This window comes from Aegilops tauschii, chromosome 1, assembly GCF_002575655.3.
Source record: "Aegilops tauschii subsp. strangulata cultivar AL8/78 chromosome 1, Aet v6.0, whole genome shotgun sequence".
Classification (NCBI taxonomy): domain Eukaryota; kingdom Viridiplantae; phylum Streptophyta; class Magnoliopsida; order Poales; family Poaceae; genus Aegilops; species Aegilops tauschii.
In genome coordinates this window covers 430,503,301-430,575,389 of record NC_053035.3, presented here as the reverse complement: position 1 = coordinate 430,575,389, position 72,089 = coordinate 430,503,301, and the positions used below count along the sequence as shown (strand labels likewise).

At 45.7% G+C, this 72,089-nt stretch overlaps 1 protein-coding gene across 1 annotated transcript; it reads left to right on the top strand.

Moving 5' to 3' along the window:
* The first annotated feature begins 47,374 nt into the window (after positions 1 to 47,374).
* On the top strand, positions 47,375 to 49,357 carry LOC141023417 (uncharacterized). Its single transcript, XM_073500370.1, has 2 exons — positions 47,375 to 47,981; positions 48,869 to 49,357. The coding sequence occupies exons 1-2, from the start codon at positions 47,713 to 47,715 to the stop codon at positions 48,909 to 48,911; spliced, it is 312 nt and encodes a 103-aa protein (XP_073356471.1). The 5' UTR covers positions 47,375 to 47,712; the 3' UTR covers positions 48,912 to 49,357.
* Positions 49,358 to 72,089: the final 22,732 nt, after the last annotated feature.

Here is a 72,089-nt window from a genome sequence, read left to right as displayed (position 1 = left end):
GGGCACATCGTCTGGTTCCTCTTGATCTTCAGCCGCTTCCCCCGTTGCAGCATCACCATATTCAGGGGGCACATAGTTGTCATCATCCTCTTCTTCTTCGCCATCTTCCATCATAACCCCTATTTCTCCGTGCCTCGTCCAAACATTATAGTGTGGCATGAAACCCTTGTAAAGCAGGTGGGTGTGAAGGATTTTCTGGTCAGAGTAAGACTTCGTATTCACACATGTAGGGCATGGACAACACATAAAACCATTCTGCTTGTTTGCCTCAGCGACTTCGAGAAAATCATGCACGCCCTTAATGTACTCGGAGGTGTGTCTGTCACCGTACATCCATTGCCGGTTCATCTGCGTGCATTATATATAATTAAGTGTGTTAAAAACCATTACAGAACATCATGAATAGATAATTAAGTGACCAAATTAATAGAAGTCCATCATCACATTAAAACCAAAGTACATACATAGTTCTCATCTAACAACATATATATAGCTCTCCAGAGCATCTAATTAATTAAACCATACATTGAAACTATGTAAAACATTTCAATGCGAAAACAAATGCGATCATAATCGCAACCAATGTAACAATTGATCCAACGGCATAATGATACCAAGCCTCGGTATGAATGGCATATTTTCTAATCTTTCTAATCTTCAAGCTCATTGCATCCATCTTGATCTTGTGATCATCGACGACATCCGCAACATGCAACTCCAATCATCTTCTCCTCCTCAATTTTTTATATTTTTTCCTTCAAGTAATCGTTTTCTTCTTCAACTAAATTTAACCTCTCGACAATAGGGTCGGTTGGAATTTCCGGTTCAACCACCTCCTAGATAAATAAAATCTATGTCACGTTGGTCGGCATATTTGTCATAAACAATAAATGAACCAAATAGTTATAAAAAGATAATATATACCACATCCGAATCATAGACAGGACGAGGGTCGACGGGGGCGGATACCAAAACCATCGCACTATGTAATAAGAAGGAATAATAAAAGTAACAAAATTAGACAAGTATATATCTAAAGTAAGAATTTTTTTAATTCAGAAAGAAGATAAGAACAAGAGGCTCACCATGGTGGTGCTGGCGACGAGATTGGCGCGGGCGATCGACGGCGGTGAAGACGGGGACGGGACGTGACAGACCGCTAAACCTAGACAAATCTCGGGGAAAATGGAGCTCGGAGGTCGAGTTTCGAGAGGAGAAAGATTAACTAGTGTGGCTCAGACATTTCATCGAACACCTCATGTGCATAGGAGGTGAGCTAGAGCACCCAAATGCCCTCCCCTCGCCGGCCAGAAAAAACAGAGCACTGTGGAGTGCTCTGCTGTGGCGATGGGGTATATATAGGCAACTCATTGGTCCCAGTTCGTGGCACCAACCGGGACTAAAGGGGGGGCATTGGTCCCGGTTGGTGCCACGAACCGGTACGCATGCCGCCCTTTAGTCCCGGTTGGTGGCACCAACCGGGACCAAAGGCCTTGTGCTGCCCCGCGTCAAAAGTTTAGTCCCACCTCGCTAGTTGAGAGAGCTCGAGAGTGGTTTATAAGCGCTGCTGCGCCCACCCTCTCGAGCTCCTCTCAACTACAGGCTTTCGGGCCTAACCGTTCTCTTTGCCTGTGGGGCCTAATGGGCCTTCTGCGGGCCTGAATCCTGGCCCATGGATGGGTTTCAAGTCGTATTCAGGCCGTTGTGGCCCAGTAGGCGGCATAATTTTTTCCCCTGTTTTTTGTTTTCTCTTTTGCTTTATTTATTTTGTTTTGTTTCTACTTACAACAAAAAACTTATTTATTTTATTCCATTTTGTTTCCAATTACTTATGTATTTTACTTTATTTATTTTATTTTTATTTATTTTACTGCTGCTATTTTTATTTATTTTATTAAGGTTTATTTATTTTATTTACTATAGTTTATTTTATTTTATTAAGGTTTATTTATTTTTATTTATTTTATTAAGGTTTATTTATTTTATTTACTATAAAAAATGAACATAGATGCGCCTATAGAGAAAATTCAACCTAAATTCATAATAAATTTCTATGAAATTCAAAGAAATTTACTCTGAATTTAGGTCAAATTCCCTGTATAAGGGCATCTATTTTCACTTTGAGAGGAGCTCAACAAGGCAGAGAGGGACGGGCTTATAAACCGGTGTGAGAGCCCTTCGGTTGGCGAGGTGGGACTAAACTCTGACCGCTACTAGGACCAACCCTTTAGTCCCGGTTTGTGGTATGAACCGGGACTAAAGGGTGAGCCTCTGGTCCCGATTCAAGCCACCAACCGGGACCAATGGTGGTGGGCCAGGAGCGAGGCCCATTGGTCCCGGTTTGTCCCACCAACCGGGACCAAAGGGGCCGGACGAACCGGGACCAATGCCCCCGCGAGGCCCGGCAGGCCCCTGGCCGCACGAACCGGGACCAATGCTCACATTAGTCCTGGTTCGTGACTGAACCAGGACTAATGTGAATATTGCCCTGTGACCAAAGCCCAATTTTCTACTAGTGAAGGTGTTCCTCTGGTATTCGGGAGTTGCATAATCTCATAGTCAGACGAACATGTATAAGTCATGAAGAAAGCAATAGCAATAAAACTAAACAATCATTTATGCTAAGCTAACGGATGGGTCTTGCCCATCACATAATTCTCCTAATGATGTGATCCCGTTCATCAAATGACAACAGATGTCTATGGTCAGGAAACTTAACCATCTTTGATTAACGAGCTCGTCTGGTAGAGGCATACTAGGGGCACTTTGTTTTGTCTATGTATTGACACATGTATCAAGTTCCCGGTTAATACAATTCTAGCATGAACAATAAACATTTATCATGATATAAGGAAATATAAATAACAATTTTATTATTGCCTCTAGGGCATATTTCCTTCAGGGCGGCGACGGGGCGGCGGCGAGGCGGGGTGGCGACGAGGCGTGGAAGGGGCGGCGACGGGCGGCACTCCTTGGGGGCGGTCGACCCGCGGCTGTGGCTGGGAGGCTCGGGAGGGGGGTGGGGACGCAGGGAGGGGGCGACGACGGGGTGGGGAGGGGGCGGCGATGACGCGGGGAGGGTGCAGCGGCTATGGTGCGGGGTGGCAGAGGGAGGAAAGAGGAGACAGAGAGTGGGCGATGGCGAGGGAGCGGCCCGTTAAGTCAATTTTGAAGCTTTGCTGCCCGCCTCTCCTTTGCCATCTGGTAGCGGACGGCAAAGATGGGGCCCGTTAGGGTTTGACAGCCAGTGGGCCAAACCCCCTCTTTGCCGTCTGCTAGCAGCCGGCAAAGAGTTGGCTGATGGCACAGCCTACCTTTGTCGTCCGCTTTTTGGTGGCTTATGGCAAAGCCTACCTTTGTCGTCCGCTAGCGGAGTGCAAAGAGTGGCCAGATGGCAAATCTGCTGATTCTAGTAGTGCCTATTTTTATATTTTAGCTCTCCGATATCATAAAAAGCTATCCTCTTTATACCCACAACGTAGTTTTATTTCTCGTTTCTAGATGGAAGCAAACATTTGGTGTACGTAGAGTCGTATCAGTGGCAGATAGGACTTGAGAAAATATTGATCTTACCTTTAGCTCCTTGTGTTCAACACTCCATACTTATCACTTCCACCTTTGGAAATTGCTATGATGATTCCTTGCACTTGGGGATTATCAATATTCAAGAGGGATATAATAAAAACTTTCATGAAGATCATTGGACAAAATAAACTTTATTCTTTGTAGTTTTGAGATATGATGATAGTGATTATGAGTCATCTTGGTAAGTAACTATGCTTTAGTAAGAATATTGGTGTTAAGGTTTGTGATTCCCTATGGAAGCACAAAAGTCAATAGTTATGCAATGAAATTACATCATACTTGTGGTGCATTATTCGGTGTTAGTTATGCTTAATGCTCATTTATGAGAATTTCCGTTTCTTGGTTGGTTGCTTCTCAATATTTTTGCTAGCCTCCACTTGTACTAAGTAGAAATACTACTTGTGCATCCAAAATCCTTAAACCCATTTTTGCCATAGCAGTCCACCACACCTACCTATATGCGGTATTTTTGTGTCGTCCTAACTAGATTTTTATGTGCCAACTCTAATTTTCAAAATGAATTTACTTTTTGTGTGCCCATACCGATCATGAAGCACCAGTGGGTGGCCAATATTTTCCATTCTAGATGTGTTATTCTCAAGATGAGTGTTTATTAACTTGTTGCACGAGAGTACGGCGGTAATAGGGATGTCCATTCCCGAAATGAAAAAGAAATTTACTTTATGTTGTCAAATAATAAATTCCTTGGAAAGTGTTGTTATGGACGGTACTCATAGATACGGCTAGCCGTGGAGTGCGAAAGTATGGTGGAAAAAGGAATGAACTTTATTTTTATGTTTGGGAACAGCCTATGATTTATCTAGCATGGAAAGTGTTGGGAATTACTCGGCCTTTTTCGTTGACGGGAAAAACATGCCTCTCAAAAATTTTATCTCTTAATTTTTTTTGCTTTGAGCTCTCGCACCTCAACAAATGTATGCTTCCCTCTGCGAAGGGTCTATCTATTTACTTTTATGCAAAATTTTATTTTTATTTTGAGTCTCCATGTTCTCTTATAACGCACCAACTAGGGAGCACTATGATCATACTTGAGCATTGGATCTAGCTAATATTAGAGTGTGTTCCATGAATGTATCAATGATTGAGCATGCTGGGCTAGGGATAACTTTCTTTAGTGTTGATATTTTGAAAGACATGGTTGCTTGTTGATATGCTTGAGTATTGAAGTCTTCATGTCAAAACTAGACTATTGCTTTGAATCATCTAAAAGTCCAACTGTCCATGCCAAAAAAGAAAAGATATGTGATTAACATGTTCGGCAGCATTCCACATTAAAAATTCTGTTTTATCATTTACCTACTCAAGGACGAGCAGGAATTAAGCTTGGGGATGCCGATATGTCTCCAACGTATCTATAATTTTTTATTGTTCCATGCTGTTATATTATCATTCTTGGATCTTCCACAATCATTTTATGGCAACTTTATATCATTTTTTGGGACTAACCTATTGACATAGTGCCCAGTGCCAGTTGCTGTTTTTTACTGCGCGGAATACCCTATCACACGGAGTCCAAACGTAGCGAGACTTTTTGGAGATCCTTTTGGACCAGAAGACAACTTGGGAGCCAAGGAAGCACCTGCGGGGAGGCCCGCGGGGCCCGCAAGATACCAGGGAGTGTTAGAGGCCCCTAGCGTGCCCTGGTGAGATGTGGGGCCGATATGTCTCCAACGTATCTATAATTTTTTTATTGTTCCATGTTGTTATATTATCATTCTTGGATATTTTACAATCATTTTATAACAACTTTATATCATTTTTTGGGACTAACCTATTGACATAATGCCTAGTGCCAGTTGCTGTTTTTTACTTCGCAGAAAATCAATACCAAATAGAATCCAAACGCAGCGAAACTTTTTGGAGAATTTTTATGGGCCAAAATACACACGATGGGCCAAAGAAGTACCAGAGGGGTGGAGGCCACCGAGAGGGACACAACCCACCAGGGCGCGCCTGGGCCCAGGCACGCCATGATGGGTTGTGCCCACCTCGATGGCCTCCCGCACCGCCTCTTTGCTCTATAAATACACCAATATTCCAGAAACCCTAGGGGAGTCGACGAAAAACAATTGCAGTCGCCGCAAGTTCCAGAAACCACAGATCCAATCTAGACACCATCACGGAGGGGTTCATCATCCTCATTAATGCCTCTCCGATGATGCGTGAGTAGTTCATTGTAGACCTACGGGTCCATAGTTAGTAGCTAGATGGCTTCCTCTCTCTATCTCTTTTGATTCTCAATACAATGGTCTCTTGGAGATCTATTTGATGTAACTCTTTCTGCGGTGTGTTTGTTGGGATCACATGAACTTTGAGTTTATGGTCAGATCTATGTTTTTATCCATGAAAATTATTTGAGTCTTTTGATCTCTTATATGCATGATTACTTATAGCCTCGTATTTCTTCTTCGAGTCTTTGGTTTAGTTAGGCCGACTAGATCGATTTTTCTTGCCATGGGAAGAGGTGCTTTGTGATGAGTTCGATCTTATGGTGCTCGATCCAGTGCCCGAAGGGGAAACGACACATATGTATTGTTGCTATTAAGGATAACAAGATGGGGTCTATTCCTACATGAATAGATCTTGTCTACATCATGACATCGTTCTTATTGCATTACTGCGTTTCTCCATGAACTTAATACACTAGATGCATGCTGGATATCGGTCGATGTGTGGAGTAATAGTAGTAGATGCAGGCAGGAGTCGGTCAGTCTACTAATATTGGACGTGATGCCTATATAATGATCATTGCCTGGATATCGTCATGATTATTTGAAGTTCTATCAATTGCCCAACAGTAAATTTTTTACAAACCGTATGCTATTTTTCTCGAGAGAAGCCACTAGTGAAATCTATGGCCCCGGGTCTCTTCTTTCATATATTTGACTTCGAGATCTATTTTTATTTGCTTTTATTTTTAGATCTACTAATCCAAAAACCCAAAAATACCTTGCTGCAATATTTATTTATTTTATCTCGCGTTCCCGCAAGATCTATTTATCCAATCTACTACATTTTTTACGTATCTTTTACCCGGGAGTGATTGACAACCCCTCTTTTACGTCTAGTTGCAAGTATTTGTTCGTTGTGTGCAGGTGCCATTCATGTAGTGTTGCGTGGTTCTCTTACTGGTTCGATAGCCTTGGTCTCATCACTGAGGGAAATACCTACCGTAGCTGTGTTGCATCATCCCTTCCTCTTTGGGGAAATACCGACATAGTTCAAGCCGCATCACAAGGAATTTCTGGCACCGTTGTCGGGGAGACATCATCAACATCTACCAGCTTCCTAATCACAAATCTCATCTCCTTGCAATTTACATTATTTGCCATTTTCCTCTCGTTTTCATCTCCCCCACTTTACAAAATTTTACCGTTTTATTCGCCCTCTTTTTCGTTCATGTTTCTCATTGGAACTCTTATCTGCTGGGATTTGTCACCATGATTGACTTTGGTATGGCAGAAACAGATCATGGCCTAACTCCTAAAATTGGATGATCTAGCAATCTGGATGCTAAAACTTTTGTTTTGTTGCAAGGGAATGTTATAGGAAAAAAACGTATCCAAGAATTTTTTAATTGTGTTGGAAATTTAAGTCTTGATTATCCTCCTATATTTAAGAGGACTAAATCTTATGTGGAAGCTATTTCAACACTAGTTATGAAGCTTGAAAATAAATTTATCCGTTATAAAGATTGTTTTCTGAGCTACCCGTTATAAAGAATCCCAAGGCTAAAAAGTTGGCCACCCTTGTTCTTATGAATGAATTTGATTACATAATACGGGAAGCTAGGGAATTTTTTTATTTCTATGGTATGAATCATGAAAATCCGGTAATAGATGAGATTCTTTATAATAGTGATTATGTGCTAAGACATTTGCTTGGGGATAATCAAATCTTTGATGAGAATCTTAAAAAGGAAGTCCCTATTTTAGATATAATCCAACAAGTTTTCGATGATGTTAACCAAGGTTATGCTTGGATTGTTGCCGGAAATCAAAGTGGATATGATGATAAGTGATAACCCACAAGTATAGGGGATCGTTTGTAGCCTTCTTCAGAAAATAAGAGTGTCGAACCCAACGAGGAGCTAAAGGCAGAACAAATATTCCCTCATGTTCTATCGACCACCATGTTCTATCATAACTCTACACACACTTGACGTTTGCTTTACCGGAAACAAGTATGAAACTATTTTGTAGGTGTGATGCTAGAACTACTTTGCTTGAATAAAACTAGAAGTACTTTGCAAGATAATAAAAGTTAGGTGTTTAGTAAAAGGGTTTGTGTCAACAACACAGTTATTTGTCCATAGGTAATCGATAACAAGTACCGGTAATCATTCTTGCAATTTTATATGAGGGAGAGGCATGAGCTAACATACTTTCTCTACTTGGATCATATGCACTTATGATTGGACCCCTAGCAAGCATCTGCAACTACTAAAGATCATTAAGGTCGTGAAACCAAACCATAGCATTAAGTATCAAGTCCTCTTTACTCCCATACATCATACCCCACTTACATGGGTTTAAGCTTTTGACACTCTCGCAACCCACCATAAGCGAACCATGAACATATCACAACACCCTACAGCGGGCCCCCCTCACGTTTGCACGAGAATGGAGGGCACCGTAGGACAGCACCATAAATAAAATATACAATCATGCCAACCAAGATCACGATTAACCCACAGGACAAAACGGATCTACTCAAACATCATAGGATAACCATAGATCATTGGGAAAAATATATGGAGTTGTGGACCATATTTAAGTTGATATTACAGCCGGGAGAAGAGGTGTTACACTGCTGCATAGAGGGGGGGAGTTGGTGTTGACGGTAGCAAGATTGTTGATGTAGATCGTCGTCTCGATCGTTGCCCCGGCGGCACTCCGGCGCCAGCAGAAGCGAGGGGGAGAGAGAGCCCCCCTCCCTATTCTTCTTCCTTAGCCTCCCCCTAGATGGGAGGAGGGATCCCACTCTGGTCCATGGCCTCCATGGCGGCAGAGGGGTGGGAGCCCCTCCGAGATTGGATCTCCCTCTCTGTTCTCTTCTTGTTCGCCTTCCCCAGATCTGGCCCTTCACGGTTTCTTAAATTCCCGGAGATCCGTAACTCCGATTGCGCTGAAATTTTTACACAATTTTTTTCCATAAATCATCTTTCTTGCTGCAGAAGAAGGGCCCCAACCGACCTTTGTGGAGGGCACAAGACACCTGGGCGCACCAGGGGGTGCCTGGCGCGCCCTAATGGGTTGTGGGCTCTCTGGGCCCCCATTTGCGTTGATTCCACCTCCCAAAAATCACATAAATTCCAAAATAAATCTCCATAAATTTTTATCACGTTTCGACTTCGTCTGATATGGATTTTCTGCGATACAAAAAACATGCAACAAACAGGAACTGGCACTGGATCAATAGGTTAGGCCAATAAATCATATAAAAAGTTGCCAAAAATATCTGAAAGATGTATAATATTGGCATGAAACAATCAAAAATTATAGATACGATGGAGACGTATCAACATCCCCAAGCTTAATTCCTGCTCGTCCTCGAGTACGTAAATGATAAAAAGATAATTTTTGATGTGGAATGCTACCTAACATCTACTTGATCATATATCTGATCATGGCATGAATATTAAGACATAAATGATTCACAGCAATAGTCTAAAATTTGACATAAAGACTTTAATACTCAGGCATCCCAACAAACAATCATGTCTTTCAAAATATCAACGCTAAAGAAAGTTATCCCTACAAAATCATATTGTCTTGTCATGCTCTGTCTTCTTAACCCAAAGTATTTATCATGCACAACCCCGATGACAAGCCGAGCAATTGGTTCATACTTTTTAACGCGCTTCAGCTTTTTCAACCCTCACGCAATACATGAGCGCAAGCCATGGATATAGCACTACGGGTGGAATAGAGTATGATGATAGGGGTAAATATAGAGGAGACAAAAAAATTAAGAAAATCTCACATCAACGCGGCTAACCAACGGCCTATGGAGATGCCCATCAATCGATATCAACGTGAGGAGCAGGGATTGCCATGCAACGAATGCACTAAGAGCTATAAGTGTATGAAAGCTCAATATGAAAACTAAGTGGGTGTGCATCTAATCCTATAATGAAAAATTCCCACTAGTATATGAAAGTGAGAACATAGGAGACTCTCCATATGAAAAACGTGGTGCTACTTTGAAGCACAAGTGTGTTAAAGGATACTAACAATGCCCCTTCTCTCTTTGTTTATTTTTTTTCTTTCTTTTTCTTTCTTTTTTTTCCTTTTTCCTTTTTTTCTTTTTCTTTTTCTCTCATTGTCCGGATTCTCATCCCGACTTGTGGGGGAATCATGGTCTCCATCATCCTTTCCTCACTGGGGCACTGCTCTAAAAATGAATAATGATGATCATCACACTTATATTTACTTATAACTCAAAACAAATAAAAATTACAACTCGATACCTATGACAAAATATGACCCTATATGGATGCCTCTGGCAATGTACCAGGATGTGCAATGATCTAGCGTAACATGTATGAAAAATGTTGAATGGTGGCTGAGCCACAACTACTATGCCAGCTGTATATATGATCATGCAAAGCAATATGACAATGAATGCTCAAGTCATCAAACGGAAGCGGTGGAAGTTGCATGGCAATATATCTCGGAATGGCCATGGAAAAGCCATAATAGGTAGGTATGGTGGCTGTTTTATAAGGACAAGTATAAGTAGAAAATTTTATTAGAGATTGACAAACATGGCATTAGTCAATGATGCAACTCATGAAAGAATTAATAAGGGAAGAGAAGGTTCACATATAAATATACTATCCTAGAAATATTTTGTGATTGTGAGCCCTCATCAAAATATTATATGCCAAAATTGTTGACGTTGGACAAGGAAGACAACTTAATGGTTTATGTTTGTTTATATTCACATAGAAGTCATATTTTCATAGATCTTTTAACATGTGATGCTTGCCCCCTATCTTTGCTAGCCAAAAATTCCGCACTAAGTAGAGATACTACTTGTGCATCCAAAAACCCTTAAACCCAAATCTTATTTTCAAGTGTCCACCATACCTACCTAGGGATTGAGCAAGATCCCTCAAGTAAGTTGTCATCGGTGCAAAAAGGCAATAAAAATTGCTTGTAAAAGTGTGAGATCATTTAGTGTAAGAGAAAGTTGAGCGTTGCACGAACTTGTGATGGTGAAGAGTAAAAGCGACAGACTGCATAATAAAGGTCGCCGTCACAAGGGGCAATGTAACGTGACGTTCTTTTGCACTAAGGGGTTGAGCATACAAACAAATATGCGCATGGCAACCTCTGCTTCCCTCTGCGAAGGGCCTATCTTTTACTTTTATGTATTTACCTTTATGCAAAGAGTCAAAGTTTTCCTTCTATTCCTTTTTATTTTTCTCCTTTGGAAAGCATCATGTGGTGAGGAAAGATCTAGGCACATATGTCCAGTTGAATATAGATAGCATCACTACTGGAATCAGCTAATTTGCCATCTGCCAGCTCTTTGTCTTCTGCTAGCTGACGACAAAGAAGCTCTTTGCCATCAGCTACCCAAAAGCAGACGGCAAAGAAACGGCAGACGGCAAAGAAGCTCTTTGCCATCTGGGAGCTCTTTGCCGTCTGCCAGCAGACGGCAAAGAATCTTTGCCGTCCGCTGGCAGACGGCAAAGAGTGACGTGGCCCCAACCCCCCGCCCGTTTGGGGAAAACTTAACGGCCCACCTCTTTGCCGTCTGCAGCAAAGAGAGGCGGACGGCACAGAGGGCACTACCTAACGGCCCGTACCCCCCCCCCCCCCCGCCCGTTACTCAGTTCCTCCTCGTCGTTCTCTCCTCCCACCCCGCCACCCGCCGCGCGGCGCCGCCCCACCACTCGCCGCCACCCCGGGGCCCCGCCGCCCCATCGCCCGTCGCCCGCCGTCGCCCCACCACCCGTCGCCCCCGCCGCCCCGTCGCCCCACCGCCCCGGGGCCCCGCCGCCCCACCGCCACGTCGCCCCCCCCCCCCCCCGCTCCGGCCCCCTGCCGCCCCGGCCACCCTCGCGCCCCGGCCCCCCGCCGCCCCGCGCCCCACCGCCCCGGGCCCGGCCCCCCGCCGCCCCAGGCCGCCTCCTCCACCGCCCCGCCCCCTCCTCCACCGGCCTCCTCCACCGGCCCTGCCCCAGGTGATTTCTGTTTTTTTCCTTTTTAGTTTTAGTTTTAGTTTAGATTTAGTTTTAGTTGTAGTTTTAGGATTAGTTTTAGTTTAGTTTTAGTTTTAGGTTTAGTTTAGTTTGAGGAAAGAAGAAGAAGAAGAGAAAAAGAGGAGAGGAGGAGAAGAAGAAGAGGAAAAAGGAAAGGAAGAAGAAGAAGAGGAGGAGGAGAAGAAAAAAGAAGAAGAGAAGAAGAAGAAGAAAAAAGAGGAGAGGAGGAGAAGAAGAAGAGGAAAAAGGAAAGGAAGAAGAAGAAGAGGAGGAGGAGAAGAAAAAAGAAGAAGAGGAAGAAGAAGTAGAAAAAAGAGGAGAGGAGGAGAAGAAGAAGAGGAAAAAGGAAAGGAAGAAGAAGAAGAGGAGGAGGAGAAGAAAAAAGAAGAAGAGGAAGAAGAAGAAAAAAAAGAGGAGAGGAGGAGAAGAAGAAGAGGAAAAAGGAAAGGAAGAAGAAGAAGAGGAGGAGGAGAAGAAAAAACAAGAAGAGGAAGAAGAAGAAGAAAAAAGAGGAGAGGAGGAGAAGAAGAAGAGGAAAAAGGAAAGGAAGAAGAAGAAGAAGAAGAGGAGGAGGAGAAGAAAAAAGAAGAAGAGGAAGAAAAGGAAGAATAGGAAGAAGAAGAAAAGGAAAAAAGAGGAAAAAACCCCGACCCGACACGGCACCCCGACCCCGACCCGGCACCCCTAGACGACACCCCGACCCCTAGACCCCGACACCCCGACCCCAACCCCGACCCCGACACCCCGACCCCGAGCCTGACCCGACACCCCGACCCCGACACCGACACGGCACCCCGACCCCGACCCGGCACCCCGACCCGACACCCCGACCCCGAGACCCCGACCCCGACACCGACACGACACCCCGACACCAACACCCTGACACCACACCCACCCTTACCCCGACACGGCACCCCGACCCCGACCCGGCACCCCGACCCGACACCCCGACCCCGAGACGGCACCCCGACCCGACACCCCGACCCGGCACCCCGACCTGACACCCCGACCCCGAGACCCCGACCCCGAGCCTGACCCGACACCCCGACCCCGACACCGACACGGCACCCCGACCCCGACCCGACTCGACACCCCGACCCCGAGACCCCGACCCCGACCCCGACCCCGACACCCCGACCCCGAGCCTGACCCGACACCCCGACCCCGACACCGACACGGCACCCCGACCCCGACCCGACACCCCGACCCCGAGACCCCGACCCCGACCCCGACACGGCACCCCGAGACCGACACGACACCCCGACCCCCGACACCTCCCGAAAAGGTGTTCTTTGGCCTTCCAGAAGCGGACGGGGTCATATATTTGTGAATTATTAGTTAGGTCATATATCTTTCGATTTTGTTATGAAAAACATCATATATATAATTGTGTTGATCGGGTAGTTTTAAATGTGCAGTTGTTTCATCGCTGCGAGGTTTGGTGTTCGACGACCTCACCGTGCGTTTGACGAGCTCTGCCCCTGCGTTCGTGGGTGAGCACAAATGACATGTCCTCCTCCCCCATTAATTATTTGATCTATTCCGATGAAACTTGATAGCTAGCTATATATGTGTCTTGAATCATCAGTATGCGTAACCAATATGTGTCTCCCGTTCGAAAGCGTCATAGTTATAAATATGCATGCATTTGCATATTTATAACCTTGATTCTTTCGAATTGTCCAACACTATCCATGGACAGCCCGAGTATGTTTAGATTGGGTTCGTTTTCCCATATGCTTTGCTCCGGATCCGACGCATAAATTTCCTCAGTGCCTCCCCTGTTGTTCTCCGGGTACACATCCTCTCTGTTTATTGCAGAGACGTGTATCAGGAGAACAGCGGGGAGGTGCTGCCGAAATTTTGCGTAGGATCCGGAGCATAACATGGGAAAATGAACCCAATCTAAACATACTCGGGTGGGATTAGGACCTATCATTACCTATTAGAGTGTAGGTTGCATGGACGTAATAAAATTGACAAAGTAGATCAACTGATGAATATATACATGGTGAATTATATATATATATATATATTTGTTGTGTGTCTAGTAGCTCTGAAAGTCAAGATGAGTGATCGTGCGTGGATGTACACCGGTCACACTGGTCAGAACAAATGGACCACTGAATGGTTCACAAAAACCAAGGGGTTTGTGCGAGCCGCATTTGCAAATGGCCAGAGGAAAACCTGGTGCCCCTGTTTACGGTGCGGCAATTGGGAAAAGAGGACAGAGGCTGAAATGGGAAAACACCTGCAGAAGAGTGGTTTTACGCCTGATTATACGGTGTGGACATTTCATGGTGAGTCTGCCCAACGTGACCGAGCTGAGGTGGATCGTCGTCGCACAGACGAGCATGGTACCGGGATGGAAAACATGGTGCAAGACTTTGATGATGCTCGGGATTCGGACGAGGAGATGGAGGAATCTGCAAAGGCCTTCAATGAAATGTTGGAGTCTTCAAAACGTCCGCTCCATGAGCACACTAAGCTTTGTCAGTTGGATGCCATCTCACAAGTAATGGCTCTGAAGGCTCAGTTCAACTTGGGCAGAGAATGCTACGATGCAATGATGACAGTATTTGGACGCTTTCTACCCAAAGGCCATGTAATGCCTGCAAACCTGTACCAGTCGAACAAAATCCTCCGTGCACTGAAGATGCCCTATGATAAGATACATGCCTGTGCGAAAGGATGTGTCTTGTTTAGGCTTGACTATGCGGACTTGAACTATTGTCCCATTTGCAAGTCTTCCAGGTATGTTGTGGTAGACAACGGTATCGGTGAGAAGACACAGACCAATATCCCCGTTAGTGTTCTTCGGTATATGCCAATCGTACCAAGACTTCAACGTCTTTTCATGGTCGAAGAGACGGCCAGACAGATGACATGGCACAAAACGGGCAAAAGAACCGAACTAGATGCAGATGGGAATCTGATGATTGTACACACATCGGATGGTGTTGCGTGGAAAAAGTTTGATGAATTACATGGTGACAAAGCGGCAGATCCGAGGCATCCTCGAGTCGGCATCAGCACGGATGGGTTCAGTGTGTTTGGTATGACGGCAGCCCAATACAGTTGTTGGCCCGTATTTGTCTTTCCACTCAATCCCCCCCCCCCCGGACAGATTATGCAAAGAAAGAACATTTTCCTGACGTTGATAATTCCAGGGCCCAACTATCCAGGGAAAAATATGAATGTGTACATGCAACCGCTTAAGGACGAATTGCAAGAAGCCTGGGATAATGGGTTCAAGACATACGATGCCTATAGCAAACGGAACTTCATAATGCGTGTCTGGTACATGTACTCGATGCATGACTTGCCGGCATATGCGCTATTCGTTGGCTGGTGTGTGCATGGAAGGTTCCCGTGCCCCACATGCAAGCGAGCTCTTGAGTTTCGTTGGCTTCAGGCCGGTCGCAAGTTTTCTTGCTTCGACATGCATAGACAGTTCCTGAATCCTCGCCATAAGTTCAGGAAAGACAAGAAGAACTTCATCAGAGGTAGAGTTGTCAAAAACTCTGCACCACCTGCATTGACAGGCCAACAGACCCTGGATCAGTTAAACGCTCTCGAGCCAGATCCAGAGCGTCCAGGGTACTTCAAGGGGTATAATTCTAAGCACGCCTGGACTCACAAAACATGCTTATGGGATCTGCCTTACTTCAAAGACCTCCTTTGCCCACCCAACATCGGCGTGATGCACACTGAGAAGAATATCGCCGAGGCACTTTTTGGTACATTGTTCGGCATAGATGGGAAGTCAAAGGATAATACTAAGGCTAGAGTCGATCTGGAGGCTCTATGTGATAGGCCGTTACAAAACATGAAAGAACCGAAAGGAAAGCAGAACTGGACGAAGCCAAAGGCATGGTTCAATCTTGGAAGGCCAGCTATGAGGGAAATTATCTTGTGGGTGAAAATGCAGTTGCTGTTCCCCGATGGGTATGCAGCGAATCTATAGAGGGGAGCCAGTCTTGATAAATTGAAGATATTTGGTCTCAAGAGTCATGATTGGCACATATGGATTGAGCGGGTAATGCCGGTGATGTTGCGTGGCTTCATCCCTGAGGATGAATGGCTAGTACTGGCAGAACTCAGCTATTTCTTCCGTGTTCTTTGTGCGAAAGAACTATCGCCTGGCGTGCTAGAAGAAATGGAAGAGTTGGCACCGGAGTTGATCTACAAGTTAGAGAAGATCTTTCCACCGGGCTTCTTTAATCCAATGCAACATTTGATTTTGCATCTCCCGGCCGAGGCAAGATTGGGGGGGCCCGTGCAAAATCGTTGGTGCTACCCAACTGAGAGGATGCAGAAGACGCTTCGACAAAAATGTAAAAATAAACGTAGAATTGAAGCATCGATGGCTGAGGCATTCATCACTGAGGAGGCGGCAAACTTCGTGACAGCACACTACGAAGCCAAAAATCGTCATTTGCATAATCCGAAGCCTCGGTACAATGCTGACGACCCTAAAAAGGGTGGATCCAACCTCAGCCTATTCAAAGGGAATCTCGCACCAGCCAGTGTTTCAAATCCAGTATCTTTGGATAACGAACAATGGCGGACCATTTCGTTGTATATCTTCAACAACCTGATAGAAGTGCGGCCGTACATCGAGTAAGTTCTCGGTACATAGTTTCGCAACTTCTATTTCCTTTGAACTGCTCTTATTCCTGGATATTTCATACAGTCGATACCTCACCTTATTCTCGTATGGAGCGGTGATCCAAAAGGATTCTGTCGAAGAGTATGATCTTCTCGCAAAGCAAGGAGGCGGCTATCCCGGTTTCATCTCTTGGTTCAAACAAACGGTAATTTCTATTAGACTTGTAGGCTAATTTGTAGGCGGCTATCCCGGTTTCATTCGCTAATTTGTGCGTACTACAACAATCCTTTCATATTAAACTTGTAGGCTAATTCAGAGTCTATGGACGCCGAATTGAGACAAGTCGCTAATGGTTTTGACTATAAGGTCCGTTCATTTGACAAATATGACATCAACGGGTATCGCTTTCGTACCTATGGCAAAGAGCTATCTATGGCCGACCGAAAGTCTACAAATTGTTGTGTATCTGCTATCGGCGAAGGAGGTACCGAGTATTATGGGAGAGTTGAAGCAATTTATGAACTTCTATTCTATGGTGAAAACCCACCGAATGTCGTAGTCTTCAAATGTTATTGGTTTCAGCCGAAGGAGACTAGAAGGACTCATGAACATATAGGGCTAGTTGAAATCAACCAAAGCACCCATTTAGATGTTCCTGATGTCTATATTACGGCTCAACAGGCGACCCAAGTATTCTATCTACCGTGGGCCTGCGAAACTAATCCAAATTTGAAAGGTTGGGATGTCGTTTATGAAGTGCCGCCACGTGCTAGACTATCTCCCCCAAAGGAAGAGGATTATGAACCTCACATTAACCCAGACACATATGAAGGAGAATTCTTCCAAGAGACACGTCTTTCCAAAAAGCGTGTCAAGAACCGCTATACTTCACCCCAAAACATTGAAGTAGACAGCGATAGTGAATCCGACATCACCCCAGAGGAGGAACAAGAAGAGGTTACTGCTGCGGATGACCTGTCATTGCTTGACCGATTACGTCAAGGTGGCCTTCCACATGTTGATGCCACTGAACCCTATGAGCCCGTCATTGATTATAGTGATGATGATGATTATGCATTTATTGATGATACTGATCGAGATTATTAGTAGTGTCAGGTATTAAATTTTTTAATGTTGTACTTGATGATGATACACTTAAGTGATACACATATTATTATTCGTGTCGGTCTTTTTTTTATGTTGTACTAATTTCGTTTACTGTTTGTCATGGCAGGTGTTGAAAGATGGTGGGCGCTGGTCGGGAGCGCGCCAAGGCCCCTTCTTCGTCGGCACGTGGTCTGAGGTCTTCGATTCCAGACGCACCTCTCCGCCGAGCGTTGCTGGACAGTATGTCCACACCGTTGGGCCCTTCTTCGTCGACCGCGGTGCCCAGCAGGGGACGAGGTAGGAAGAGAGGAGGTGGGGCACATGGTCGCGGGAGAGGAGGTAGGGTGACTGCTACGGCGCCTTCCTCGCCGCCACCCCCAGCTGTTTCACCCGAGCACGTGACTGCTAGGGTGGACTCGTCCGAGGACGAGGCTACACGGACTCCGGTCCACGGGTCTTGGACCCACGAGCCTCGGGTCGACTAGCCTTCAGCCCACGAGAGTTCAGCCCACGAGACCCCGGAGGAGCACACGTCCGGATGGGGTACCTGGCCGGATCAGCCCGAGGAGCCGAGTGGCCATGCTGATGATGGCGGGGAGCCGACTGATCTTGAGGAGGAGGGTGGCACCGTCTACCAGCGTGGTGCTACACGGCTCCCGTCCGTGCCGGCGACCCGCGAGCAGAGGTGGTTGATTTTCCCTGATGGGGAGAGGTACGTAAGTGCATTTAATATTTTTGTACCTTCTGCATTCACGTTTCTTCAAATAACTAACGCGTTGGCCTTGTCATGCTACAGGGGTTGGGACCACCATCATAGTGTCCGCCGGCCCAACTCCGTCCTTGGAGTTCTTTGCCGGCAAAACTTCCCGGGGTTTGTCACGTTGCCTGGTGAGGGTAGGCTTCCAGAGCTTGGATTGAGCTGGGAGAACTATGTGGCTGCCCCGGCCCCGCCGGATGAGATTATCGACGGTGTCGTGTGCGACACGAGGGTAGACATGGTGATCAGAAAGTTCTGGGTAATTTATCCTTTACACATTTCAAAATCTTCAACTAGCTAGTTATTAATTGTACTAATCAATATTGTCTCATTTGATTGCAGACATTCTACAGGTGTGAGGAGGGATACGAGGAGGACGTGGCACATGTTATCGAGAACGTCTGCAAGCGCCTACTCCAGAACTTACGGCACGAGGCTCGGGTGCAGGCTGTTCGAGACTACTACGCCTTGCGTGGTATCAAGAAGACCAAGCCGGCGTGCTGCGATAAGTTCCTGAGTAAGGAGCAGTACATGAAGGTAATTCTTAAGGCCTTCTACTTAAGTTCCTTCATTTAGTAATTCTTAGCCGTAGCGCTCAAGTTTCTATTTGCTAACTTAGGCGCCTCCGAGATGGTGTGCGGATCGGATGGATTGTTGGGAGGTGTTGGTCGATGAGTGGGGCTCAAAAGAATGGCTAGCCCTCCACAACGAGGCCAAGGACAAACGTGCCCAAATGGAAGGTGTGCCACACCATCAAGGCAGCTCCAACTTATATCAGTTCGGGCGCAACTGGGTATGTGGTTTGCTTCATGATTCATGCAATTCATTCATCATGCTAGCTTGAGCCCTTTAATTACTAATTTTCATTGTTTCTCTCTTTCAGGCACGCCACAATAAGGCGGATAAGGTGCCAGAGGTGTACGACCTGTATGCCATGGCCCATACTGCCTCTTTCAAGAAAGTCAAGGCTTTCTCTCAGTCTGACCTCGATGATGCAAACAACTTCACCAACATCTCCTCCCACAACAAGCTCGTGAGATATAGAGATGAGGGGAAGGCGAGGAAAGGGGAGGACTTTAACCCGAGCCAGGGTCCCATTGATCCAGAGCTGGTGATGATATCTGGTGGCGGGAGGTCCCATGGCTCCATAGCCATTGGAGATGGACTTATCCGTTGTCCTAGCACTCTCCCGGAGATCAAGGCGCGCCAGTCGAGCTCCGCTCCTGAGATAAGGCCTCGTGAACGGCCAGTGCAACTCGCCATCAAGGTTAGTGATAGGTACTCAGTTATCTTTCTCCATTACATTGTGTGCGCTTCCATCAATGATTACAAATGGTCATGTGAGTGGTGTTGCAGGCTGCTATACAGACTGAGAGAGATAGAACGGAGAAACTTCTTGCGGAGGCGGCGGAGAGGCAGCGGGAGATGGAGGAGAGGACGAGAAAGATGATGGAGGAGGAGAGGGCATGGAATGACATGCAGGCAAGGGCCATGTACAAGCTCCTTGTCGTAAGTTTCTTCTGCAGATTACTTGCTAGTCTTAACATTTGAGTCTCATTACTAACTAGTATGACTCTGTTGTGAAAACCAAATGTGCAGTCTGTGTGCGAGAAGTCCGGTCAGCCCACTCCGCCGATGCCAGTGATTGCTCCTGGGAGCACGGTGAGTTTAATTTGAATCGACATTACTTGCTAGTCTTAACATTTGAGTGTCATAATGCTAACGAGACATTGGAAATGATCTTTGGTGCAGCTTAACTCCAGAAACGCATCGCACGATCCTTCTCCAGGTAGCGGCACTAGCCACCCCGCTCCTACACCTCCCTGATCACGGTAAGTTTCTCTAGTGTTTTGCTTAACAAATGCATAAAGACCTAGACTTAGCTTTATTTCCTCCAATATGCTTACCATAATGACCTAGAGTTAGCTTCTTTTCCTCCAAAATAACCCATTCTACCTAGGTTAGCTTATAAATGATGCAGTTCATCCAAGTTAGCTCAAAAATGACCCATTTTACCTAGATTAGCTCCTAAATGATCCATTTTACCTACGTTAGCTTTAAAATGCCCCATTTCACCTAGGTTAACTCCAAAATGACCCATCTTACCTAGGTTATCCCATAAACGATCCATTTCAACTAATTTACCTCATAAATGATCCATTTGACCTAAGTGAGCTAAAAAACGATCCATTTCACCTAAATTAGCTCTTAAATGATCCATTTCACCTAAGTTAGCTCAAAAAGATCCATTTCAACTAAATTAGCTCATAAAAGATCCATTTCAACTAAATTACCTCATATATGATCCATTTCAACAAAGTTAGCTCAAAAACGATCCATTTCAACTAAGTTAGCTCATAAATGATCCATTTGACCTAAGTGAGCTAAAAAACGATCCATTTCACCTTAGTTACCTCAAAAACGATCCATTTGACCTTAGTTAGCTCATAGACGACCCATTTCAACTTAGTTAGCTCATATATGATCCATTTCACGTAAGTTAGCCCATAAATGACATACTCTTCTTGTTCTAGTCTTCTTCTTGTTCTAGTCACCTATTTCTAACTTTCTTATTTTTCATTTTGCAGATTTCATTCACTTGACGAAAGCTTGCATAGATGGAGTGCTCCTTATCCCTTTCTCTGTTTCTTTTGTATCATTGAACTATGCATGTATCTTCGTAGTTGGATGAACTATGCTATGTATGATGGAACTTGGTGGTTGGATGGAACATATGTGATGGAACTATGTATGATGGAACTCTGCATGTTGGATGGATATCTTATATGTTTGCTGTGAAAATTGTTGTCATATATATCATATATATCTTATATGTTTGCTGTGAAATATATCTATATATGTCATATATATTTGTGATGAAAATTGTTGGATTTAATAAAAAATAGAAAAAAAGAGCCAATATGCAGGCTCTTTGCCGTCTGCCACCGACGGCAACGGGCTCTTTGCCGTCTGCAGCGGACGGCAAAGAGGCCACGTGGCATCCAGCTGTGCTTCCTGGGAGCTGACCCATTTGGTCAATTTGCCTACAGTGGCAGAGGGCAAAGAGTAAAAGAGTTTGCCGTCAGCGGCGGACGGCAAAGGCCCGCCATGTAGTGACGTGTAGATGACATCATATGGCAGACGGCAAAGGCACTAGAAAGTTTGCCGTCCGTGGCGGACGGCAAAGGCCTGCCGTTAGCCACTTAACGGACTGAAGGCACAATTATTGCCGTCCGCGGCGGACGGCAAAGGGCCTTTGCCGTCAGCCGCCAGGAAGCAGACGGCAAAGTAGCTGTTTACCGTAGCCTACTTTGCCGGAGCCTTTTGCCGTCCGCGGCTGACGGCAAAGGCCTTTGCCGTCTTCCGTTCGTGCCTTTCCAGTCCGCCGTGGCAGACGGCAAAATAGCTGATTCCAGTAGTGCATGAGTTATTATTGTTGACATCACCCTTGAGGTGAGTATGTTGGGAGGCGAAACTTTAAGCCCCTATATTTCTATGTGTCCAGTTGAAACGTTTTGCTCATGGGTACGCAGTGAGTGTTAGCAATCATAGAAGACTACATGATGGTTGAGTATGTGGACTTGCCTAAAGGCTCCGATACGTGACCCTTCCTGAAAAGATGATGAATTGTAGTTGAAAAGTTGATTGAGAACATAGTTTGTTGGTTTCTAATAGAATTTTTGCTTTATACTTCGATTGCGTGATGAACTGTTACTTATTCATGAGAAGTATATGATAAAAGTTCTGTGATAATAGTCCTATATTTAACTTTGTTGTTGTTATAATAATCAACATGATGCTTCTATGTCCGCATTTTCTTTTTATCGACACCTCTCTCTCAAAGCATGTGGACAAGTTTTTCGATTTCGGTTTTCGCTTGAGGACAAGCGAGGTCTAAGCTTGGGGGAGTTGATACGTCCATTTTGCATCATGTTTTCTTACTGTTATTTATAATGTTTTTATCCATAATAATGCTTTTTGGAGTAATTCTAATGCCTTTTCTCTCATAATATGCAAGGTACACACCAAGAGGGAGAATTCCGGCAGCTGGAAATCTGGACCTGGAAAAGCTACGTCAGGCTACCAATTCTGCACAACTCCAAATGAGCTGAAACTTCAGGGAGATTTTTTATGGAATATTTAAGAATTATTGGAGCAAATAACTGTTGGAGATATGCCCTAGAGGCAATCATGTATGATGATATTTCCTATGTGTTTATGAATAAAGATAGTCCTTGGACATTATCAATGATGTGTATCAGCAAGTATGTGACTTGTTTGTGGGACTATGCATTGTATGATGACTGTCCTAAAAGGTCCCTAGTCGAAAGGGCTGTGTGTGGATGCGCAGCCAACTAGACTAGCATATGACACAGTCGATGGCTTGGTCTCACTAGCCATGATGCATTGGATGCTAACCGGATAATATGTACTTGTAAAGGTCTGGTCGGATGTGACGTAGTCCGATCCGAGTCGAGATCAGGTCCGAGTCGGACAGACCCAACTATGAGACGCAGCGATATGTCATCTGTGAGTCTCTAGTACAACATACATTCTATGTCCTAAGACCTAAGCTGGCACATGTACTCAGGATGGTGACAGACTTGGTTTGGGCCGACCAAACGCTACTCCGTGACTGGGTAGTTACAAAGGTAGGTTTTGGGCTTGTCCAGACCCATGCTGCGAGACATGGTCGAGCAGGATGGGATTTGCCCCCGATGAGGAGAGATGTACTCTGAGCCCCTCGTGTGATCCGACCGGGATAAGCATGGCCATGCGATAAGGATTATGAGATAATCCGGTTTATAGTCGGCATCACTGTAACGAAAAAGAGGTCGGCTAGCACAAGGATGACAGACTCGCCTTGAGCCCGACAACATATATCGTGTGGCAAAAGGAATGGAAGTATGATGTACAGGTTCGCCTAACTAGCTTCATAGTCTGCTTGGTGTTCGGCATGCCTTGCTAGGGGCCGCTACCAGCTGGGCAGTTCGAGGTGATCCGAACTGCGACCAAGCCGGCTTGAACCTAAGGGGTCGTGCGCTTAAGGGAAGGACCTAGGAGGTCGGATCCGAGGACACTAGTCGGATGTGATCCAAGTTGTATTCGGATTGTGGCCAAGTAGACTTATGGGCTTTAGGATCCGTGCGAGGCCGAAGCGTTGAGCCCACGACGGATGCCTATATAAAGTGGGGTGCGGCACACTCATGCGGTTGATCGCTTCGGTGTTGTCACTAGGGTTTGCATGTGTTGCTAATAGACACCCCCACTCGCCGCCGGTTGTGTGATCGGATCTAGCAGTCCGCCGCACGACGTTCCTCCTGCACGCACGGATACCGTTAGAGGCGGTGCACTTGCACCGCTCCGGCGAACCTGTACGAGGGATCCTACGACCGGCTGTTCGAGGGAGATCGGGCGAGGAGGAGACGAACCACGCGGACGCGCTGCCCCAACTCTTCTTCCGCTGCACGGCACTGCGCATCTAGTGGTAACGAACTGTGATCCATCTCCCGTAGCATGTTCCTGGTTGTTCTGTATGTAGGAAACTTTTAATTTGCAGTCGACGCACCCTACCGTAGAACCCAACAGTGGTATCAGAGCCTCTGCTATAGGATTGGAATTCAGATCATATGCATATTAGATATGTGGAGGCGGCAGATGAGATCTGTTGTCGTTGATTAGATCGGCTATGTGCACGGTTGATGAGATCAACTGCACACGGGGAATGATGTGGCTATGTTTTCTGATGATCGGGATCGATGAGGTCGTGACACAACCTACCCCTACCGGTCAGTATCCGCCATCGGGGTTAACAGTGAAACGTAAATCCGAATCAGATTCGCGATGATCGATGAGATCGGTCAGATCAAAAAAATTGGCGTGATCAGAGTGCAGATGCGATCTGTGATTTTCAAAAAAGCCGGGCGCCGCCGTGTGCGTAGCGCCTTGTATTTCATACCCGTCACTCAAACCGGTAGAATGTGATTATGTGCGTAACTTTGTTTTGCAGGTTTGATGTGAATAGTATGGCTCATGTGTATGTGATGCATGTGTGTAAATTATACATGGCCTGCGTGTCATGTTTGTCAGCCGGCAGGAGCCAAAGTGCTGTCATTATATTGTATAACGACCTATGTATCGACTTGTGACTCTATGTAAAATTCATTACTAGTAGTAGTAGTTGGATAATAGAGATCGGGTTGGTGGCTTGGCGTCCCGGCGTGACAAACAAGATGGAGTTCCTAGATGGTCATCAGAGTCGGAGCCGACCTGGAAGAACATCCATGAAGGAGCCATACTATTTCACAATATATGTTTATTTGTTATTGTTATGCTTCTTTGTTTCTATGCATGTTAGAATGGTAGAAAGATCCCTCATGAATATCAAGCGAATTGTCATCCCCGATGTTGCACCTTCGCACGTCAAGTACGTCTAGTAGTGGGCTCATAAAATTGGGGTGCTGCTAGGTGTCCTTGAACTAAAGGGTTCGTGTCGGACACGGATGTGCACTGCATCAGGTTAACTTGACAAGGCTACGAAAACAGTTTTGGGCCTTGTGGCAAAGAAGGTTGGGAGCCGGGGTATAAGATACCTACCCGACCGACAGGAGTCGTATAGAGATACGATTAGCAAGGAGTTGCTTACCGGATAGGCATGTTGTCTAGCAGTGATGTTAAAGCTCACTAGTCGCATGTGCTAGTCGGATCCTGAATCCCTGAGAGTTTTGCGGAGGGATGCTGACTTCAGTGGGAGTATTTCTGTTTAAGGCTAGAATTACTCTACATAAACACATTCCTTAGTGATTGCATATTTTTCTGTTGTAGATCAATGGCACCACCTGCTCAACCCAACTTTGCATTGAAACCAATTCTGGAAAAGGATAAACTGAATGGAACACACTTTACCACCTGGTATAGAAATCTGAGAATTATTCTCAAGCATGATAAAAAGGAACATGTTCTAGAGGATCCACTTCCAGAGGAACCTGTCAATAATGCTAATGCCACAACTAAGAATGCCTACCAGAAACTCATTGATGAATCAACGGAGATCAGCTGTCTGGTGCTGGCATGTATGGAGCCCGATTTGCAACAACATTTCGAAAATGTTGAGGCTTACGATATGATCGAGAGTCTCAAGAGTATGTTTCAGACACAAGTTAGGACCGAAAGGTTCAACGACTGGCAATCCTTGATGGATTGCAAGCTCAAGGAAGGTGATCCACTGAGCCCACATGTGATCAAGATGATCGGATATGTGCAAGCTTTGGATCGGTTGGGCTTCCCGCTCTTGGATGAGCTAGCTACTGATGCAGTTCTGGGTTCTCTTCCACCTAGCTATGGGACGTTCATCTCGAACTATCATATTCATGGCATGGATAAGAAGCTAATTGAATTGCATGGGATGCTCAAAGTGGCAGAGCAGTATATTAAGAAAGGCACGCATCAAGTGTTGATGGTGCAGAAATCGGCTAAGTTCAAGAAGAGTTGGTCCAAGGAGACCAGTCACTTGAAGAGGAACTGTAGCAAGTGGTTTGCAGAGCATGGCAAGAAGGCCGAAAATACATCTTCAGGCAAAGGTACACTTGTTGCATATGGTATAGACATTTACCTTGCTGACATACCTAGTAGCTCTTGGGTATTTGATACCGGATCAGTTGTTCATATTTGCAACTCGATGCAGGGGCTGGTAAGAACTAGGCATGTGGCACAAGGGGATATTGACATCAGGGTCGGTCACGAAGCAAGAGTTGCTGCGTTGGAGGTCGGCACGATGCAGCTCTAGCTTCCTTCTGGATTTATTTTGGAATTGAATAATTGTTATTACATTCCTGCACTTAGTCGAAACATTATATCTGCCTCATGCTTGATGAGTCAGGGTTATTAATTCAATTTAAAGGACAATGGTTGTTCGTTTTATTTGAATGGTATGTTCCACGGCTATGCACCCATTGTTGATGGGCTATTTATATTGAATCTTGAACATGAACCGGTCTATTACGTGAATGTCAAGAGGCATAAGCCTAATGAGATAAATTCGACATACTTCTGGCATTGCCGGCTTGGACACATTAGTCTGAAACGCATGAAGGAGCTCCATGATGATGGGCCCCTAACTTCGTCTGACTTTGAGTCGTTCGAGACATGCGAATCATGCTTGCTAGGCAAGATGACTAAGTCACCTTTTGCGAAGAGTTGCGAAAGGGCGTTCGAGCTATTGGAGCTTATACATAGTGATGTGTGTGGTCCAATGAGCACAACTGCTAGAGGTGGCTATCAGTACTTCGTGACTTTTACCGACGACTTGAGTAGATATGGATATATCTATTTAATGAGGCACAAGTCGGAAATTTTGAAAAGTTCAAAAAATTTCAGAACGAGGTTGAGAATTAGCTCGGCAAGACTATAAAGCTTGTACGATCTGATCGTGGAGGTGAGTACATGAGCCAGGAGTTTGATGATCATCTGAAAAGCCGAGGTATAGTACCTCAGCTCACACCTCCGGGTACGCCACAGAGAAACGGCGTGTCGGAACGGAGGAATATGACCTTGTTGGACATGGTCCAGTCAATGACGAGCAAATCAGATTTGCCCTTATCATTCTAGGGATACGCTCTAGAAACTGCAGCTTTCACACTTAACAGGGTACCATCAAAATCCGTAGACAAGACACCACATGAGATGTGGACCGGGAAGAGTCCCAGTTTGTCATTTCTAAAGATTTGGGGCTGTGAAGCATTTGTCAAATGACTTATGTCAGACAAGCTTACACCTAAGTCGGATAAATGCATATTCATGGGATATCCGAGGGAAACCTTGGGATATAGCTTGTACAACCGGGAAGAGAACAAAGTGTTTGTTGCTCGGAACGGGGTTTTCCTTGAGAAAGAGTTTCTCAGTCGGGAGGCCAGTGGGAGGATGGTTCGACTCAAAGAAATTCGAGGACCACTCGGGGACAGCTCGGCTGGTGATGAGATCATACCGGAGTCAGTCAGGGAACCCGTAGTGGAAGCGGCACCGGAACCACGGAGGTCGGAGAGATTGCGCAGAGTGCGCGATGTATTGTTGCTAGAAAGCGACGAGCGGGCCACATATGCAGAAGCGATGGTGAGCCCAGATTCCGAGGCATGGCTGGTGGCCATGAGATCAGAGTTAAAGTCCATCGATGAGAATCAAGTCTGGGACTTGGTTGATCCGCCGCCTGGCATAACCGCCATTGGTTGCAAATGGGTCTTTAAGAAGAAAACTGATGTGGATGGAAATGTTCAGATCCACAAAGCTTGGCTTTTTGCTAAGAGTTATGGACAAGTTCAAGGAATTGACTACGACAAGACTTACTCGCAAGTAGCGATGCTGAAGTCGGTGAGGATCGTACTAGCTATAGCTGCATATTTCGATTACGAGATATGGCAGATGGATGTCAAGACGGCTTTCCTTCACGGAAATTTAACCGAGGACGTGTCTATGATACAGCCCGAGGACGTGTCTCACGGAAATTTCCTGCACTAGTAAGGTATGCAAGTTCAAGAGATCCATTTATGGGTTGAGGCAAGCATCTCGGAGCTGGAACATTCGTTTTGATGAGGTCGTCACTGGTCTCGGTTTCATCAAAAGCGAAGAGGACTCTTGTTTATACAAGAAGTTAAGTGGGAGCTCGATAGTGTTTTTGATCTTGTATGTGGATGACATACTACTGATCGGAAATGATGTTTCGATGTTGAACTCGGTCAAGGAGTCACTGAATGGCAAGTTTTCGATGAAGGACCTTGGTGAGGCAATGTATATTTCAGGCATTAAGATCTATAGAGATAGATCGAGGAGGCTGCTCGGCTTAAGCCTGAGCACGTACATAGATAAAGTGTTGAAGCGGTTCAACATGAGTGAGGCGAAGAAAGGGTTCTTGCCACTCTCACATGGTATAAGGCTAAGCGAGACTCAGAGTCCTTCAACATCTGATGAGCGAAGCAGGATGAGTAGGATTCCATATGCCTCAGCAATCGGATCCATCATGTATGCCATGATATGTACAAGGCCTGATGTTGCTTTTGCAATAAGCCTAACAAGCAGATACTAGGCCAACCCAGGTGAGAGTCATTGGGCAGCAGTAAAGACTATTTTGAAGTACATGAAAAGGACTAAAGAGATGTTCCTAGTTTATGGAGGTGAGGAAGAGCTCGTCGTAAGGGGTTACGCCGATGCTAGTTTCCAAACCGAAAGAGATGATTGTCGATCATAGTCCGGATTCGTGTACGTCATGAACGGAGGTGCAGTGAGCTGGATGAGTTCCAAGCAAGATACGGTAGCCGATTCTACCACAGAAGCCGAACACATTGCGGCTTGTGAAGCCGCAAAGGAAGGTGTTTGGATCCGGAATTTTCTGGATGATCTTGGTATTTTCCCAGCCTCAGTAAAACCGTTGGACCTTTATTGTGATAATTCTGGTGCCATCGCACAAGCCAAGGAGCCGAGGAATCACCACAAGGTCAGACACATAGATCGGAAATATCACCTGATACGAAAGATCGTAAAGAATGGTGATGTAGAGTTATGCAAAATTCACACAGGTGCAAATGTTGCAGATCCATTGACTAAGCCGCTTCCACAACCCAAGCATGAGGGGAATGTTAGAGCTATGGGCATTCGATGTCTATTTGATTGACTCTAGTGAAAGTGGGAGACTGCTAGAGATATTCCCTAGAGGCAATCATGTATGATGATATTTCCTATGTGTTTATGAATAAAGATAGTCCTTGGACATTATCAATGATGTGTATCAGCAAGTACGTGACTTGTTTGTGGGACTATGCATTGTATGATGACTGTCCTAAAAGGTCCCTAGTCGAAAGGGCTGCGTGGACGCGCAGCCAACTAGACTAGCATATGACACGACCGATGGCTTGGTCTCACTAGCCATGAAGCATTGAATGCTAGCCGGATAATATGGACTTGGAAAGGTCTGGTCGGATTCGACGTAGTCGGATCCGAGTCGAGATAAGGTCCGAGTCGGACAGACCCAACTATGAGACGCATCGATATGTCATCTGTGAGTCTCTAGTACAACATACATTCTATGTCCTAAGACCTGAGCTGGCACATGTACTCGGGATGGTGACAGACTTGCTTTGGGCTGACCAAACGCTACTCCGTGACTGGGTAGTTACAAAGGTAGGTTTCGGGCTTGTCCAGACCCATGCTGCGAGACATGGTCGAGCAGGATGGGATTTGCCCCTCCGATCAGGAGAGATGTACTCTAGGCCCCTCGTGTGATCCGACCGGGATAAGCATGGCCATGCGACAAGGATTATGAGATAATCCGTTTTATGGTCGGCATCATTGGAACGAGAAAGAGGTCGAGCTAGCACAAGGATGACAGACTCGCCTTGAGCCCGACAACATATATCGTGTGGCAAAAGGAATGGAAGTATGATGTACAGGTTCGCCAAACCATCTTCAGAGTCTGCTTGGTGTTCAGCATGCCTTGCTAGGGGCCGCTACCAGCTGTGCAATTTGGAGGTGATCCGAACTGCGACCAAGCCGGCTTGAACCTAAGGGGCGCGCGCTTAAGTGAAGGAACCTACGAGGTCGGACCTGAGGACACTGGTCGGATATGATCCGAGCTGTATTCAGATTGTGGCCCAGTAGACTTATGGGCTTTAGGATCCGTGCGAGGGCCCAAGTGTTGATCCCGTGACGGATGCCTATATAAAGTGGGGTGCGGCACACTCACGCGGTTGATCGCTTCGGCGCTGTCACTAGGGTTTGCATGTGTTGCGAATAGACACCTCCACTCGCCGCCGGTTGTGTGATCGGACCTAGTAGTCCGCCGCACGACGAACTACGCGGATGCGCTGCCCCAACACTTCTTCCGCTGCACGGCACTGCGCGTCTAGTGGTAGAGAACTATGATCCATCTCCCGTAGCATGTTCCTGGTTGTTCTGCGTGTACGAAAATTTTAATTTGCAGTCGACGCACCCTACCGTAGAACCCAACAATAACTACCAGAGGGGGCCCACCAGGTGGGCACAACCCACCTGGGCGCGCCAGGGAGCCCAGGCGCGGCCTGCTAGGTTGTGCTCACCCAGGCCCACCTTCGGTGCCCATCTTCTGGTATATAGATCATTTTGACCTAGAAAAAATAAGGAGATGACTTTTGGGACGATGCGCCGCCGCCTCGAGGCGGAACTTGGACAGGAGCACTTTTGCCCTCCGGCGGAGCAATTTCGCCGGAGGAACTTCCCCCCGGAGGGGGAAATCATCGTCCTCATCATCACCAACAACTCTTCCATCTTGGGGAGGGTAATCTCCATCAACATTTTCAACAGCACCATCTCATCTCAAACCTTAGTTCATCTCCTATGTTCAGTCTTGTTACCAAAACTATAGATTGGTGCTTGTGGGTGACTAGTAGTGTTGGTTACATCTTGTAGTTGATTACTATATGATTTATTTGGTGGAAGATTATATGTTCAGATCCAATATGCTATTTAATACTCCTCTGATCATGAGAATGTTTATCATTTGTGAGTAGTTACTTTTGTTCTTGAGGTCATGGGAGAAATCATGTTGCAAGTAATCATGTGAAGTTGATATGTGTTCGATATTTTGATAGTATGTATGTTGTGATTCCCTTAGTGGTGTCATGTGAACGTCGACTACATGACACTTCACCATATTTGGGCCTAAGGGAATGCATTGTGGAGTAGCAATTAGATGATGGGTTGCGAGAGTGACATAAACTTAAACCCCAGTTTATGCGCTATTCCGTAAGGGACCGATTGGATCCAAAAGTTTAATGCTATGGTTAGAATGTATTCTTAATACTTTTCTCGTAGTTGCGGATGCTTGCGGGAGGGTTAATCATAAGTAGGAGGTTTGTACAAGTAAGAACAGCACCTAAGCACCGGTCCACCCACATATCAAATTATCAAAGTAGCGAACACAAATCGAACCAACATGATGAAAGTGACTAGATGAAATTCCCGTGTACCCTCAAGAATGCTTTGCTTATCATAAGAGACCGTTTTGTCCTGTCCTTTGCCTCAAAAGGATTGGGCTACCTTGCTGCACTTTTGTTACTACTATTGTTACCTGCTCGTTACAAATTATCTTGCTATCAAACTACTCCGCTAGTTACAATTTCAGCACTTGCAGACATTACCTTACTGAAAACCACTTGTCATTTCCTTCTGCTCCTTGTTGGGTTCGACACTCTTACTTATCGAAAGGAGCTACAATTGATCCCCTATACTTGTGGGTCATCAGGGCACCATAGGATAGCACCATAAATAAAATATACAATCACACCAACCAAGATCACGATTAACCCACAGGACAAAACGGATCTACTCAAACATCATAGGATAACCATAGATCATAGGGAAATAATATATGGAGTTGAGCACTATGTTTAAGTAGAGATTACAGCGGGTAGAAGAGGTGTTACACCGCTGCATAGAGGGGGAGAGAGTTTGTGTTGACGGTAGCAAGATTGTTGATGTAGATCGTCGTCTAGATCGTTGCCCCGGCGGCACTGCGGCGCACCAGAAGCGAGGGGGAGAGAGCCCCCCTCCTTCTTCTTATTCCTTGGCCTCCCCCCTAGATGGGAGGACGGACCCCCTCTGGTCCATGGCCTCCATGGCGGCAGAGGGGCGGGAGCCCCTCCGAGATTGGATCTCCCACTCTGTTCTCTTCTGTTTCACCTTCCCCAGATCTGGCCCTTCACGGTTTCTTAAATTCCCGGAGATCCGTAACTCCGATTGCGCTGAAATTTTTACACGATTTTTTCCATAAATTATCTTTCTTGCGCCAGAAGAAGGGCCCCAACCGACCTTCAAGGAGGGCACAAGACACCTGGGCATGCCAGGGGGTGCCTGGCGCGCCCTGGTGGGTTGTGCGCTCCGTGTGCCCCCGTTTGTGTTGATTCCACCTCCCAAAAATCACACAAATTCCAAAATAAATCTCCATAAATTTTTATCGCGTTTGGAATTTGTTTAATACGGATTTTTTGCGATACAAAAAAATGCAACAAACAGGAACTGGCACTAGGCACTGGATCAATAGGTTAGTCCAATAAATCATATAATTTTTTTCCAAAAATATGTGAAAGATGTATAATATTGGTATGAAACAATCAAAAATTATAGATACGATGGAGACGTTTCAATAAGCAACTTGATAATGCTACGGTTTCTATGGATAATGTGTTCTATGTTGTTTTTGCAAAACCTCCTCACAAAAGCACCTCCAAGGAGTTGGAATATAAAAATGACAATACTTAGATCTTCGCATTATGCCTAGCTAGGGGCATAAAACGATAGCGCTTGTTGGGAGGCAACCCAATGAATAAAATTTATTTTTGTCTTTTTCTTTCTGTTCTTGAGTGTCTACAAAATTATTCTACTGTTATGATTGTGTTTTTTATGTCTTAATTAGTGTTTGTGCCAAGCAACGCCTTTGGGATCATGTTAGCTGATATTGATTTGATCTTGTTGAAAAACAGAAACTTTTGCGTCCAGAAAAATAATTTTCATTTTTAACAGGAGCGCTATAAAATCCTGATTTTCGTACACAATATTTATATACAAATTGCCCACGCTATCCTAATGTTTCAGAACTTTTGGAGTTACAGAAGTATTCGAAGTTTTCAGATTACTACGCACTATTCCGTATTTTATAGATTCTGTTTTCTTTGTGTTGTGTGCTTATTTTGATGAATCTATGCGTTGTATTGGAGGTATAAGCTATAGCAAAGTTGGAATACAGTAGATATAATGCAAAAATAAAATATGAATGGGTTTGCAACAATACTTGTAGTAGTGATTTGCTTTGTTATACTAACGGATCTCATAAAGGTTTTGTTGAGTTTTGTGTGATTGAAGTTTTCAAGTTTTGGATAAGATCACGATGGATGAAGGAATAAGGAGTAAGAAGTGCCTAAGTTTGGGGATGCCCCATGGGATCCCAAGCCATTATATAAAAGATAATCAAGCAACTAAGCTTGGGGATGCCCGACTGGCATCCCCTCTTTCTTCTAACGACCATCGGTATTTTACTTGGAGCTATATTTTTATTCGTCACATATCATGAGTTTTGCTTGGAGTGTCTTGTATATGAGCCTTTGCTTGTTTTGCTTTTTATTTTTAGTCATCTATCCTTGCTGGACACACCTATTTGAGAGAGCTAAAATTATGCTATAATTTGTTAGAATTTCTCTCTATGCTTCACTTAAATCTTTTTGAGCTATGGAATTGCTCTAGTGCTTCACTTATATATTTTTGAGCATGGTGTGCTTTAGTATTTTTGAAGAAATGCTCTCAGGATTCACTTAGATTTATTTGAGAATTATTAATTTTTTTTAGAAATTCTCTCATGCTTCACTTAAATTATTTTGAGAGAAGAAATTTTTATGCTCATGTTCTTCACTTAGATTTGTTTGAGCTATCAAAAGCAACATATGAAACTAGTCCCAAAGTGATACATATTCAAGATGGATATAATAAAAACTTTCATGAAGACCATTGCACAAAATAAACTTTGATTCCTTGTAATAGTTTTGCGATATGATGATATAATATGTGAGTCATGTTGATGAGTAATTATTCTTTAGTAAGAATATTGATGTTAAGGTTTGTGATTCCCTATGCAAGCATGAAAGTCAATAGTTATGCAATGAAATTACATCCTACTTATGGTGCATTATTCAGTGTTAGTTATGCTTAATGCTCGCTTATGAGATTTTTCCTTTCTTGGTTGGATGCTTCTCGATATTTTGCTACCCTTCACTTGCACTAAGTATGATCGCTACTTGTGCATCCAATATCCTTAAACCCAGTTTTGCCACATGAGTCCACTATACCTACCTATATGCGGTATTCTTTTGCCGTTCTAAGCAAATTTGTATGTGCCATCTCTAATCCTCAAAATAAATTTCTCTTTTGTGTGCTCGTACCGCTCATGAAACGGTAGGGGGTGGCTGATATTTTTCCATGCTAGATGTGTTATTCTCAAGATGAGTGTTTATTCACTTGTCGTTGCACGAGAGTACGACAAAGGTATTAGGGATGCCCAGTCCCGAAATGAAAAATGAATTTACTTTATGTTGTCAAATAATAAATTCCTTGGAAAGTGTTGTATGGACGGCACCCGTAGATTCGGTAAGCCGTGGAATGTGAAAGTATCGTGGAAAAAGGAATAAACTTTATTTTTTTGTGTGGGAACCGCCTATGATATATCTAGCATGGAAAGTATTGGGAACTACTCGATCATTTTCGTTGACAGGAAAAGCATGCCACCCAAAATGTTTTTATCCCTATCTTTTTCGCTTTGAGCTCTGACACGTCTACAATCCCTACTTCCCTCTACGAAGGGCCTTTCTTTTACTTTATGAAACTTTTATTTTTATTTCAGTATCCATCTTCTCTTATAAAGCACCAACTAAGGGGCACTATGATCGTACTTGAGCATTGGGTGTAGCTAATATGCGAGTGTGTTTCATGAATGGATCAATGATTGAGCATAATGGGCTAGGGATAACTTGCTTTAGTGTTGATATTTTGAAAGACGTGGTTGCTTGTTGATATGCTTGAGTATTGAAATCTTCATGTCAAAACTAGACTATTGCTTTGAATCATATAAAAGTCCAAATGTCCATGCTACAAAGAAAAGAATATGTGATGAACATGTTACGCAGCATTCTACATAAAAAAATCTATTTTTATAATTTACCTACTCGAGGACGAGAAGGAATTAAGCTTGGGGATGCTGATACGTCTCCAACATATCTATAATTTTTTATTGTACCATGTTGATATATTATCATTCTTGGATGTTTTACAATCATTTTATAGCAACTTTATATCATTTTTGGGGACTAACCTATTGACATAGTGCCTAGTGCTAGTTGATGTTTTTTGCTTGTTTTTACTACGCAGATCAATACCAAACGGAATCCAAACACAGCGGAACTTTTTGGAGAATTTTTCTGGGCCAGAAGACACATGATAGGCCAAAGAAGTACAAGAGGGATGCCCCGAGGGGGCACAGCCCACCTGGGCTCGCCTGGGGGCCCAGGTGCGCCCTCGTGGGTTGTGCCCACCACGATGGCCTCCCGCACTGCCTCTTTGCTCTATAAATACCCCAATATTCCAGAAACCCTAGGGGAGTCGGCGAAAAACAATTCTAGCCGCCGCAAGTTCCAGAAACCACAGATCCAATCTAGACACCATCACGGAGGGGTTCATCATCCTCATTGGTGCCTCTCCGATGATGTGTGAGTAGTTCATTGTAGACCTACGTGTCCATAGTTACTATCTAGATGGATTCGTCTCTCTCTTTTTATTCTCAATACAATGGTCTCTTGGAGATCTATTTGATGTAACTCTTTTTGCGATGTGTTTGCTGGGATCTTATGAACTTTGAGTTTATGATCAGATCTATGTTTTTATCCATGAAAGTTATTTGAGTATTTTGATATCTTATATGCAAGATTACTTATAGCCTCGTATTACTCCTTCGAATTTATGGTTTAGTTAGTCCGACTAGATCGATTTCTCTTGCCATGGGAAGAGGTGCTTTGTGATGGGTTCGATCTTACGGTGCTCAATCCCAGTGACAGAAGGGGAAATGACACGTATGTATGGTTGCTATTAGTGATAACAAGATGGAATCTATTCCTATATGAGTAGATCTTGTCTACATCATGTCATCGTTCTTATTGCATTACTCCGTTTCTCCATGAACTTAATACACTAGATGCATGCTGGATAACGGTCGACGTGTAGAGTAATAGTAGTAGATGCAGGCAGGAGTCGGTCTACTACTCTTGGATGTGATGCCTATATAATGATCATTGCCTGGATATCGTCATGATTATTTGAAGTTCTATCAATTGCCAACAGTAATTTGTTTACCCACCGTATGCTATTTTTCTCGAGAGAAGCCACTAGTGAAATCTACGGCCCCGGGTCTCTTCTTTATTATATTTGCCTTCAAGATATATTTTTAGTTGCTTTTATTTTCAAATCTATTAATCCAAAAACCCAAAAATACCTTGCTGCAATTTTCATTTATTTATTTTATCTCGCGCTCCCGTGAGATCTATTTATCCAATCTACTACAATTTTTACCTATCTTTTACCCGTGTGGCCGGGATTGACAACCCCTCTTTTACGTCGGGTTGCAAGTATTTATTATTTGTGTGCAGGTGTCGTTCATGTAGTGTTGCTAGGTTCTCCTACTGGTTCGATAACCTTGGTCTCATCACTGACGGAAATACCTACCGTAGATGTGCTGCATCATCCCTTCCTCTTTGGGGAAATACAACCGTAGTTCCAGCCGCATCAGGGGCCCACTGGGATCTCCTCCACCGCCTCTCAGCTCTATAAATACCAAAATAATCCAGAAACCCTAGGGGAGTCAACAAAACACAATTCGAGCCACCGCAAGTTCAAGAACCATGAGATCCAATCTAACACGATCATGGAGGGGTCCATCATCATCATTAGTGCCTCTCCGATGATCCGTGAGTAGTTCACCATAGACCTATAGGTCCATAGGCAGTAGCTAGATGGCTTCTTCTCTCTTTTTTATTCTCAATACAATGGTCTCTTGGATATCTATTTGATGTAATGACTTTTTGCGGTGTGTTTGTTGGGATCCAATGAAGTTCGAGTTTATGATCAGATCTATATCCATGAATACTATTTGAGTCTTCTCTGATCTCTTATATGCATGATTATTTATAGCCTCGTATTTCTTCTCTGAATCTTTGGTTTAGTTGGGCCAACTAGATTGATTTTTCTTGCAATGGGAAGAGGTGCTTTGTGATGGGTTCGATCTTAGGGTGTCCTCACCAGTGACAGAAGGGGTAGCGAGGCACGTACGTATCATTGCTATTAAGGATAACAAGATGGGATCTATTCCTACATGAATAGATCTTGTCTACATTAGGTCATCATTCTTATTGCATTACTCCATTTCTCCATGAACTTAATACACTAGATGCATGCTGGATAGCAGACGATGTGTGGAGTAAGTAGATGCAGGCAGGAGTCGGTCTACTAATTTTGGACGTGATGCCTATATATTGATCATTGCCTTGGATATCGTCGTAATTATTTGTTCTTCTATCAATTGCCCAACGGTAATTTGTTTACCCACCGTGTGCTATTTTCTCGAGAGAAGCCACTAGTGAAATCTATGGCCCCCGGGTTTATCTTTTATCATATTTGCTTTCCGATCTATCTTTTGTCGTATTTGTTTCAGATCTATTATACCAAAAACAGAAAAATACCTTGCTGCACTTTTTCTTTATTTATTTTATTTTGTGTCTTATTCAGATCAATTTATCCAAACGCATACAAATTAATCTATCTTTTTACTGAGGAGGGATTGACAACCCCTCTTATGCGTTGGGTTGCGAGGATTTGTTCTTTGTGTGCAGGTACCGTTTACATAGTGTTGCTTGGTTCTCCTTTTGGATTGATACCTTGGTTTCATAACTGAGGGAAATACCTACCGTAGCTGTAATACATCATCCCTCCCACTTTGGGGAAATACTGCCGCAGTTTCAAGACGCATCAGTGTGTGGTTGGTTTGTTGGAGTGTATGGTGATGGCGGTGGAAGTAGGTTAGTGGCAGCAGTCTTTGGCTTGGTCATCCTGGTGTTGTTGGTCGACTTCTCTCTTTTGGGCTTCGTGGCAACGGTGAGGACTTGAAGTTCGGTGTCGTTCGATGACCCTTGAGGTTCTTTCACCTCGCATAGTGGCGTAGAGGAGGTGCATGGCTATCTCGGCGGAACATCTGTTGCGTTGTGGCTAGGCAGTGGGAAGCCCTTTTCAATGGTAGTTGTGACTGTCCTAGGTAGTTCTTCAAGGTGCAGAGTGATCGCAGGCAATTTCTTCTTGGTGTTGATCTCCTTTAGCCTGACTCAACAATGCTAGTTTTGGCTCTTGTTAGCCCGCCTTGCCTAGTGGTGGTCGGTGCTAAGTTGTTGGTGTTGGCTGCTTGTCATATATAGCTGGTTTCTTTTCAACCGTTGTTCCCCGTTCCTGCCTGCTTATGTGTTTAGGGTGTTATGACTGTTGTAGCCATTGTTGTGTTGTATTTCAATCTTGTTTTGAAAAGGAAAATTGGTTGAGTCTGGCTTTTGCCCGCCATAGTAGCGTAATCTTATTTTATTTTGGCATTGAATATCCAACTGTGTATGCACTCATTTTTTTAGTTCCAACTATGTATGCACTATACTAGATGCAGTGGTTGTGCTGCATGAAACATTACATGAGCTTTGCCGTGAAAAGTTGAGCGGAGTCATCTTTAAAATTGACTCCGAAAAGGCCTAGGATAAAGTAAAATGGCCCTTCCTGTTGCAGACTTTACGCATGAAGGGGTTTTCCCCAAAATGGTGCTGATGCATTGGGAGTTTTGTTTCTAGAGGTAGTGTGGCTATCAAGGTCAACGATGATGTTGGCAACTATTGTCAAACTAAGAAGGGTCTTCGCCAAGGGGACCCGATATCCCCTATTTTGTTCAATGTCATGACCCATATGTTAGCTATCCTTGTTCATACGGCTAAGGTGACTGGTCAGATTAGTGGTGTTATTCCCCATTTAGTAGAAGGTTTGTCTATTTTACAATACGCAGATGACACTATTCTTTTTATGGATAATGACCTAGATTATGCGCATTTGAGGCCCTATTCTCAAAATTAGTTTTGATAAGAGCGAGCTTTTCTGCTTCAGCGGCGCTGCAGAGTCCGCAGCTGAGTATGCTGACATTTTCGGTAGGTACCTTGGGCAGTCCCCAATTAGGTATCTTGGTATTCGGATTCACTATCGGCGCTAAACTATCACTGAGTGGAAACATGTGGAAGAGAGACTTGAGAAACGACTATCCAATTGGAAAGCCAAACTCTTGTCATATGGGGGGCGATTTATTTTGATGAATTCCGTCCTCAACAATATCGTTCTAGACATATTGTCATTCTTTCACTTACTGAAAGGGGTTCTTCAGTGTCTGGATTACTTTAGATCTAGATTTTTTTTTGCAATGTGATAATGAATCCAAGAAATATCGGCTGGCTAGGTGGACTATATTATGCCGCCCTAAAAGTCGAGTGGGCCTTGGAATTCAAGATCTTGAGATTAAAGACACCACTCTTCTAAATAAATGGGTATACAAATTACTCATTGAGAATAGAGTGCGGCTGGAAATCATTCGTAACAAATACGTGGGGTCCAAAGCCATTTTTCAAGTTCATTGGAAACCTGGTGATTCACATTTTTGGTATGGTGTCGTGAAGGCCAAGGAATTATTTTTTCAATTTGGGACTTTCTTAGTTAGGGATGGTTCTCAGGTTCGATTTTGGGAAGATACCTGGCTAGGCGCCACCCCACTTATGCTATAGTACCCTAGCTTGTACACCACTTATGTTGTAGTACCCTAGCTTGTACAGGATTGTCAAACATAAATTTGTCACGATCAAACAAGTTTTGGGACGAGAGAACCCCGATACTTATTTTCGTAGGGACCTCTTTGGCCCTCGCCTGGAAGCATGGACTGCATTACTCTCTTGTCTGAAGGACATACTACTGACAAGCGAGTCGGACGAGTTCCGATGGAAACTGCGTCCAAACGGTAGTTTCTCAGTCAAGTCCTTGTACGATGCGATGACTCATATTGATGTTCCCCTTGATAACAAAAAACTTTGGAAGCTAAAAATACCTCTAAGAGTGAAGATATTCCTCTGGTTTTTTAGGAGAGGGATCATCTTAACTAGAGATAATGTGGCACAACGTAACTGGCAAGGTAACAAGACATGTGTCTTTTGCCAACATGACGAGTCTATCAAACACTTATTTTTTAGTGTAAGTTCGCTCGTGCAGTATGGACCATAGTTCAAGTAGCTTCAAAACTATACCCCCACGTAGTGCACGTAACATGTTCGACAATTGGTTGTGGGGTATTGATAAACAATTTTTTGCACATTCTTGTGGGGGCGACTGCCTTATGCTGGACAATGTGGCTTACGAAGAATGATGTGGTTTTTAAAAATAAATGTGGTTCTTCTCCCGTGCAGATTATTCATGCATGTACGCGATGGCTCCGTACTTTGTCTATCCTGCAGAAGTTGAAGGTCAGAGACCTTTTTATGATGGCGTCTACATGGCTGGAATGTATGACCACGGAGGTTTTCTCCCTCCATGGATGGCGGTGTAATCTCCGTATAGGATTGCCCCACCGTAGGCTGGATTGATTTATTTTTACTGCAAAACAATGTTTATTTTGGTCGTTTGGACTTGTTGGCTATGTGTTATGCAGAGGCCCGCCATTCTTTAGATAGGGTTGTATCACCTTGATAAATCAATTCAATGACATGTCCTTTATAAAAAACTACGTATGCACTATTAGAGCATCTCTAGCAGATCCCGCAAACCGGGCCGACCGCTATAATAACTGCCGGTTTGCGGGATCCACCCCTTATCCCCGTCCCAAAAAAATACTCCAAATCGGGCTGTCCCGGAAAAAATTACGGTATCCCGCATCCACGAGCCCAAATCCTCCATATATGCGGGATTTTGCCCATTTTTGGAGGCTCCCCTTTCCCTTGGCGCGAACCACTTCCACCGGCTTCCATTTCCCGCTTCCACTCCTTGCCGCCGCACATCCCCACCCCTTGGTGCTGCTCGTGGCTGCCCCGCGTTTTTGGCCCGGGGTATCATCGAGCTCCAAACGAAGAAGACACAAAGAAGCTCATAGCAATGAACGAAGCAAGGGGATGGCCGGGCATGCTAGGTAGTATTGATTGAATGGATTGGAGGTGGAAGAACTGCCCGGTGGCTTGGGCAAGGCAATACATCGGCCACAAACATAAACCCACCGTCGTGCTTGAAGCAGTGGCTTCACATGATCTATGGATTTGGCATTGCTTCTTTGGTTTGCTGAGATCTCTCAATGATATCAACGTTTTGCAGTGATCTCATTTGTTTGCTCAGCTTGCCAGTAGCAAAGCTCCAGCTTGCAACTATACCGCAGACGTCCATGACTATACCATGGGGTACTATCTTGTCGACGGTACTTATCCTTCCTGGTCAACATTTGTGAAGACCACTAGTGACCCCAAAATCAAGAGCACAATTTTTTTGCCGAAGCACAAGAAGCTTGCCGAAAGGATACTGAGAGGGCCTTTGGTGTGTTGCAAACTCTGTTAGCCATTGTTCGAGGTCCTGCTCGCTTTGGGAATAAAAAATCCCTTCGAAACATCATGTTTTCTTGTGTAATTTTACGTAACATGATCGTCGAGGATGAGAGGAATTTGGACTTGGTGTACAGCTATGACAATGTTGGTAACTGTGTGAAGCCTGCCAGGGACGCAGATGAGATGAATGCATTCCTTAAGACCTACCGGAAGATCGAGAACCGTGATTCGCACAATCAATTCCAACATGATCTTATTGAGCATCGGTGGTAGCTTTATGCGGGGAGATAGATCCCCATTTGTTTGCGTTTCTATACATGTGAGATTTGAACAATTTGGTGTTGTAATAATTATTGGAATTCGAACATTTGTTGTAACGATGAATATTGTTATATTGTGAGTTGCTTTTCGGACCATTTATATATTCATATGTTGAATTTACATTAAGATTTCATCCGATTAACATTATTAAAATGTGCAATTTGCTTGATGCTATGCAAAATTTACGGTGCAGGCACGTTTGCGGTATCTGTTCCGCCGGAGCACTCGCTGCACCGTAATTTTTTTTAAGGGAGTCCTTTTACGCGCGGTTGCAGGATCGGCTAGAGATGCCCTTAGTCGAGTTGTTGTAAGGAGAAAAGAAAAGGAAGACCTACTACCCCGTGTCTGTGTGGGTGCCGTGGGGGTGGTGTGGCTCATATTTGGCCAACAAGGCAAAGTTCGCCTGTGTCCTGATCGTGCTGGTTCTTAGTCAGGAGGTTTTAGTTTCGAAGCTCCTACATTGGTATTTCTTTTTTCATGTTATTTGAGGGCTTCCTTATATGATTAAATAAAATACGAGGGGTGGGAGTCTATAAATTCCTCACAAATGGGGTACCCATCGCATTCCTGCACACAGCTAGTGGCGTGGACCACCGTCAAACAGACAAGCCACACGAGCGGAGCGTACGTCCGAACACGGAAGGAGGCACCGTATCTGCACAGTCGGCTTTCAAAAAAAATTACACGACCGGATAATAAGCATCAATTTCGCACATTTTGCACCTTCAGGCACCAATCTTCTGTATAGAACAAGTTTAAGCAGCCGGTGTATTTTAACTCCTAGCAAAGAAAATCAAGGTAATTAACTCTACCTATTTGGAGATGAAACATTCTAAAGACGCATGTTTTTCGATAAAGGGTGGATTTTTTTGACTCAAAATGGAGTATTAAGAAGGTGCAGACACAATGAGCACACACTCAACCTCTGCATAGTTAGAATGCACACAGCCAACACCAACGCACGCACACAAAAAACGCCGGCAAATAGCAAAGACATACAAGACTAAAGATATGCGTAGGCGAGGAAAAAAGAAAAAAGCCCCAAAGCGATCACATTACGATCGGCAAACTATAACAATGACCATATCTGCACCGACAATCTCATGGCCCACGCAGACGACGAGATTCTTCAACAGCAATGCCTTAATGAAGGGATTGACATTCAAGCGTCACTGTCACCAGATCCAGCCACCCAAGGCTAGAATCTAGGTTTTCACCCTGAAGAATCAGTCTGAACATTCCGAACAATGCCTTCCACAAGGTAACGATGTCAAATCATCGCCATTGTCAGGTATACCCAACTTGGGCCAGACCAAGGCTTTTACCCCAGAGCTCAAAGACCGGATGCTCAATTAGCACCACCATCGAGGTCATTCATGTGTTGTCGCCGCCACTTTTCCACGATCCCAGCAACTACAAGCGATATGACTGCCGCCACTGTTTTCACAACAATCCCTCTGCATCAAGACATCGTCCATAGTTTGCATCTCGCCGCCGAAGTGAACCACCATATCTGCGGAGATGAAACTCTCACAAAATCTTTTGATGGCGACCACAATCCACGGCGGCCTCGCCGCCGTCTCGGATCCAATCCGCCATGATGTAGTCAAAAGCCAGAAAGCAGATCCACCACAATGGGACTGTTAGCCGCCAAATGCCGGCGCACTGAGCCAGAAACAACGCCTAACCATGCCACTCAGCCATACAGCTGGCCACCAAGACCTAGGTGAACGCCAACAGCGAGTACCATGGGTTGCAGCTAGCAGGCGATCTGGGCGGCCACCGATCATCTGCATGCATGTCCACGCATGTGCATTTGTGTATATGCATTCATGCACCAGACCCACGTGCTTCCCCTGATCAAACTTCCACCCATGGACATCATCCAGATCGGAGCCGGAAAGGTAGCTGCGAGATCGGGAGGCACAATGCTATGGACAGATCTAAAGACCCATGTACAAACATTTTTTTTCTAGTTCACATAGCACAAAGATCTGAGATATTTAAGAAAGTTCTAGCATATTAGGAAAGACAAATTAAATATGGATGAAGGACTATAATAAATTGTATGTACCACAAACCCCCCCCCCCCCTACCATGCAACTATCTTGATGTGTATATAAGTTAAAGTGCATACTGTTTTGTGAAAGCTTTTGGTCATTTTTCACTCAATAGTAGAGATGTGGCAAAGTTCTTAGCAATACATTTCCATATTATTAATCGGTGCCTTTCGAGAAACAAAAAAGTTATTGCCTATTTAGTAATCTTACATCTTAGAAGGTAAGAGATCATTTGTCACTTGGATTAAAAATATAGGGAGGTAAAATAGTTTGGGACCATTTTAAACTTTCTTATGATAACTGTTGGGTCTACATAATGATATTTAAAATAGATTGTATCCATTAGATCTATGTGACCATAACTAAACTAATTGCAGAGATCCTCTCGCCCGACCCGCTCCCGCGAGCGGGGCAGGGGGGATTCCCTCGACCGGCCGCTGCCGGCCCCCTCTCCCCTCGACCTCCTCCCCCCGCCGCCGCCGGAGCGCGCCGCCGGGCAAAGCCCGGCCGGCGTCGGCAGCGGCGGGCCATCTCACCCTTCGCGCGGGGCGGGCTGGCGCGGGGCAGTCTCCTCGCGTGCTTGCGCGGCGCTGGGCAGGGCGTGGCGACGGCGGGGGCTGTTGGCGTCGCTCGGTGGGCTACTAGGCGGTGGTATGCCCCGTCGCGGCCGCGGCGGCGAGATCCGGCTCGGCCCTGGCCGGATCCTGCTCGTGGCGGGCAGTGGCGCGGTGGATGTGCCTGCTGGAGTCGGGGACGGCGGCTGGCAAGGCGTAGCTCGGCCAGATCTGAACTCCTGCGGGGCGGGCCGTGGTCGGCGCGGGTCAAGGAGGGCGGTAGTGGTGCGAGCCAGGGGTCGGGGATGGCGGCAAGTGGCCCGGCCAGATCTGACCTCTCGGCGGCGCAGGCCGCGTTCGGCTAGGGCTGCGTGCGGCTGCCTCGACCGGGGCCATCTCGGGTGGTCGGGGTGGCGGCGCAGTGGCGGTGGTTGCGGATCTGCCCGCGGCAGCGGCCGGCTTCTCCGGCGTTGGCTCGTCTGCGGTCGGACCATCTCGACCTTCGCCCCATCTCCTCGTCATCTGGGCGCTACTCCCATCAAAGGGCTGGTCCTCACCCAGCTGCGGTCCACCGCTCGTCTTGCGCCCGGTGCTGCAGGACCGAGCTCGTCTCGTGCACGGTGCAGCGGGATCGAGCTCGTCTCGCGCATGTTGCAGCAGGACTGACCTCATCCCCCTCTCGGTGCTACAGGACCGCGCTCGTCTCGCGCTCGAGGCAGCAGGACGGGTCGGTGGATGCCAGTTCTGGCCGGCCTATCGGGTCTCGACGCTGGGGGTCGCCTAGGGGTGCGAAAGGGGGGACCATTCCGCTCGTCTCTTTCGTTGGGGTGGAGGCGGGTCTCGTGTGAGGTGGTGTCAAGGTCTTGGATGCCGGGGCGGCGGCCCTGGTGGTGGTAGCACGGTGCTTTTGGACAGAGCCCGTGCTATGGCGTTGCCCGGTCACCATGGCCGTGTGGGCGGCGTGGTTGCCGGGATGTGGCGTTCGGTGGCGGTGAGTGGTGGCCGAGGTGAAAACCTGTTCTATCTTCGGACGGACCGGCGGCGGCGAAGATCGTTCCCTTCTTGAAGGCGTCGTCGCGGCTCTCATTGCCCGTCATGCGGCTCCAGGGGAAACTCTGATCCTTGGATCGGGCGCTGGCGGCGCTCCGGTGGCGTACCCTTCCTGAAGGCACCGCCTTGGAGCCCATGGTTCGTCATATGTAACTTCATCTCTTCATTGTAGTATTGCTAGGAATGGTGTTGTTGCGCTCAGCGTCTATGTATCTTGTCTTGGGTGTGTGCGTGTGTTGCGGTGACGTGTGTTTGTCCTGGATGCTTGTTGGTCGGTGCTTTATATATAAAGCGGGGCGAAAGCCTTTTTTGGTAAACCGATTGCAGACATTAGGTTTACATAATCATACCTAAACAAAATGCATACATTAGATTTTTCATAATTGTACCTAGTCAAATTGTGAATGGTAGAATTTTGTACCTAATAAAAACCACAATCGACAGATCATCATACTTGCACTTAGACATATCCCACAAGATCACTATTTCTTAACCACACATATTAATTATTAGCTTATTTTCTTTTCAAAAACTTTCTATCTATTCATCATCTGTCATGTCAATACAAGGAACATCAGAAATAACAAAAATTATATCAATGTCCAAAGACTACCTAGCCACATGTCAATAATTAGTAGTTAGCTGAACTATAAATAGCAAATACATGTTACGGCTGATTTTAAAATAGTACAATAAAATGGGTAACATCTACACAAGATAAAAATAAACAATCAAGTCTTTGATAAGACCCGATACGAAGAAGTTAAACCATTCATTGTGGACGATCTCTGCAAGAGAGATTGCATCCAGTAAACATGGAATCTTGTTCCGCCTTTCTACGTACAGAAATCTACCAACCATAATGAATATAGCTTCAACTTTAATCCATGTGAGCATAGCTCAGATGCTTAGAGCATGGTTAATAGTATAGTTAGCTGCTGGCTATAAGCCAATGCTATGTTATGTACATTCCATCTTATAGCCAACATGTATAATAGTAAATTAAAAGAATGTACTACTTTTTATTATGTGGCCCACCTTTCATTCTTACAAAGTGCCTAGAAGCATGTGCTAGAGCTGGCTCTTCACGAAGAGCCCGCTTACCTTCTCTCTCCTCTTCTCTTTCCTCCAACTAAGCAGAAATATACTAGTTTATTCCTTATAGCCCGCTGACTCAGCTCTATTGTATTTGCTTTTAGGTTCATTGCGCTGGAATTAACACCTTAGGGTTCAAGTCCTAGACTTGGCACTGATACTCGTATTTTTTGAATTTATTCCAGGATTTTTATCAACAACGAGGCTCAGTGTCTCAGAGGCGCTCATATTTGTGCCGGCTCAGTATGTCGGAGGTGCTTATAGAATATGTGTGCATGTGTTTATAGGGATGAGTGTATGTGTTATATATGAGCATCGGCATTTGTATTGTGTTTTTATAAATAATCTAACCGCCCATAAGGTGAGACCAGTCTCGGCGTGCCCACACGTCAGTGGCATAACGGAAGCGTCCGTCCGTCCTTCTGGAACGGGAAAGAAAGAACAGAATCAGATGAAGCGACGTGATTGCTAGCGAGCGGAGGAAGCTATATAGCCGGCAAGGCGAGTGCAGCGCGGGGGCCCATCGGCTTCCAAAGCTAGCAGCTCGGAATCAAGCCGGCCACGTTCCCGAACCAGCTCCGCTCTCGCCCCCATGCATGGTCCTACAAAAGCGCGGCAGCTGATTTGCTTTCACCCCGCAAAGAAGAGAGAACAAAGCCGCGAAGAAGCAAGAGAAAGCAAAGCAAAGCGAACCGAGCCAAAGCGCCACGAGCATCGATCAATGGCCGGAGGAAAAGAAGATTGGGGGATAAGAATGTTTGGCGGGCAGGGATCACAGATTCCCTCCCCTTCCAAGTCACGTAAAAAGGCGCATTTCGCGCGATCTAAGTGCGCATTAGACGCGCACTTGCGGTGGTGATATGCTTTGCTTACCCCCCTTTCCATAACACCGTATTTGATCTCGCCTGCCTGCCTTGCCATTGTCACTGTCATTGTCATCATGCAGCTGTGCTCTCCTCTTCTTGTTCTCCCTTTGCTTTTCTCTATTGCTCCCACCAGCTTCATATAGTGGTCGGTAGCTCGACGTCGTCGTTGCTGGGTTCGTTCCGTTCACTGCGTAGAGAGAAATAACATTGCCGCATTGGGTTGTGGTGTGGAGAGGAGGAGAAAGTTGAGAAGCAGAGGGGAGCCTCTCTCTATATGGGAAGACGGCCGGATAGGTCGCTAGGGGCATCGGCGTGCTGCGAGCGAGTGGTGGCCGTCATCTTCATCGTGTGTATTGCCCTTCTACTGGTGATGGTGGCGACGACGAGTGGTGCTGGCGTGAGCTTAGGGCCGGCTCGGGCCCGCGGCGGAGTGACGATGACGAGCTCCCCGGCACAGAAGTCAGGTGGCGGACAAGCCGGCGAGGACGCGTACCGAAGCAGCAAGAGGAGGATTCCCAAGGGGCCTGACCCTATCCACAACAGGTAAACTTTGATCGGTTCGTGTTTGATGCATATGGATGCACTTGTTGTTTTACTTGGCATGCATGCATTCTGCCTATCTACCTGCATTTTTCATCTGTTTTTTGCAAAGTTTATAATTTTCTAGCGCATTTATCAAGAAATGGAAGATATTTTTGCATCATCATAATTGAAATATTTATGACTCTTAACTAGTGGGATCAAACTATCGACTGAACTGTATAAATGACACGGCGATACTCTGCTCTGTTGTTCTTTACACTTACAAGCACTCTGCTCATTTGTTTCTCCGGAACAGACTCTGCTCAGTTGTCTGCTCTGCTGTCATGCAGTGAACAAGAAGCAGAAGTCTAGAGATAATTTGAAAGTTCTACCGCATAAAATAGCAATGAAATATTTAAACACAGTTCTTATACTTCTCCCGGTTAAGGCCACAAAAAAATCTGTACTTCTTGTTACGATTAAAAATATGCCTATGTGGATTATAAGGTTTCCAGTGAGTTGTTGCAATAAAGAGGTCTTGGTATGGTTTGGCATTTCGTGAGCAGAATAATAAAAAGGAACAAAGCAAGCGTACACTCTGAGCCAAGCACATCATTTCCGAAGTCGCTTTACTGACAAGAAGAGTGCCAGTGCTGCATACTTCATTCCCATCAGGGACACCTAAGATTCCATTACTAGAACCTTATCTCCCTGCTTTGAATGATTTACCTAGGTAAACTAAGATCAGGCATCACACCTAGATGATTGGGAATATCTCAGTGGGTCTCACAGATCACTGCATGAGAGGGACGTAAGCTCTAAATTAAACATAACCAAGTAGCCCACTAACTAATCGTCACCTTCTGCTTTGGTTGCCACCTCCGTGTCTGATAGAACTGTGCTTTCAGGCGTGCCGGGAAGACGACGATCGCGCCACGCCGGAGAGACTAGCACCGGCGAGATGACGACCATTCACCGGTGGTCTTATCGGCTTCCTCCGGCAAACGTTGCTGCGACGGGGAAGCAGGAATGGTTCCTTGGCTTGCTGGAATGAGGCGGAGAGATCAGCTCTCCTACAATGTGGATTTTGGTAGTGGGGGTAATGTACAAAAGTTGCGATCTTCCCGCAAAAAAATCTGTCATTTTTTTGACCGAGATTGATCGACCGATCTACCTTTCGCACATCCTTTCGAGATTTCTTTTGAATTCGTGGTGATTTTGCCCAAAAAATTGTTTCTACTTGTGTGTGTATTTATCTGTCTGAGCATGTACGCAGATAAGCAGATTGCTCTGCTGCGTCAGTAAGTGAACTCACTGATGAGCTCCCTATATGCCACTAGCACCTATGTAAATCATGTTTTGTGGTTTGCAATAACAAGCAGAGATTTGTCGGACGACATGCTTTCTACTAGTACTGTATGATTTTGCATTGCATGCATGGCCGCGTGGCACAGATATGCATGGGACATGAATCTTCTTGGCCTGGAAAGCATGAGAGAAGTATAACATGAGAGGCAGAGAAAGAGGTAAAGCTTCGCATCGATGCGTACGGCTCGCGTGTGCATGCGGGTGTGAGACTGGTGGTGCTTTTTTCCTTTTACTTCTTTTCTTGCAACCGTGTATTTTGAAGTAACCGAGGAGGGAAAGAAGAAGAAAAGAGTAGAAAGGCACGTATGGGCGTGGATGTGCACGTCGTATCGGGTTCAGGCTTTTTTCTCTCTCTTTTTTTAAGGGACAGGTTTAGGCATTTTGAAGTTTAAAAAAGAAATGAAAACAGCTCGAATACGACAAATACTATAAGATGTGGACTTAACATTTTGATGCAAACATATGACAAATTCGCCCGTACAAAGGTGAGCTAAGAGCACGACACCGACTCTCAAACCACACGCAGCCGTTCGGACCGTGCGGTCTGGACGTGTTTTGCCATTCAACGCGGTCCAGCATCGGCCCATCACCGGTCCAGACGTGCATTTTCTCGCAAACCGCTTCTGACTACCCTGGCCACTAAAATCCTTCCCCCTCACCTGGGTGCTTTTTCGCCCGATGCCAACTACCCGCATCCATGCCGCTGTTAGAGCATCCACTACGCACTTATGTCGTATCAAAGCGGAGGCGACCACTCACTGCAGGCATTGAAGCGGTGCGCCGGCAGAGAGAGCGGCGCGCCGGCTGAGAGAGCGCCGCCCGCTGCAAGCCCGGCTGAAGACACCTCCTCGACACATTCAAACAGCTACAGACTGCACACATACCTTCATTAAACCTGCGCGGGTGCCGAGAAACTTACTCCGGCCACACATCTGTTCACGAGCCGGCCATCATTAAACACAACTCCGGTTAGCTCCTCACGTCCGCCCGCTATTTAAACGAGGCCAGACGCCGGGCAAGAACCGCACCACACCTCCGCTCCCCATATCCTCCTTGCACCATATTCTCCGCACTCTCTATGCCATATGGCGAGTAGGAAGAGGGGTTTTCGGCATAAAAGCCGGCTTGCTGGCCCGCCGAGCCCGCCGGATATAAGCTAGGCAACTCGCTGCCCACCTTCCTCGCTACTCCAGGGCGTCAGTACAATGGGCGAAGCTAAAGGTGGGTGCATGGAGGGGCAAGTGGCCGCTCCAACCCGGCGCGTGGTTCAACAACTCGCCGCTCCAAGCCAACTCACAGCAGTGGCGGCGCCAGAAAATGAAGCCTGGGTATTCACCCAAAAATTATTTTACTCTAAATATTGTATATGAACCAAACAACAGACCACAAGCAATATATGAACAAAACAACACTAGCATAACGGCACTAGCAATATTTCAATGTATCATACCATAACGACATGAATACATAAGTATATTTTGATTGATAAAGTGATGGTATCCTTCTTACAATATAACTTTGATGTCGCCTTTCTGGAAGAGATTGATGACATCTTCATCCTTCACTTGATTGAAAAATTCTCTCTCAACAAATATAACCAAACATTTTTTCAAATATTAATCACCCATTGATGTCTACTACGCAACCTTCTTCTTGTAGACGTTGTTGCACCTCCAAGTGCAGAGGTTTGTAGGACAGTAGCAAATTTCCCTCAATTGGTTGACCTAAGGTTTATCAATCCGTGAGAGGTGTGGGATGAAGATGGTCTCTCTCAAACAACCCTGCAACCAAATAACAATGAGTCTCTTGTGTCCCCAACACACCCAATACAATGGTAAATTGTATAGGTGCACTAGTTCGGCGAAGAGATGGTGATACAAGTGCAGTATGGATGGTAGATATGGGTTTTTGTAATCTGAAATTATAAAAACAACAAGGTAACAAGCGATAAAAGTGAGCACAAACGGTATTGCAATGCTAGGAAATAAGGCCTAGGGTTCATACTTTCACTAGTGCAAGTTCTCTCAACAATAATAACATAATTGGATCATATACCTATCCCTCAACATGCAACAAAGAGTCACTCCAAAGTCACTAATAGCGGAGAACAAACGAAGAGATTATTGTAGGGTACGAAACCACCTCAAAGTTATCCTTTCCGATTGATCTATTCAAGAGTCCGTAGTAATATAACACGAAGCTATTCTTTCCGTTCGATCTATCATAGAGTTCATACTAGAATAACACCTTAAGACACAAATAAACCAAAACCCTAATGTCACCTAGATACTCCAATGTCACCTCAAGTATCCGTGGGTATGATTATACGGTATGCATCACACAATCTCAGATTCATCTATTCAAACCAACACAAAGTACTTCAAAGAGTGCCCCAAAGTTTCTACCGGAGAGTCAAGACGAGAACGTGTGCCAACCCCTATGCATAAGTTCACGAGGTCACGGAACCCGCAAGTTGATCACCAAAACATACATCAAGTAGATCACGTGAATATCCCATTGTCACCACAGATAAGCACATGCAAGAAATACATCAAGTGTTCTCAAATCCTTAAAGACTCAATCCGATAAGATAACTTCAAAGGGAAAACTCAATCCATTACAAGAGAGTAGATGGGGAGAAACATCATAAGATCCAACTATAATAGCAAAGCTCGCGATACATCAAGATCGTATCACCTCAAGAACACGAGAGACAGAGAGAGATCAAACACATAGCTACTGGTACATACCCTCAGCCTCAAGGGTGAACTACTCCCTCCTCGTCATGGAGAGCGCCGGGATGATGAAGATGGCCACCGGAGAGGGATTCTCCCCTCCGGCAGGGTGCCGGAACAGGGTCCCGATTGGTTTTTGGTGGCTACATAGGCTTGCGGCGACGGAACTCCCGATCTAGGTTTCTTTCTGAAAGTTTGGGGTTATATAAGAGGTGTTGGAGTCGGGAACAAGTCAGGGGGGTCCCCGAGGCGGCCACGAGGTAGGGGGGCGCGCCCCCCACCCTCGTGGGGTGCATCGGGACTCCTCTGGTCCATCTCCGATGCTCCGTGGGCTTGTTCTGGTCCAAAAATAATCTCCGTCAAATTTCAGATCAATTGGACTCCGTTTGGTTTTGCTTTTCTACAAAACTCAAAAACAAGGAAAAAGAGAAACTGGCAGTGGGCTCTAGGTTAATAGGTTAGTCCCCAAAATCATATAAAATAGCATATAAATGCATATAAAACATCCTAGATGGATAATATAATAGCATGGAACAATCAAAAATTATAGATACGTTGGAGATGTATCAGCATCCCCAAGCTTAATTCCTGCTCGTGCTCGAGTAGGTAAATGATAAAAAACAGAATTTTTGATGTGGAATGCTACCTAACATATTTATCAATGTAATCTTATTTATTGTGGCAAGAATATTCAAATCCATGAGATTCAAAACAAAACTTTAATATTGACATGAAAACAATAATACTTCAAGCATACTAACAAAGCAATCATGTCTTCTCAAAATAACATGGCCAAAGCAAGCTATCCCTACAAAATCATATAGTCTGGCTATGCTCTATCTTCATCACACAAAATATTTAAATCATGCACAACCCCGATGACAAGCCAAGCAATTGTTTCATACTTTTGATGTTCTCAAACTTTTTCAATCTTCACGCAATACATGAGCGTGAGCCATGGACATAGCATTATAGGTGGAATAGAATGGTGGTTATGGAGAAGACAAAAAGGGAGAAGATAGTCTCACATGAACTAGGCGTATCAACGGGCTATGAAGTTGCCTATCAATAGATATCAATGTGAGTGAGTAGGGATTGCGATGCACCGGATGCACTAGAGCTATAAGTGTATGAAAGCTCAAAAAGAAACTAAGTGGGTATGCATCCACTACAAAAAAATACACTTCCGTGATGATACGTGTTTGTCATAGTAGGTCACGTTTTCCATCATGCATGTACATCCATGACAATTTTATGACAGAATCAAGATAGTCATACCTGTGCTGTCGTAGAAGTGTTCCATGACATTACCAAAATTATCATCACGGAAGCGTCCACTTCCATGACAATAAATCGCGCGTTACAGAAGTGCTTTCGTCAAGGGTGATCGACACGTGGCATCCACCGTAACGGAACGCCGTTAAGCTATCGGGTCCGGTTTTGGATCCGATAACCCGTTAACAGACCCGACCAATGGGGATTTTCCACGTGTAAAATCATCATTGGCTGGAGGAAACACGTGTCGGCTCACCGTTGGGACAGATGTCATCCACTCATTGGACCCAAAGCGCTTATGATACGTCGACTCGTGGCACGGCCCAACAGTGGCCCATAAAGTTTAAATGGGCCGGCCCAACTAAAGGCCCACAAGATTTTGCGGCCCATAATGGGACGGCCCAGCTAAAGGCCCACAAGATTTTGCGGGCCATAATGGGCCGGCCCAGCTAAAGGCCCACAAGATTTTTGCGCGCCATAATGGGCCGGCCCAGGTGAAGGCCCACAAGATTTTTGTGGGCCATAATGGGCCGGCCCAGCTAAAGGCCCACGAGATTTCACCGACATTAATGGGTCGGCCCAGCTGTAGGCCCACAAGATTTTGAGGACCCTAGTAGGCCGGCCCATTAACTAGCTGCCATGTTTTGGGCCAAATGCCGGCCCATATTTGATCCGGTCCATTAATGGCCTGCCATGTTCCGGGCCTAATAATGGCCCATATGAGATCCGGCCTGTTAAAAGCCTACCACATTCTGGGCCAAATTACGGCCCTGATCAGGTCCGGCCCTTTAAGAGGCTTTGGGCTAAATTATGGCCCATATCAGATTCGGCCCGTCAATTGGACGCTACGCTTTTGGGCCCATTTGCTAAAGGCCCATTTAGTAATTCGGCCTGTTAAGGGCCCGTTTAACATTTCGGCCCTATATTAATTTTGGCCTGTTAAAAGCCTGTCATATAGTTGGGCCTAACTACGACCCGGTTTGCATCCGGCCTGCTCGCAGCCGATAATCTGATTGGGCCAAACAAGGACCGAGACAATTTTGGCCTGTTATAAGCCCATGATTTGATTGGCACATTCATGGGCCGGGGTCTATTTCGGCCTGCTGCCGGCCGTGAGCTGTTCGGCACGTTTCAGGCCCAACCTACTTTTCAGCCTCCTAAAGGCCCATTGAGTTTTCTTGGGAAAATAGGGTCGGCGGTTTACTCGGCCTATTAAAGGCCCGAATCTACTAGTGGGCCAGTTTACATTTAGGCCTGTTAACGGACCAAGATGACGGGGCCCATGATGCGGATCATACATGGTGATTTGCATGATGGCCCGATTATGTACCGTAATTTTACAGTTTGGCCGGTTTACTGCGAAGACAGGATATATATACAGTAAAATAACTGCAGCATCGTGAATAAGAAAAAAACCTAGACTATACAATAAAGAAATTACGGCATATTACATCCACTGGGCATCAAAGTTCGCCACTATGATAATAAAGCACAAGCAGACAACAGATTACATACACTGGGCATCATAGATTGCCACCAGTGCAACTAAACACGCCGACAAAATAATATACAAAACCGACAACACTTCAATAGAGTTCAAGAAAGGTTAGCCCTGCTCGGGAGCTGCAGCGCAAGCAGCTGAGCAAGCTGGTGAGACTGCACTTGTTTGACACTTATATCCTCCTCACTCTGAAAGATAAACAAGCAGGCAGATGACAGGTTTTGCACATATAAGTATCAGTGCTGACAATTCATCACATTTCTTACTGACGAATAAAGTGACACAGTTTAAAATAGCATTAACACAATATGGTATTATTCAGGTCAAGACATGGCAGGAAATGACATTGTGAAGGAGTTGGCAGCTACACGACACCATTGGATTATAGATCAAGAACTCATAAGTATCAATGGTTAGTGTGCTGTCAATTTATACCATTTCAGATTGGCAAAGTAAGATCACTTGCTCTGTATAGTTTAATTTACATGGTATGAATAAGGAACTTGGTTGTACAACTGAAAACTTAAATTGAGAAGGACAAACTTTTGTTTATGAACTGGAGTACATAATAAAGTTTAAACATGCAATTTGATGTAAACACCAAAAATAAACAGCTGTTGCAGTCATGCCTAACCAAATATACACAACAACGTTTGAAGGCTTGAGAAGGACAAACTTACATTATTGGTGAAGGCAGGCTCTGTAAAGCCCTTGTCCATGCTGATGGGGGGGGGAATTCAAGAGGTTTACCGCAGAATCTTCTTCATAAGCATTGCCTTTATTCTACATTTTGTTAAGAGTAAATATATATGTAACAATATAAGAAAAAATGGAGAATATTTAAGATAAGATGAAGAGTGATGCTACATAACCAAGTAGCTATAAATGTAAGTATAGTGATACAGGCAAAAGGTACAGCCAAGAGCAATGCAGAGCTAAACTTCTTCAGTACCACCGGTGTTATCCAACCTTATGGTAAGAGTAAATATAGATCTTATGTGTAGAAAATGGAGGGCAAAGGAAAATAAGCAGCAGAGTGATGGTACATGAACAACTACCTGTCAATATAAGTATACTGATAAAGGACAGCAGGTACTTACAAGAACAATGCAGAGCTAAAAAAATTCATTGGCATTGGATATATTCTACACTAATGTAACCATTCATACAGATCAGATAATTTGGAGCGAACAATTGATAAGCAAGCTATCATGCATACTGCTGTCACATAATGAACCAGGTATGTATGAAAGTACAGTGATACAGGAAAACAGGTACTAACAAGAGCAAAGCAGCGGGCAGCATATTTGCGATATCCTGTCGTTCTTTTCAAACCAAAATTCTTTTTCGAGCAAATTTCCTGCAAAAAAGATCCGTAAGGCACATGCGAAAAAGTAGAAGTTCAAATTTTCATGCGATATCATAGACAATACCTCATCCTCGGAACGAGACCAGTGCATAACAAGGTTTTTCCATTCAATGTCTTCTAAATTTAGCATAGGAGACTTCACCAGAAATTCGTATATAGACTTGCCATCAAAGTGTGATTTCCTCAGGTAACACCGATACTGCTGCAATGCTTCCTTGAAAAGCGCAAGCAAGCTTTGCTCGTCATGACTATCCAAATTGACCCTCGCCTACTTACAACAATGTAATGTAAATCATTGATGTGTTCAATCAGCAGAAAACTGGAAAATAATCATCATGAATAATAGCACTTAGACGTAAGTGGGACAGGAATATGTGAAAATGGTGTTTGTCTTCACTATAATCTTCCCATGATGGGAATATATGCACGTAGTCCCTAACAACATTGAAAGCATTGTCTTTTAAACTGGGAATAACTGGAATGGGGTTCCAATCTGCAGGAATTGGCCGTCTCTGCAGTTGGGATAGTTCTTCGGCCGGTGGACTTGCTATACTTTTTACTGGAGTGGGATTTTTCTGTGGTACGGCTGGTGCTATGGCAACTGAAATCGGCATACCTTTTGCTGGAGTGCAGGTCCTGTGTGGTGCGGCTAGTGGTGTGGCCGGTGAAGTATGGGTACAGTCTGCTGGAGTCGGTCCTATGTTTTTTGTCACTGGTTGTACAGCCAATATAACTGGGGTGATGTCTGATTTCTCTGGCACAACCACGTTTTTCAAGGACTTTGCTGGTGCTCCTTCAGGTTCGGCAATCACCCTCTTCCTTTTTGATGTCTGATGCACAAGAACAGCATCTGAGTGGAAAAACATGGTATGATGACAGATGGAATATGTATTGATAATGGATGGGCATGGCATCTCGACATATATGATGAGTAAACTAAGCAGATGGCGGTGCAACAAAGTAGAAGAAATGCAAGACAACATATGTAAGATAGGCACAATCAATAAAACCTTGCCAAATTAGAACAGGCACCCTTGATGGGTGAACAGGACAGGCCATCTGCCTTTGACTCCTCGAGGTTAGAATAGTCATTAGGATCATATTCTGAACAAGAATAAACAGGTGGTGAGCGTATGAGTTTCATTGCATCCAGAATGGCACTCAATGCCTTGGTGCCAATTTTGTAAGTCATTGCGGTGTTTAGCTTCAAGAGTGGACTGCTGCTAGTGCGACACAAAGCAGCTACACAGATCATAGTGTAGATATAAAGGGAAAACCGTAAGCATCAGAGTAAAATCAGCAAAGTGGAACTTGCTGGAATATATGTGCTAGTATTGCCGGTACGGCTAGAAAGCCTTCGGATACGATCTCTCTTCCACTGAAGGTGCCATACTGTTAATATCAGTGTAACTCTCAAAGGCGACACAGCTCCCCACATTTCCTTGCTATTCTTATAGGATTCAAGTGGGCAGGCCACTACAAATCCTATTCCCATGTTTACAAAATCCTACGAATCAAAGAAGCTCGACGAGTTCAAAGTGTCCATACCAACCGACCGTATAGACCTCTACACTGCAAATGTCCCTTCTCATATTCACTACAAGGAACATACTGTACTACTATCATACTCCCTCCATTCCAAAATATAAGTCTTGGTAGAGATTTCCACTATGGATCACATACAGATGTATCCAGATATATTTTAGAGTGTAGATTCACTCATATTGCTCCATATGTAGTCCATGGCGGAATCTACACAAAGACTTGTATTTAGGAACGGAGAGAGTACTTATTAAAGAAGAACGGAAGAGGAACATGGTAAAGAAGAGCAAGCAGATTTTGGATAATAAATTGTTCGTTGCGCAGTGCCCACACATGATGAACCAGAGCGCAATAAGAAAGCAACTCCCTGTTGTCTCTCTATATATGGTGCATGTGCTTTTTCGAAAGTAAAGTAGGAACATTAGCTGACCAATTAAATGTTATCTGTTTTAGTAATATCAGCATCATATCAGATTTGTACTTGAGAAACAAGTTTGGAATTATGAGTGGCACGTTGTTTAGCTTGATGGATTCAGGAGCAGTGCTAAGCAGGTAAGATGATGGTGCTGAATATAAAGGCATGTCTGCATTTGGGTCAGTCGACCATTTCAGGCGGTTGGATGAAGATCCTACGTCTCCTAACCCTTCTTCTTCCTCGTCTCTGATTCTTCCCATACAGAACACCGCACGGGCCGCCGGCCGGATCATCGGCCCCCACCGGATGTGTTCCTCCGCCACCCCCACCCCACCCCCGCCCCCACCCCCGTCGAGTTTTCTTCGTTCGGCGAGGCCCCACCACCGCCCCCCCAACAACCAAAGTCCCCACCTGAGCCCCTTCGTTCGCACCGGCGAACTCCGGCGAGCTCTGAAAAATCGACTGACCCAATTTTGAAATTTAGTCTACTATGATTTAACTAGTGTGGAATATAAAAGGGGGAAACCATAAGCATTGGGAGTATAGTGTTGAGCATGCCATGGCGGATCTGGAGGTGCAAACCGGACAAAGGCAACTTCGCAACCAATGTTTGCTCTCAACTAGCAAGTAAGTGATGGACAAGAAATCAGAGTAAAGCAGTGGCGATCTATTTTCTTGCTGCGATAAATAAGTTGAGCAGATACGAAAGAGTACCGCCTCCGGTGCAGCGCCGTGTATGCATCTGCTGAGAATTTGACGTTGTTGCGGTACCGATGGCTGTCGGCGGCGTGGAAGCAGATCTAGGAGGGTAGACGGTGGCGGCGGGGGGCGATGGACGAGACGGTCGTAGGAGCGGCGCCGACAAGGTGGACGACGGCGGGGATGAAGCGAGAGGACGGGACACAAGGATCCCGGTCCGAAGCCGCGGATGAGAGAGGTCGATCTCTTGTAATGGACGGCGGCGTTGGGGTATCAGCTCCGGCATGGTGGAGGAGGACGGCGGTGGATGGGGTGGCGGACGGAGGAGGCTGGGGTGGAGAGGGTGTTTTGGCGCCCACGGAGTACGAATGGGGAAATGGGGGTGGAGAGGAAGGGGGAACCATGTCTTCAGGGCGCGCTTGTCTCAAATGCGAGGAAATTTACAAACTTAGCCCCCGTTTCAAATTTCCTACATCACAGCAATATTAGTCGGTTGGGGATAGGACGGTAATCTCGCACACACCGAATATTTGCCGACGAGAGTTTGTTTTTGGCGCCCACCGTGTATGAATCGGGGAGGGAGTCGCTTTGGACCGAGGACACACTGTGTTTTGGCGCCCACCGTGTATGAATCCGGGTGAGAGGAGGTTATGTCACGTTCGAGTAAAATTACAAACCTACCCCTATCGAAACCTATAGAAATCGAGCAGATAGGCTTTGTGTGGCAGGGATAGGCAGTAGTAATTTCCATCTCGCAGATTTTGGTTTTGGGCGGTTACTGCGACTTTCCCTGCTTCGTTCAAATTTTGTAGAGTGCACGTTACCGTGCCAACTCAATTCAAATCCCGTTTGTATTCTATTTTTTTTCGGGCGGGATCCATTTTCGATTGGAATAAAATTCTATATACATCATTTTTTGTATATACTTTCAAAAGCACAACACCCTTTATACATAAATATGGTTTACAAACGGCATGATCTCAGATTCATAAGGTTGTATCCATCAATTTGGATTTTCAAATATTTGAAACCACTTTATGTTGAAATCCAATGAATGCATTCCTCGCTAACTGTCTCCAATTAATGTGTGTTTCATGCGGTTTTTTTACTTCTCAAACATGTATAATGTGTTTCACACACGCAACATATAGTGTATCCCATTTAGACATTAATTGCATATAAACCATGCATTGTTTCTAATTAAAGATTCTATGGATCACCAATATTAATAAACTATATGACATTACACGCGTCCCGAAATTCAAATGAATATGCATGTTTGATACACCAATTTGCGTTATGCTATTATCGATGTCGTGATCTCCAGTTTAAATATTTGAATCCCATTTAATCCGCATATTCGTCTCATATAACTATCACTCATGCTTATATAGGACTATCTCTCTAGACCTATACGCGTTCATCGTCTCTCGGGTATCTCGTGTGCTACCTGTATGTCGACAATGATCTTTTATCTTCGTAACACACTCACGGCACTCTCTCCCTCGAACTTCATCACTCTATCTCTCTCTAAGTATATCTCGCTCACTGCTATGTGTCTCTAACTATGATTCTCCATGTGGAATCTCTTTCTCTCACACAAACACAAAACTTTGTCTTCCGGGGTCTCATTTCTCTCTACTATTCCCCTGTGTGCAACTCGCACACCCCCAATACAGAGATGTCTTTCGCTCCTTAGGTATGAGAACCTACGACTCTTCCTCTTAAATATCTCTTTCTCACACACAAACACAAACTCTGTCTCCCAAGGTCTCATATTTCTCCACTGTTCTCTTGCATGTCGCTCACACACACTGTCTCTCCCTAGAGATATCTTGCGTTCCCTCATTGTTTCTCTAGCTATCACTCTCGTTTTGAAATATCTTTCTCTCTCGCAGACAGAAAACTCCGTCTCTCGGGATCTCATTTCTCTCCGATATTTGTTTGTATGTGAGTCACATGCACCCTTTCTTCATCTCTCTCACACCCACACCCATAACTCAGCCTTCTAATCCACTCGACTCCTATCTCTAACGCACACTAGCTAGCATCTTTATCTTTCTATTTATCCGTTTCTCCATCAACCTTCTTTCATTTATATGTTGATCTCTTTTGCACAATCGTTGTGCCACACTCCCTCTGCTCGCCATAGATGCATGCTCCAGCCCACGCCACTATCTCTTAAAGACAAAAACACATGCTCAATTGTCGGGCCTTCTTCCCTGCATTCTCGCATGCATGCATATTGTCATACCGATCCGTCTCTCCCATGTCGTTGATCTTAGCTTATGACTTATGTCTTCTTTCTTTTATCTCGATCATGCGCGCGCGCACACACACACACACATCCCACGTATACATGTATACCTCTCACACATGCACGTTGAAGGTCTCTATGTCTCCATACGTAGTTAATTACCCTCAACCCTAACGCCACATCGAATCGTTCTCTTGTCTGCACATAACTTCCGTCTGGATGGGTAAAACACACACTCACACTTAACAATCTCCTTGTTGCTACCCCCTCTCACTCTTCCTCTATATCCCCGAAACCAATAAGACCATCCCTTCGTTTAATTCCCGCCTACATGCACCATCGATATATAGTAGTCTTCCTTGGTGTGTCTCGAACAAACACGTTCTCTCGATGTCGACTACTCTCACGCGCACACACCTTCTCTTCCCTCTCTACGGGCATTTTCTCTCTCGCACCCCATCGTTGGTGGCCTCTGCCATACACATCACCTCTCTATGATGAAGCCATGCACACTTAAATTACATCCGCCACCGAAGACCCCGCGACACACACACACACACACACAAACACACACACACACACACACACACACGTACGCACGCACGCACCCACCCACCCACACACACACACACGCACACACACAGTAAGACTCCATCACACACACGCACACACACACACACAAAGACTCCATCTCTCTCCCCCCCCCCCCACACACACACACTGAGACTCCATCTCACACACACATGCTCTAGGCGGAGCATTTGTTCCTATCACCCTTCATCCACCCTTACCCGTATGATAAACAATCACCTTAATTTACTTGTATAACATGGACAAATTCCACTTTACTTTAGTAGTTAGCAAACTTATCATTTGTACCCATATAAAAAACCGAGTTGGCGATGATGGTGTGCCTGCCATCTTCTAATATAGACCGTCTGATCTATATCTGACGGATAGAAAGCAAACTATGATAATTTTACAAAAGATAGCCGCACCTCTCTCTACATCCTTATCTCCCACACCTCATTGCTGAGCAATTAAAAAAGAAAGTCTCCGGAACAATCAAGCATGGTGGCCGCTGCCGCCTGCCGGCGCCGTCCATCCCCATGCCTCTGCCCATTCCGACCACCAGTCACCACCATGCTCCACTCCTCCTCACCTTATCGCTCATCTTTCATTTTTTTCGATGACATACTCGAGATACGAGTTTTCCAATAAAATTCTCGAAATATCATTAGTTTTTACAGATGGGATTACTCCTGCATGGGTAAACCACAACATGTGTTTTGTAAAAAAATGCATATTGATATTCCGTGCAATGCACGAGCATCTTGCTTGTAATTATATAACGCAAATCACGAGCAGGAAGTGACTTTTTTTACACAACCATGTTAACATGGCCACGTAAAGCACTAGCTAAAGTAAATACCATTATACTTATATCCCGATGCAAAAGGTTGAGTACTTGTCCGAAGAGTAGACTCGCACACACGCACTCTGTCTCTCAGAATCTTTCTCTCTCTCACACACACACACAGACACCAGTTACGTGACGCCCACTTAAGCAGACACGTATGTTACAATTTGTGCACCCGCGGGTACACGTGATGCTGCGCATTTATTTAAGCCGGACGGCGAACCCAAACAGTAGCTGCATTCATTCCCCTCCCGCCGCCTCTTCTCTGGTCGCCGTCGCCCGGTAGCCATGGCCCGGCCGAAGGTAACAACATACACCATACTCCCACTGGAGCGGCTGTTTAATCTGGAAATTTTAGTGGCATGCATGAATCTTTTTGTTCTAGCACTCCTATATAAGGGTTGACCGGTCGCTTCCCGAAAATGTGCGCGGGCGGTGGAAGAGGAAGGAGAAGGGAAGCGGGCTGTGGAGTAACATTTTTTACCATAATTTCTTAGGAAACTGAGTGCAATAATTGAGTAGTTTTGCAAACTACCAGTATTACACATGAAAAGGTTCAAAACCTATACTCCCTTGCCAGCGCGCGCTTCCCGCGTGAAACGGTTAGCGTCGCCCTGAAGCGTCAGTGCCGCATTAATGCCCGGCTAGAGCGGACGCGACCTCTCACTGTCGCCGGCTTTGAAGCGGCGCGACGGCCGAGAGAGCGCCGCTTCCCGGTGCACCGACTACTCCGCGTCGAGGCTGGCCATCGACTGGGGTGATGCCCCCTTCCGTTCCGCACTGTAATCTGGTGCATGACACGTATTACGTCAACCCGGATGCTGCTGGTTGTCCCACATGTCGACGAAGTAGTACGTAGTAGTAAGAAGAAGCAAAGAATCATGCGGTATACTAGAGATTCCAACAAGTGAGTAGACTACACCGCGTGCAGTATCTCAAATCTCAAATCTCCCTTCCGGTTTATAGGGCTCAAATCTCAAATCTCATCAACCAAGGCATTCTGCGATTGGAGGAATGTATCTCGTACTTTACAAAACTACCCTAATTAAACTCATGCATTAATTACGTAGTTTTCTCATTTTCCTCTACGCCTTGGTCGCGGTGCACAATATTGACCACTCCTATATGACTAGCCGCTCTATCTACATGCGGGACATCAAAGCATCCGGGCCCGCGTGCCATCCACCAAATCACAGCGAGGTGCTACAGTCGAAACTCACCGGTCACCCTGGTGTGGCCGTCATGACCCGTCATATCACAAAACCCACACCTTTACCAACAGTGGTAAAGTGGCCTCAAAGTTGGACTGGACGAAGCAACCATCATTTAACTGGAACGCTCGTTGAAGCCCTTTCTCCCCTTTCTTGAAGAAAACCTCACTCCAGGCTACTCACTTCTGCCATTTTTCTTCTGTACCGACAAAGGAAAGGTGGGAAAATCAGTGATGCGCTATATTTTCATTCCAAGAATCTTCTTTTTGCGAAGCACCGACTGATTCTCACAGCCTATTCTTTTCCCGTTTTCATTGCAATTGTGGTTTCCTTTCGATTGCTTTTTGTTAGTTAGTTCATTGATGGATCCTGGAGCACTAGGCAAAGAGTTGCCGGCGGACAACCCACTGGAGACAGTGATCTCCAGGAAGCGAGCACCAACCAACGAGTTGACCATGTTGACGGGCCAACCCATGGAGACGAAGAACTCCAAGAAACAAGCACTGGCCAAAGAGTTGACGACATTGGCGGACGAACTCCTCAAAGAAAGTTGGAAGAATAGCAAGGGCCCCACCGTGCCTACCCCAGAAACTCTGATGGACACCTTTGCACGGCTCAAGGCCGAGTTTGAGGAGATAGTCGCCGTTAAGAAGCAGTATTCCCCTCGCAAGGTGATGGCCCCCATCGAGGACGAGGAGATGGCCCCCGGAGGGATGGGATCCCCCGGTGAGTTGCACAAGGTAAAAAATGAAAGTAGTGGTTTTTGATTATTTGCAATGTGCTTGCTAATATGTTAGGGTTGTGCAGGTGCCGGTGGACGTCCTTGATGATTCCGATGTCGCGGCCCGTCCTGTGGACAATGCCCCAGAGATCGTTTTCGATGTCGCGGTCCGTCCTGTTGGCATTGCCCCGGAGATCGATTTCGATGCCGCTGTCCATCCTGTGGACATCGCCCCAGAGATCGATTCCGATGTCGCGGTCAGTCCTGTGGACATCGCCCCATAGATCGATTCCCATGCCACTGTCCCTACTGTGGTCATTGCCCGAGAGATCGATGACAAGAAATAGTTGGTCGCAGTAATCCTTCAGGGTAGTCTACATTGCCCTGTGTTTAATTACCAGAACGATGCGTGTTATCAAACCATCTTAGGCTAGTGCACTGTCTTGTGTGGGCGGTACTTGCTAGTACTTTTGTTTGATAGTGAATCATGCGAACCCTCTCCGAGTTATGGAAACAGATGTATCCTCACCAGCTTTTGATGTAATATATGGCATGCTTAGATGTAAGTTTGAACTGTTTATCATATCAGCAGGGCTTATTTGATGATTCTTGGTGTTAGTAGGCTAGCTACTGTGCGAGCTATAGTACTTGCAAAACACTCACCGAAGAGAAATGTTGGGGCTGACGAGCTCGTGGTACGCTTATACTGATCCGTCGTCGATCGCCAATAGCCCAAGCTCCTAAAATTGTAGGCTTAGCGATCGATCAGACAATAGTCGACACGGATACATTCAGGCCTCATTTGGTTCATAGGTTAGGAAAATCGTAGCAAACGTACAGAGACATACAACACAAAATCATAGCAGTACAGAGACGTCCCTCCGTTTCAAAATAGATGAGTCAACTTTGTACTACTAACTTTGAAACGGAGGGAGTACAGATCCTAGGCGGGCTAGTTTGGCCTAGTGGGTTTTAGTGATATGATGTGGTACAGTGCCGTCCAGTCTTCGCGTGTGGTAGCAGTACTGCGGGTAGAGTAAGTTTTCTTGAAGAAGCGGAATTCAACAAAGTCATGATGGTTCCTTCGTCCGACTAACTTACAGTGGGAAAGGTTGAGCCTGCGCTACGACCGGGGTGGACCAGGATAATTTTGTGCATGGCAGGTGGACCAGGATGGTCGACGTCCCACATGTCGGCGAATGAAAGTAGATATAGTGGACGAGCAACGAGTATTCATTGTTTATTTTTTATGAAACCTATTGTCTCCATTGTTACGACGGAGGAGTGTGAAACACGGCAGCCCAGTGAACTTGGCATCTGCACCACTCCCTCCTTCCTCATGTAATACTACCATAGTGTTGACTATAAGGTTACAACTTTTTCTCACTTTCTCTCTATCTATTTCCTCTCAAATGTTTTTTACCTTTATTTTTTTAGACACGATTGTTTTTTATGCCTCTTTTTGTAGAATTAGTTCTTTATACCTAGGAGCACGTGTAGAGATGAGCTCCTGCAGATCCCACTCCTTGACTTTGTCAATGCCTCTCTCTCCTCCACATAAGCGGGCTTGTCGAGAAGACAAGAGATGATCTCTTAGCACAATATGTTTCACCATGTTTTTAGGAATAACTAGTTATTGAAGATAAGGCTAAGTGATGATCCATTGTACACATGTTTTTTTGCCATCTCTAAATTACATGCAAGAATTTTACTGGTAGTACTTGCTATGAATGCGGGCAGCTGGCCTCTGAGGGGGGAGCATGCGCCGGGAGGTGGTGGGGTGGGGGGGGGTTCTGGTGGGCCAGGGCGGTAAGAAGTGGGCTTGGAAGTGGTGCGGACTCCCACATGGCCCACCTCACATTATCACCACATATTTCTTGGAGTCCGTGCACGGCGGGCGGGCGATCTCTTCTCCCTCCCCCGTCTCTCTCCTCTCAGCTGACGCCCGCCGAGCGATTAGATTTCGGCTATCGACGGTTTATTCAATTGCAGTCCCACATGTCAGTGAAAATGCAAGACAACGCGTGTCCCCTCTGGTGAGCGGCGTGCGAGCCGGACTGTCAGGGGTGTGACGTGAACGCGACGCGTACGAGTTGTAAGTGTGCCGCCTTTTCCTTTTGAACTTGCAAAGCGTAACATTTTCGTGCGATCGATTGATAGAAATCCAGAACAAAATGACGAGGGCGGTGCTTTCCCGCGCGTTAGGCGGGCTAGTTTGAGTGATATGACGTGCTACAGTGCCGTCCACTTGCTCCATTTTTATGTAAGCAAAAGTCTACACTCTTACGTGGGAGGAGTGCGAAACACGGTGGATCTGATTTTGATCGAGGGATAACTGTTCCCTGCGAAATAATGGAGCACTGTTAGCGATTATAGCATGATAGTTAGGGCATCTCCAGCGCCGGCCCTCAAATTTACACCGGCATCTGTCCGAGGACACTAGTGGATGCCATCCAATGTTGCCCGCATACCTTTCGACAACTATATGAACTAACCGGACGAAATTCGTGCAAACAAACCAAATTTCAAATTGACTGGATGAAATTCATTACATTTCGAGAACTTTTCCTATAAACTGGATGAAATTCATTACATATTTCGCACAAACCGTACTAAAACCTATTGTAAACCTAATCTAAACGATCTCTGGGCCCCGACCACCATGTCCGGCCCTGAACCCGAGAAAGCCGGCCATTGCCTTTGCCTCCTCCTTATCCGCCTCGATAACCTCCTCCTCTGGAGCACAAGGTTATGTAGATTTCCGCCTCCACGTCGCCGTCAAGCGGCTAATCGGCCGCCGATTTTTATCCCACCAAGCTTGGCGTCGACTGAGTGGAGGAGCGGTGGCCTTCCTGGGACAAGAGCAATGGCGACCTACCGTGTACTACTCTTCCTCGCTGCCGGCTGCGCCCGCGCAAGCGCGCCGGCTTCGTGGTCATGGCGGCGGAGGGCGGCCGGGGGGGCCGGCGATATCCTTCATCTGCTCCTGCGAGAGTACGTCCAAGAGAGCTTTGGAGCGCGCCCGGAGCGGACCCACCAATGTCCTTCGTCTGCTCCTGCGACAGTACGTCCAAGAGAGCTTTGGAGTGCCCGGAAGCCATGGTTGGAGTGGTGCCAACAAAAGGAAGGGACCGGAGGAGAATGAGTGTGGGTCTTTGGCTATGGCTGGGAGCTGGGGCTCAAGTTAATATAGCGGGTGAATGGCAATGAGCCGCGGCGAGACGGATGGACGGCTGGCACCGGAGTAGGTTCGTCGGTAGCCGTGGTGTAACGCGGAGCAATCGCTTGCACTGTGATGCCGCGCGGGTGGCGCTCTCTCGGCCGTCGCGCTGCTGCAATGCCGGTGCCAGCGAGAGGTCGCGTCGGGCGTGAATGTGGACGCTGCTTTAGTGACTTAACCGCATGTGCTTTATCTCACTGACATGTGGGCCAAACGGGCATCAGGCCCGCATGTCAGTGACACACCAACTGCACCTGCAGTTAAGGCCGGTGAATGCGGCATTGACGTTCTGGAGAGACGGTGATCGTTTTAGGCGGGAAGCGCGCGCTAGCGATGGAAGGGGTTTCGGTAGGCCAGGGCGGTCAGACGCTGGCGTGGTGGTAAAATGTGAACTCATGGATGACGAGCCTTTGAAGCGTATGCGTCACGTATTGACAACCAGGCGTCCATGCAACCGCTATTGTCACCAGCTAGCATTCGACGACCACCATTAGACACCACACAACCATACATAACTTATGAATAATGGACGAATCGATCAGACACACACTCGTGTGCAGTGGCACTATGATCGGTTGCTCACGATAGTACATACTCCGCACCATAGTACCCTCTCTAGCTAGGCTATTTTATAGATTGTCGTTGTGATGGACGATATACATGAGCAAGGCGTCAAGTCACGAGTATGACCGTTGGTGTTGATCCAGGTGAATACATGCTCGGTGTTCGCGGAGGCCTCCAGCAAACGTCTAAACAGTAATGTCACATACGCATAATTTTGGTTTTTATTTCTTTCTCCACTGACAGGTAGGCCCGCATAGATAGATAGATAAAGAACACGAGCTGATGAGGCGCATGCGGACTGTTTGACTGGTCAACTAGACAAATACGAAGCTATACGCTAAGCCAGTGACCGTATAATCACCATATCTCGTATACAATGATCAAAGTGAGCTATCAAGACAAGTTCAATGACCGCCACTGCATTTTACTCGGTAATAAATGACCAGGATTGAAGGGGAATCCAAATTTCCTTCGTCTTCTGTCCTTGAGCTCTTGACAAACCAATGCACTTTACGATTGTCCGGCCACTCCACCCCAGAGCTGTCACCTAGCGTCGTTCATGCCACCGCGCCGCACACTAACCGGTAAGGAAGCGATGGCATCCCGCCGCGCCGAGTTCCTCGCCGCCCACGACCGCACACAGAATGGTAGGCAAGCGGTGGCATCCCACCGTGCCGAGTTCATTGCCGCTCGCGACCTCACACCAATGTGGGCGGGGTTTGAAGCTGCCAAGGCCGAATGGGCGGTAGAGCAAGAGGCGGCCAAAGCCGCACAGAGGGAGCGCAAAAGTCAGAAACCACTCAAGAAAAGAGAGGCCCTCCGCCGCAAGAACGAAGAGGACGCACGCGCTGCTGCGGAGAGGTCGGCGAAGATCCAAGCATGGTGGGGTGTCGCCGACAAAGCCGGGAAGGAGAACGACGGCGTCTGGCCAGCATGTGAGAAGTAGTAGTACTAGTAGTTAGTGTGTGTGTCTCTGTCGCCCGTATGTTTGTTTAATTAATTATGAGCATGTAACAGTACTACTAGTTACTACTATAGTTTTTAGAGCAAATTACCAGTACATTAGCCTAGACTCAATGGAAAAATTCCTATCCTATGCATCAAATGGCATATCTTTCTCTATAGGAATTGAGATGCATGTCATCTCACTTCCTATGATTTTCATATTCCTATAAAATTCCTATCCTATGAACCAAAGGAGGCCTCTGCTGGAGTAACTACTGTAGCTAGCAGTACTGCTGGTACAGTAGTTTTCTTCAAGAAGCGGAATTCAAAGTCATGATGGTTCCTTCGTCCGAGCAACTTCACAGTGGGTAAGGTTGGGCCTGTGATTTGACGGCTCATTAGTAATTACTGCGGTGCGACAACCGGGGTGAATCTCCCTTGGAGTTCTGCGGGCATGGCAAGTGGACCAGGATGGTCGACGTCCCACATGTCGGCGAGCGGAAGTATTCTTTCCGATATCCAGGAGCAAGGAAACCGCGTGGTATAGTATCACTGGTGATTTGTATTTCTTTTTTATTTCTAATGAATGCTAGCGTTTCAACTCTTACGACGAAGGAGTGCCAAACACACCGCACGTGCTGGATGTCGCACATGTTAGCGAAAGGTGTGGGACATGAACAGCGTGGTAGAGCGTCTCCACTTGTGGGTCGGAGACCACACGTAGTAGTACTACTGTACTAGTGGTATGAACGATACAAAGTGCGACCCGGAGAGAAAGACACGTCTAGTTGGAAGGTCTCGGGGCACACACGTAAACAAATATAAAACCTAATATGTGCCTCCAATTAATATAGTAGTAGTAGAGTACTTAGTCATGTACTCCATAACATCATCGGGCATTGCACGTACAACATTTAGTGGTAGTAAGAGACAAATGCCTATATGCCACGCATGTTCATACTATTTGTGCCTTTCTACTTCACTTACTGCGCTACGTTACACAGGTTCGCACGTCCACTCCTGGTACATGTCCGTCTCGTAGTCCCAGTCCCACGTGTTCTTCATATAGATGGAACGATCCTTGCATGACACGTGCACCTTGATGCTAGATGTGTCGCGTGTTGGCAAAAGGATGAACAAATCTCACGTAAAGAAAAGAGTGGAAGAACATAGATTCCCGACGACTGAGAAGGAGCAAGGAACCTCGGGGTGGAGCGACTGCACTCATAATATTCTATATTATTCAGCGATATAAAATCAACCAATCATCTCCACAATGGACTGGAAGAGTACGAAACACGGCAGCCCAGTGTAGTTACATCATACTAGTCCATGGCTAACCCACGCTATCACCATATTTCTTGGCTTCCGTGCGACACCTATCCCTAGTAATCCAGCAGCCCGTATCACTTCTCCCTCCTCGTCTCTCTCAAAGCCCCTGTTTGGATACTCTAACTCAGTTAAAGGTTAGAGTTAGATTCTAATCCTGAACTAACCCTGAAGTAACTCTAGCGAAAGAGGTGTTTGGATGACAGGGTTAGATGGAGCGCGGATACGGTGAGGTGCCTTCATGGGCGGTGCGAGAGGGAGGGAGAGGGCGAGAAGCTTTGAGGAAGTGGGAGGGATCTGCTGCGGGGAGAGCGAGAGAAAAATGTGTTTTTTAGTGTCCCGAGAAGAACTAACCCAAATAAGCACCTCTTGGGTGGGTTAGATTTTTTTTGGGTTAGTTGAGTTCAAACTAACCCAAACTAACTCTAACACGTGGATCCAAACAGTAACCCAAACTAACCCTCCTGTTTGGATATTTTTGGGTTAGTTGAGTTCAAATCGCACAGCCCGACCTTTCCAGCAGTAAGTAAGTTGAATCCGCTACTCCCTCACCCTCCTCGCCTCTCTGTCAAACCGCCTACGCGAAAACTGTCGTGCGTACTGCCCGGGAAAAGCCCCGCCCTCAACTTATAACTACGCGAAAATAGTTCGAGCTTGTTCGTTCTATATAAATACTAGTACTGTATGTTTATTCACCCGTGGGGTTGTTCAATGAATGGAGGGCCACGGAGCACAAGTGAACAATACTACTACTACTAGTAGTAAGTAGGAGTCGTACAGGTAGTCACCTTAAATAGAGAGTTTCTTTTCTTTAATGCCACGTACACAAATTGAAACGCTTGTTGTGGAGAGAAAAAGATAATCACTCCACTATATATGTACGCAGGGGCCTGAGCGCTTGCTCTACTAGGGTTGCTCTCTTCATTCTCTCATGCTCTCCAGGTATAAACAAGACAACGGTAGCGACATTTTCTCTCTGCTCACCGCTAGTCACAGATCCGGCCTGATCCCTTCAGCTGGTGTGTGTAGAGGACTAGGTGCATCGTTCACGCGGTCATCGCCGGCGAGGGAGGAAACCCACAGATGTCGGACGGGCCCGATCCTCTGCCCGTGCCATTCTCTCCGACCCAGCGCCGGCTCGGGAGGTCCTCCGACCCTTCTTCCTCCCTGCCATATTGTCCGCAGATCCGACCTACCGCCGCCGACATCCCGACGACCCTCATGTATAAGTTCTTCGAAAGCGGCCTTGCTCTACTGCCCCAGCTCCCCACGTGTCTGCATGTGCATATTTTTCTACTCCCATCAGCTCTTCCAAAGCCACCTAAATTTTTAGTATTATTAGAGGTAAAGCTACTTCATGCATTCGAATCTAGGGCTTTGTTCAAACAACAAAGAAAGGGGGAAAGTTGTAGCATGAATCTAGGACTTGATTCAAAGAGGAAATAATATGGTGAAAGTAGTAGAGACCGGATACCCAACCGGTCTCTTGGTTGAAAAGGGAAATAATGGGAAAACGCAGTACAAACTGGATAAGGAACAGATCTATTATTGGTTGAAA

Bases quoted from the DNA above. Each gene is read 5' to 3' on its own strand.
- LOC141023417 (XM_073500370.1), top strand. From the start codon at position 47,713: ATGGGAAGACGGCCGGATAGGTCGCTAGGGGCATCGGCGTGCTGCGAG. The intron at 47,982-48,868 runs GTAAACTTTGAT...CTGTGCTTTCAG, and splicing joins CCTGACCCTATCCACAACAG to GCGTGCCGGGAAGACGACGA.